General features: G+C 45.6%; 1 protein-coding gene across 1 annotated transcript; it reads right to left on the bottom strand.

The window, feature by feature from the left end:
• Positions 1-7,333: 7,333 nt before the first annotated feature.
• Positions 7,334-29,172, bottom strand: NR2E1 (nuclear receptor subfamily 2 group E member 1). Its single transcript, XM_047734091.1, has 9 exons — positions 27,538-29,172; positions 22,711-22,856; positions 19,404-19,491; positions 17,667-17,902; positions 16,244-16,390; positions 13,969-14,065; positions 13,432-13,581; positions 13,070-13,175; positions 7,334-8,868 (listed from the first exon to the last, which is right to left on the bottom strand). The coding sequence occupies exons 1-9, from the start codon at positions 27,560-27,562 to the stop codon at positions 8,706-8,708; spliced, it is 1,158 nt and encodes a 385-aa protein (XP_047590047.1). The 5' UTR covers positions 27,563-29,172; the 3' UTR covers positions 7,334-8,705.
• Positions 29,173-60,948: the final 31,776 nt, after the last annotated feature.

Here is a 60,948-nt window from a genome sequence, read left to right as displayed (position 1 = left end):
TTGCACATGCTGTTCCAGCTAAACTGCTGTTCCCGGCTGGTCAGCACCTGATTCACCCCTGCTCATCATTCGGGAGTCTGTGTAACTGTCACCTGCTCAGCGAAGGCTTACTGCACGTCCCAGGGAAGAGGTTCTTCGGCTCTCATGTCCCCTTAGCAAGGTGGCCACATCTCCATTCATGATGGCTCTCGTCACTGTGTGTTTCCCTTACTAGACCACGAGCGAGCTCCTTGAGGGCTTTACCATTCCTGTCTGTGTCCCGCCCTTCTGGTGTCAGTAGACCCTCAGTCAGCCTTACTGGCTGAAGAAATGAATGAGCGATGAATACCATAACCGGCAAGGTGGTGGCAGGCATCCCATTCCCTTCCGCCAATCAAAATTCTTCTTTTGGATGACGGCGCTGGAATGCCAGAGTTGGCCAGGAGTTTGGAGATCTAGTTTCACTATTTCACAGTTCCAATGATTCACCCAGCTCCTTAGAGCAAATGGAGGAAGCCCAAATGAAACTCCCACTACAATTCAGTTGCAAAGTGCACAGTTTCTTCATGTTATCTACAGTTCCCCTGGTCTTCACAAACTCACCTGCTGCTTCGAGATAAAAACTCACTTTGCAGCTTATCTTGTGGGGGTGATTTCCATAGCCCTTTGAATATTTTGCAGTCCCCCAGAGAATGACCCCTTCTCCCTGCTTTTCTCCCCAAGAACGTGTCCCCATGTCATGGGGGCTAGTGCAGCAGAAATGTGCTCCCAGTGTCCGGAAGAACTGGGGTCCTCGGGCATAGCACCCCTGAACCACTGGTCTCTGGAACGGTTGCTGCTGAGGGGTTGCCCACCCATGGGTATTTGCACAGAGCATTGCCGCAGCTCTAAGTCGTTGCCTGGGCTCCAGGTTTGGTCCCTGAAGGACAGGGCACCACTTCAGGTCTTGGTGGCTGCTGATCCCTGGACCTCTGCAGAGTTCTTCAGATAGTCGTAGACCCAGGGATCTACCCCGACCCTCCGTGGACCAGTCTGTCACCTCGCTCTGCCATGGCCAGCCCCTAGTTCTTGGGTTAGCTTCCACATAACAGGAAATCTGAGAGACACTGAAAGCTTAGGACCTCGCTTTTCTTTCCACATGCTGGGGCCAGTGGCTATGGCCAGTCCAGGATGATCGTGGAAGCAGCCTCCGAGTACTGGGGCTCACCAGAATCCAGATGTGGACACAGAAAGCTCCTTCTTCCCAGGAAGTTATCCTAACTTCTCCATGTCCCTCCCCAGTACCAGGCAAAAGGTCTGGAAGTTGGGACACAGACATGGGCCTGGTTCATTCTGCTTCACCCTTTGCTTTTCCTTCTCCCCTCAGACTCAAGAAACAGGAAGGAAGGAGCTTTTCTTTTACTTCCTCCCTCTACTTCAGCCATCAGGCAGCACGCCCCATGGCTTCACTGTCATACACCAAAGCAGAGTTTTCTCTAGACTACAGAACTCAGTAAACTCGGCTCTCTAGCTGCTGTCTTTGAAAAAGGAGAGAATGGGGCACCTGGGTGGCTCCGTCGGTTGTGTCTGACTCTTGATTTCGACTCAGGTCATGGTCTTAGGGTCATGAGATCGAACCCCATGTCAGGCTCTGCTGGGCATGGAGCCTGCCTGGGATTCTCTCTCTCCCTCTCCCTCTTCCCCTCCCAACCCTGCTCATGTGTGCTCTCCCTCACTCTCTCTGTCAAAAAAACCAAAAAACAAAAAAGAAAGAAAGAAAAGAGAAAAAGGAAAGAACGACAGATTTGGAAAACTGAAAATAATAAGCCTGGTTTGTAATGTTATCGTATTGTTGTTTAAACTCATTTTGGGGGGGCACCTGGGTGGCTCAGTCATTAAATGTCTGCATTCAGTTCGGGTCTTGATCCCAGGGCCCTGAGATCAAGCCCCGCATCGGGCTCTCAGCTCAGCGGGAAGCCTGCTTCTCCCTCTCTCACTCTCCCTGCTTGTGTTCCCTCTCTCACTGTGTCTCTCTGTCAAATAAATAAGTAAAATCTTAAAAAATAAAAATAAAATAAAATAAACATATTTTTTCAGATCAGAAGCAGAATCCTTCCCCTCCTCCCCAACCTCCTCTCCTTTCAAATCCAGCAAATCCCAGTATTTCTCTCAGCCCAATGGATATCTCAGCTAAACAAAGGCAAGGGTGAAATGCTCAGAAAGGTATGCAAACAATGTAGTAAGTCATTTTCAAAATGACTCAAATGCAGAGGTACATGGGTAGGAACCAGAAAAAATAGGCAAACATGGAAATAGTTGTCTAAGGGAGGTGGAATTATAGATGACTTTTGCCCCTCCAGATTTTCCTATATTATCATCTAATAAAGTCACTTCTTTAACGTTGTTATAATGTTCTATTTAAAATAAAAATAACTGGGGCGCCTGGGTGGCTCAGTGGGTTAAAGCCTCTGCCTTCAGCTCCAGTCATGATCCCAGGTCCTGCCCTGAATCAGCTCTCTGCTCAGCGGGGAGCCTGCTTCCTCCTCTCTCTGCCTGCCTCTCTGCCTACTGGTGATCTCTGTCTGTTAAGTAAATAAAATCTTTAAAAATAAATAAATAAATAAATAAAATAAAAATAAGTGGGGCACCGGATACCTGGGTGGCTCAGTTGTTAAGCATCTGCCTTCGGCTCAGGTCGTGATCCCAGAGTCCTGGGATCGAGCCCTGCATCAGGCTCCCTGCTCAATGGGGAGTCTGGGGAATCTCCTTTCCCTCCCCTCCTGCTTGTGTTCCTTTTCTTGCTGTGTCTCTCTCTGCCAAATAAATAAATAAAATAAAATCTTTTTTAAAATTAAAATAAAATAAAATACCCCTGGGGCTAAAAATTCATTATATGTTAATTAAAAATTTTTTAAAATGCAGACAAAAAATAATAAAATAAAATAAAACTAACTACCCTATCACCCCTGGCCCATAGTGCACCTCCTGTGTATGTGTGAGATAATCCACCAGGCACTGTGTGCGCTAGAAACCAAATCAGCTAAGCCAACTCTCCCAGGACGGGGAAACGCAGCTACTATTCCTGGGCCACTCTGATCATAAGCCTCCAGCCTGGAGGTACTCCAGGCTGGGGAAGGGGGCACAGGTTGTGCACTGCTCCAGGCTTAGCTGCTGTCTATGGGGTTCCAGAGGATCTCTGAACAAAGGGATTAGGGAGGAGTGGTAGTCCTTAGGCCTGACAGCCTCAACACCCCACTTCTGAACTACAGATAATCTGGACCCACTGCCCTTGCCCAACATGACTCTGAGTTGCCCAGTGTCTAAAGAATCCATTGCTCTCTCCTAGTCCCGAGTCCTGAAGAGAACCTGTTCCCCTTGCAGAGAGTGTGCGGTGGACAAGGGGGTAGCCTGAAGTGTTATGGGCAAGGGCTGGCTTCGTTCTTTTGACATGTAGGGCTGGTGAAGCCGGCAACTGGCCACAAAGAGCTTGGGGAGTCAGTTCAAGGGGGCACAGCCCCTCCCTGCACACCAGGCCCTCCCCTGCTTCAGCCTCCCCACGGCCCCGGATGCTCGCTCTGAATCACGGGCTTCTGCCAATTACAAAAGGACTCTTAACTCTGCTTCGCAGCCCCTTGATTGATAGCACTGGTGAGTGAAATTATAAGCCTTAATGATCACGTTAATTTCTGGGGAAAGGGAAGCGGTCAGAAGAGGTTCTCAATCACAAGCGCCACAATCAGCTGGGTGAGTTCAATGACAGGCCAGAGCAGGGAGAGAGGGGAAAGAATTAACTTTTTTAAAGGTCATCAGCAAGTAGTGGGAGAGTAACCAGGCATCAGACGATCCTGGAGCCTGGACGCGAACCCCCGGCCCGGGGCTCCTGACCGAGGGTGGGCCTCTCGACTTCTCCTCCTTAGCCTGGCTCCCAGGCCGATGCCCGGGCCCTGCCCCCAGAGATTCTGCCGTCACCGTGCTTGGGACACGGCTCAGACACTGACGGCTGTGAGGGCTTCTCACGGGATTCTCGGAGCAGCCAAGATGGAGAACGAGTTGTCTAAATGAAAGGATCTGGGGGCAAGTAGTTAGGATTGAGCACATCTGGGGATCCACTTAACCTGACTGGGTTTTGCCACCGAGGGGACTTTCTTCTGCTGGTCTCTTGACCCCACCTGAGGACAAGAATGAGAATAAGTCCCCCTGGCTCTCCTGAGAATCAAACCTAGGACTTCAGCCTCCTCAAAGCACTGACCCTACTCACAGTTTCCCAGGAGAGCATTGCAACACTGGGGTAGGTCCAGCAGCTGCCCAGGCGATGTGGCAACATCCTGGTTACCACGTCAGGGAGACTGCCCTGTGCATGCGGCCGGGGAGCCCAGATCAGCAGCGGCGAAAATTCTGATGACCCTCCCTGATGGTCTCTGTACTGGTCAGCAGTCTTCAGAGCAAACAGCCACTTCACGTCCCAATACAGGCTTCACAAATCTGAAAAGATGATTTATGGGGCACCTGGGTGACCCAGTTGGTGAAGCGTCTGCCTTCAGCTCAGGTCATGATCCCAGGGTCCTAGGATCGAGTCCCGCATCCGGCTCCTTGCTCAGCGGAGAGCCTGCTTCTCCCCCTGCCTGCTGTTCCCCCTGCCTGTGCTCTTGCTCTGACAAATAAATAAGTAAATCAAAATCTTAATAAAAAAATAAAAAGATGATTTACAAATACATATGAAATAAAATAAACCATGCGTCCTTTGTGCTAAAGGCACTGGGGTTCATCAAAGAGGGTCATTGTTCTTCAATTTTTCCTAAGTGATTATAAAAAATGTTATTGTAAAATGAGTGGCTTGAGATTCTCAGAGCAGCATCTTAGCCCCAGAAAGTGGCTGCCAAGCTGCTTCTACATTATCTTTAAAAAAAAAAAAAAAATCATTCTTCTACTTTCTCTCAACCTGCCTCATGACATGGGTGCACTCGAAAGCTCACCGGAGAGGTCTGGACTGAAAAATCGGGGGACTTGAGCTTGACGGTGGACAGGCTGAGACTTCTTTGGCCAGCCAGGGAAGCAGCACGGTGGAGGCGTGTCCAGCACAGAAACACAGGCGCGCTCTGTATTTTTCTAACAGCTTCTGAAGTGTTCATCAAGCCCGTGTCTGATTAAGCACTTTTAAATTCTGAGCAATGAAATGGGCCCTCTCATACCCTCTTGGCAGGAGTGCACATTGATCCAAACTTTTTGGAGAGCCATTCGGTTGTATGTACCAAAATTAAAAATGCATATAATCTTTGACGCAGAAATGCCACTTCTAAGAATTTTTCCTACAGAAATACCCCAAGTCCATGGATGTAGACGTGGAAAGATGGTTCTTTACAGTTTATAACAGTGAAAAACAGCATTTAACTTAAAGTCTGTCAGTGAGGAATTAGTTGGATCAACAACAGTTAATCCATACAATGGAATGCTAGGCAGACGTTAAAAAGAATGAAACAAAGTCATATATACCCCCAGAAGAGAGAGCCAAACACACAAGAATAATCTGCGGGAACATAGAGGGTTTCCATTTTTATAAAGATTAAGGACGGCAACCACAGTTCACATCTCTGGTCAAGGGGTTCAGTTTCTAGGCTCCTAAATTAGACTAAAAACCCTAAATTCTAAGTGAAATAATTTGGGAGCCTTATTGATTGAACTTCTGAACTCACCGGCTGTTCTTTCTCTTCCCTAGCATCAAAGGACAACTAAAAGCAATTCAAACACAAAGGTAAGACTGCTCACCTAATTGTCACAGTAAATAAATAAGACTTTTGAAAAGCAACCCTCCCAGATGTAGAAAAACCATCTGTTGAGAAAGAGCCCAGAAGACTGGTTTTTGGCTGCAGAAGTCACTTGGCTAGGTCCACCTCCTCTTGTTTGTGTATTTAAATCCCATACATTGGAATGGTCTAACTTGAACTTGTATGTCCGGAGGCCCCTGTGTCACAGCCCCTTAGCCCCCCAGCACCAGCCCGCAGAGGATACTTGCCTTAAGATCCAGGCAAGCACTAAGGTTCTTAGAGCACCGAAGCCGCGGCCAGCAGAGCTCCCCAAATCCCAGAAGAGAGTTTTTAACTCTGGGCTTTTTCAGACATTGAAAGCCAGCTTTGATTCATGCTTACGCCCCAAACAGGCAGTTCCAGTGGGAATGTGTTCTAGAGCAGGTCCCACGAAACTTACTCCCTCTTAACTTTACGGAGACGGTTTTCAATGGATTAAAATAGATTCTGTGCTTGTGCCGGATTTTAGTACAGGTTGGGGATACCCCTCTGTCCCCTTCCTCAGAAACATCTCAAACATTCTAGCATCTTCTTGGTACCTTTCATCAATGCCACACATTCCCAAAGGTAACCACTATTACGGAGTTAGTGTTTACCCTACTCATGTATGTTTTAAATATTTACGATATATTTATATATCTATAACCATAATCTGGTCTTGTTCTGTAGGCTTTAAACTTTACATAAACACCAAATTTTATGTCTCCTTTGTGATTCACTTCCCACCCACTCACACACTGTAGTTCATAACATGGACCCTTGCTGAATACACTGGTTCCAGTCTACTCGCTTTAAATGCACACCTTCTATAGAATACTATATATATCGCAAGTTACCTATTCTCCACTGGTGGACATTTTCCTCTTCAAACATGAGCAGTGTTACAAGGAACGTTCTTACACACATCATTAAGTACCTTGCTTTTCTCTAAGCCTCGCTTCTCCTCTCTGTGGACTCAGCACAGGAGTGCCCAGCTGGTTGTACTTCCACACATGCAATCTCTAGGATCAGTTTAGCCAAAAGTCACTAGTTTGCTCCAGGCCCTCGCTGGAGCTGTTGCCCAGGAGGACCCCACAGCGCCCTTGGCCTTGGGCACCTCTGATTTCTGCCCCTGGCCGCTGGCAGTGGGGCTGGTGCCCTGAGATTTGCTGGGAACATCTGAACCCACTTCCTACTGCTCCTTCCACATCTTACTCACCAATACAGACCTTCACACTCTATCTTTTTTGGTCACTAAATGATTTCAAGTTCCCGGTCAGGACTGAAATGCTGGCAAGAGAGTTAGAGGAGTGAGTGAATGAAGACTGTTAATCGGTGTCTTTCTTCTTCACACAGCAATTTTTCTAAAAGATGCAATTACATTTGAGAGCTGCAGAGAACGGAATCTTATGTTTTATTTCTTTATTCATCATTTTACAAATGGGATTCACTGTAAAAAGGAAATTGCCTTTGTGGTTCAGTTCTCCAGGCTGGGGTGCTCCGAGGTTCAATTTCTACACCAGCTGCCACAGCCACCTCAGAGCTGGGGGCAAGAACCAGCCAGGGAGGGAGGCTAAGAAATCAGGTAGCATTCCTTTAAATCCAATATATTTTTATTCTTTGTAAATACAATGAGTACAACCTTTTAACTTCACAAATCAGTTAATTCACTTTGTACAAGAAAAGTTTTACTCATCCTATGATAGTCCAAGTGCTGAATATTTTTCCTCAGTTGCTAGTACCTAAGAAATCAAAATGTGAAAAGTACAGCAGCTATTTTAAAATGGTTGTTTCTACATTTCCATAAGTATAGATTCATACCAAAGGAGCAGCTTATAGTGTAGGACGGTGTGTGTGTGTGTGTGTGTGTGTGTGTGTGTGTGTGTACGCACGCGTGTGCGTGTGCATGTGCGTGTGCATGCGCGTGTTCAAGGCTTTACTAGAAACCGGTTTTCTGAAAGGCATTGAAGAGTCTCAGGCTGTTAGCCATGGATCAATCAAGAAACCTCTTAGCCTTCATCTCCATGTGGTTCCTTCTGGCGTCATGTCTCTGTTCAGCTACTTTGCTGTGACTCGCCGAAACACGAGTTTGGACCCCCATCGCCTTTGGTTTCAGCACTTTGATAACGGGACAGCGATCTCCCTCCGCCTTCACCTCCGCTTTATTTGGTTTTGCTGTTTTTATCCATCCTCCATCAACTTGCGTTCTTTTTAGTAAAGCTCTTCTATTTTTGAGATGTTATCCAAGCTCAAGTCCTGGTGCGAATCTCATTTTCGTCCACCAGTTCCTTGGACAAGGTTGCCTGGCCTATGGTATTGAAGAGAAGGAGGAGGAGAAGGAGGGGAAGAAGAAGGGGAAGAACAAAAGAGAGAGAAAGGAGAGAAAACAAGTTTCACGGCATAAGCTACCTTTCATTTACTAACTCAGTCCTGAAGGCCACTTCATGATGTATTACGATAGAAGAAAAACTTTTGATAAAACTTTTGATTGAAAACCTAACCATTATTTTTAAAATAAATTCTCCAACGTAAAATAGTTCTGAAGGCTGCCGTATGATGTTATACACAGAGCTCTATTTGGTTACCCAACTTCATATGCTAAAAAAGAAAAGAAAGTTCTACGGACGGTTCAGCTTTTGAGAGTTCAGCCCGGTCTTCCAGGTAAGAGGCAGGATGGCACGGCCTGCGGCAACCCCCCCGATCTGGCCCCCCTCCCAGGGCGCGGCAGCAAGGAGTTCTCTCGGCTCCGGTGGTCCTGTGACACCCCCTTTCCTTCCCTGCTGCCCTACCCTGGGGGAGGCAGCAGGTCAAAGCGACTGGAACTGTTTTGCGTCCATTGGCATGTTTTTCTGAAGGCTACACATTCCCAGGTTTATGCTTCCTGAAGGGTTTGTTAGTTGAGGCTTGTTCTCCACGGGTAGAAGTTCATCAGACACTGTCCCATCCTGAAAAGCGGGGACTCGGAGCTTAGATATCACTGGATTTGTACATATCTGAAAGCAGTCTTGTAATGGGCACGTTGCCGATGGTTTTTTTGAAAAACACTTCTTCTATGGTTGATGGACTAATAGAACGTAAAGCTGGCAAAAGCAACAGGAGTTTTCCAAAGCGACAGGGCTGTGTGGGGTATCTGGAAGAGGAGAAGCCAGGAAAGCAAGGTAAGAGCCATTCCTCACGGAAATTCATATCCCATACTTGAAGGCACACCCTCTTCCTGGCTGGGCCTCTGTACTACCCCACCCTCCCTGCAGCGGAGGCCCCCACAGGTGCTAGTGGCCCTGCTCTGCCTGGTGAACAGCCGAGGCAAGAAGAGCCTAAATGACGCGGCCCAAATCATGTGGTGACTGTCTCTACATCAGCAAAGGGCTTGCGTTTTTTTGGATGAAAAGTAATTAAAAAAAAAAAATGTTATTTATTTATTTGGCAGACAGAGATCACAAGTAGGCAGAGAGGCAGGCAGAGAGAGAAGAAGGGAAGCAGGCTCCCCGCTGAGCAGAGAGCCTGATGGGGGGCTCGATCCCAGGACTCTGGAATCATGACCTGAGCCGAACGCAGAGGCTTAACCCACTGAGTCACAGTGACTCAGTAAGAAAAAGTAATTTTTATTTTTAAAAAAGATTTTACTTATTTGCAAGAGAGGGAGGTGAGAGAGAGAGAGAGCCCAAGCAGGGTGAGGGGCAGAGAGAGAAGCAGGCTTCCTGCTGAGCAGAAAGTCCGATTCGGGGCCCGATCCTGGGGCCCTGGGATCATGACCTGAACCAAAGGCAGACGCTTAACCTACTGAACCACCCAGGCGCCCCGGAAAAATAATTTTAAGAAACATGGCGCCAAGTTCAGGTCAGATAATACACTGAAGTCTGCCAGGGCAGGAAATCACCATGCTGCTGAGGATAAAGGGTAGCGCTAACATCCACATTTTCTGATTCACAAGGCTCCTTCCTCAGGCTCGTTTCCTCAGATAAAATGGTTTCCTTTTCTAAGCCATTCTCCAAATTATTATTCAGGCATTACACTTAGTCACTCTCAGGAATAATTCCGTCCTTATTACACTGCAAATTAAAGACTAAGTTCTGTTGGGTGGTAGTGCCATCCAACTTTCATGTCAATGAAATTGGCATATAATTAAAGATGTGAGAAATTGCTTAACAATTTCCTCTCTTGATGTCCAACATACGTCTGTGCTCAGATGGGCAAGTTCAATTTTCTGCTGCCCTTAGATGCCTGTAACCTCACCGTGGCCCGGATGCTTCCTCCATTAATTGTTTGCAATCAGCTACCTATGTATTTCACGAGGAGAGCTCCTTCCTCCACAGCACACCACCCAGAAGACTGAGCTCCAGAGGCACCTGTCAGTAACCAAGCCAGGTTTAACCCCTTCCTGGCCCCAGAGGGCTAGAAACTGATACCAAAATTCATTCATAGGAGCTAGGTAGCTGAACGCTGAGTTTAAGTGACCAGTAATGTCAGCCTGCAAATAGAATCCAGGGGAATCATGATCACTCTTGTCTCTTAGCTTTTGGCACCTGGAAATCCCTCTCTTCAACCTGATACTAGGCTGATAATTCTTCCTGGGCCTCTGAGGACCTCATTTGGCTGTTCGGCTGCCCAGCTTCATTATCACCCATGGACAAGGAATGGAATGGAATGGAACCCCCAGATCCACATCTCCCTTCTACCTGACTCTCTTCAACAGCTCTGCTTCCCCTCCTGGGGTCAGGCCAAGGAGCAAGAACCCTACAGTGGGTGGGAGGCCATGGGATGCCTAGACAAGCCTCCGCCATGTCTGCAGCCCTCACCCAACATGCTGGGATTTTCCCATGGTAAGGAACCACTGTGGGAAGTAGTAACTTCCAGAAAGGATGGATTTTGGAGAATCCATAGACCATTAAATCTTGACCTTCTGCATGGAGATTATCCACTCACATACTCACCCGCTTCTTTTATTTCCTAGTTATGAAGGGGCTGGTTAGTCAGCAAGGATGAATTGTCTGTTATATGTGGAGACTTGTACTACCCAGAAACAGTAACAGTGTGTGTGTGTGTGTGTGTGTGTGTGTGCACACGCACGCACGTGTGAGGCAGCGAGAGAATGCCTAACTACTCAATATTATTTTTTAGAATATCTGTGTCCCTGATTTCGTCCATTAGCATAAATAACAGGAAGCTTTCTTTTCAGGCATAAGTGTTCCGTGTCTGTCACAGATCCGTGTGTTTGATCTTCAGTTATAACATAGTTTGTGTGAAATGCCAATTCCTAGCCTTTTCCTTATGTCCTAGATAGAGAAGTAGCCTACAGAGCTGAATTTGCAATTTTTAACAATTAATGTATAATTAGCTCAGTTTGCAATACTGACTTTTCATTTCAATTTCAGACTTTATTTTTCTAGACAGGAAAGTGCTAGAGGAGAATATTCTCTGATTGAAGGAGCTAAGAAATGAGGCATATGCAGTTTCACCCTATGTATGACTCTAGGTATTAATATTAATTACAGAGGCACCTGGGTGGCTCAGTCAGCAGAGCATCTGACTCTTGGTTTCAGCTCAGGTCATGATCTCAGATGGAGTATGGAGCCTGCTTGGGATTCTCTCTCTCTCTCCCCCTCCCCCTTCTCTAAAAAAAAATTAATTATAGCTATAGCTCATATCATGAACTAAAAATTCCTTGTCAAAGCAAATGTGTTCCTTCAATGAATAATCTCCTTGTTTTGAGGCTGGGGAGAAGTAGTATATTTGCCATTTTGCTAAAGAAGACTTTTGTTAATTTGTGGTTGCACTCTCTCAGGATCACCCTAGAAGAAACTTCTGGTGGGCCCTGCCCTCTCAGACTCCTCTTCCTGGACACTGGTACCTCCCACAGCACCTCTGCTGGCTCTCCTCGCAGCCCTTCTCCCCTGCTGAAGGCCTGCCATTCAAGGATCAGCTCACATGTTGTCTTCTTTCCCTCGCCAACTAGAATTCGTCTCTCCCACTGCCCACTTTGCTTTTTCTCTCTTCTCTGGTCTGAACTGAATGCACATTTCTGTCTACTGCATGCAGGGATAAGTGGGAAGTGTCTTGCTCTTTCTGGTGTCCCACCATGCTCACCAGGAGCCCTGCATGGAGCAAGTACTCAGCAAAGGCTTGGCTGAATCAGTAAGTGGGTGTCACATTCTTGTCAGTGTGATGTTCTTTACACCTTAATGACTCTAAATGTTGGAGTCAGTTATGATATACAAGTTAGTTTGTAGTGGGCAAAAAGTGCCCAAATTACTAGCCCAAAGTACTGCTCCATTTTATAATTTTGAACAAAGATGAAGTATTTACCCTACATTCGGAAATTTAACACGTATTTATAATTTTTAAAAAAACAGCACTTTAATTCGAAAGACATGTACCCAGGTACTGTCACTCAACAGAGTTTCAGTGATATTCCATGGACAGGAACAGGTTTATTCGTTAGTTTTCAAAGGAGGATTTATGACAGAAATAAGCAGCTTCGTAGCAGAAGCTCTGTTCCCCCCACAGTGAATATAACTGACTTGGGACTTCTCCTACCCCTAGATGAGGAAGGCACGAACGGCCGGAGCCACTCAATTTATGGCTCCCAGCACTGTGTCTGTGGGTGATGTTGAGATGATGGAGAAGGTTTCCATGGTCTTCCTTTCAAGGTCAATCTAAGAAGAAACAATCATAAGCAACTCTATTCTATTCTATTCCTCAGATCTATTGCAATCCTAACTTACGAAGCTAGCAGTGTTCCACGACTCTTTAAAAGTCTTGCCTTTTTTCATTTGAAAATGAAATCAGAGTCTATACACCTCTGGGTGGACTTGTCCACTGGTGGGCCAGGAGGAGCACTGCTGGAGCCCCAGTGTCTGAGAGTTTCTACAACGAGCCAAGAACAGCCTCTGCCAATGGGCTCTGCTCGGCCAGAAGTGGCCGTGACTCAAAACAACTCAGTGGATACCAGTCACCAAAGCCAAACGACAGTCATGACAGGGTTATAGATGCCTCTCAAGGATGATGCGACCACTCGCTAATAGATCAGCTAACAGATCATAACACTTTGGCCTTCATTTTTGACCCTTCCCCTATCAGGGTCCATTTACACAAATGTGTCCAAATGTTTTGATGGATCAACTTGTTCCGGGTGTGGCATTGCTTTCACTTTGATAATCTAATCTGACCGCCTCCTCTCACCCACCTGCAAGGTAAGTAAGGTTCTAACTATATTAGCGGGCGGGCAACAGGATAATTGGTCACAGGATTTGAACTGGCTGACTCGGGCCTGCTCACACATTCACAATGGAAGCGATTTTCTGAAGTACCGGGTCAAGGCAAACAAGAGTCACCTGGTATGGATGTAGCTGTTGAGGGTTAGCTGGGCCTCATCTTGAAGGGCTGCAATGGCGGCAGCATTCCGGAAACTTCTCAGCTCAGAACCACTGTGTGTAGGAACTAGAAACGAAGATGGGAGAAGCTATGAGAAGCAGCTCAAGAAATGCAGATGGGAAAGCACCTACCTGGCAATGGATGACCAGCTGGAGAACAGGTAGGGCCCCCACCACGGAAAACGGGGCCAGCCCCAGGTATCGACTCCCTTAAAAAACCATCCCCCCTTTGTGCAATGATCAGTCCGGACTCTGAGGTGGCTGAGTGAGGGAGGTGGCAAACCCACGGAAGGAGAAGAGGCAGGGGGTCTGCGTCAGCTTACCAGCTTTGAAAGTGACGATGCATTTCAGACAGGCAAATTCGGTAGCATCTAACCGGAGTTGTCTAAATCGAGCCACCACCTCCTGTAAAGCTTGTATTTCAGATATGATCTTGTTCAGCTTCTGGGAATCTGTGTTGTCACCGTTCATGCCTAGAATAGAAATATGGAATAAATGCTCTAATATGAAGGCATTTTCACGATTTAATATTGATTTTTGACAGAGTTCTGCATATCAATATCTATTCAGTCGTCACTCTAAGATATCTGATTCCATGTAAACCGGCTATATTGTATGAAAGTTAATATAAAATCTTCTCTTGGATGATAACAAACACAGTAATTTGCATTTAAATAACAATGCAAGCAGTCATGAATACAACAAAACAACATTATTTGCATTTAAATATAGATTTATAAGTGACAGGTATACTCTATTGTTCAGCAGGAATTTGTTATTCTTTACATGTTGTTCTTTTTTCAGTAATGTATTTTTATGGTAATTTCTACAACAAAGTCATTAAATTGTGCAATTCTTACCAGATACAGCCAGTAGAGTGTTAGCATCGACCGGAATGGCCCATTGTGCTATTCCTAGAACAAACAGTTCTCTCCAAGCATCTTCCAAAAGCATCAGCTGTCGTACAATAGATGTATAATATAATATAGTGTGTAATTTATAAATTTATAAACAATTTCAATATGTAAATTTCCATTACTTTACAAAAGTGTTTTAAATGCCTGTCTTGGTAAATTTTCCTCTGAATATTCCAGCTTTTCCTTTATTTTCCACATTTTTCCTTTTTGAAAAGGTGCCTATACATAAGCACAGGCATCTGAGAGTCAGCCATTCCAACTCCCCAAACTTTGCTTCCTTTGGAAAAAGGGTTTACCCTTCTTGGCCTTGCATCTATTCATTCCCGACCACCTCGAAACTTCTCCAGAGACCCAGGCTCTATGAAATGCCCCCAGCAGCTCAGCAGGCAGATCCCCTTCATATAAAATGCTGATATTATGGGTTGAGGATTACAGACTAAGCGTGCAGATCTGGGCCCCCATCTTCCTAGAGGGTTGGGGGGCTGGGCTGGGAGAGAGAGAGAGAGAAAGAGAGATCACTAATTCCCAAGAGGCATGCGGGGAAATCAGGGTGTAATTATGTTAATAGGGTTTTGCTGAGTTTACCTCATCTCACTGCCTGATTTTTCTGAGACTCATAAGTGGACAGCATCAAGGTGCTTGTCATTTTCACTCTAATAAAATGTGCTACTGAATATTTAAAATGAAAATCTGACTCCTTTTCCAAATTAATAGACCGGATTCCACTTCATTGTAGTTTGCTTGTTGTTGAACGGTTTCCACTGAAGAGCTAAGTGGCAGACACTAAGTAAATTTTGTTTCTATTAACGAGTATACAAATACCTATTTTCAGAGAAAGCAGCCAGTACACATACGCGTGGGCTCGTGCGCGCGTGCGCGCGCGCGCGCACACACACACACACACACACACACACACACACCAAATGGTTAGAGTCAACCCGCAACTCTGGTCAAAGATACAACCTAACTATTTTGGGAAAAAAATCTGTTTTGAAAAATCTCTCAAAAATCAGTCAGTTCTGGATGATTTATGTGAAAGTATTTCCTTTTGGGAGCTAAGAGCTGAATTGTGAAGGCTTGTAACCAAAATCACAATCAGACCAAAAAGGTTTAATTTTGAAAATGCTTTATTTTTAGTTTCATTGCATTAGGTACAGAAAATAATACTTTAAAATGCAAGGTAAACAATATCTAATTCTTACCATGTCTGAAAGTCCAGGCTATGGAAAAAAGAACATCCCATGCTAGAAGATTAAATGTTTTGAGCACATTGCTAGGTCTCTCCGTAGGAAACATACTTCATATTAAAGGGGACCATTATGCTTTAATTAGGTATAAAATGAATTAAAGAAATAAGCCACTTGCTTTCAAAACTACTTATTAGCCTTTTGAGAAATTTGTCATTAATTTCCATGAATGTACTGGTAACGTCTAATGCTTACGAACACTTCATTTTCTTTCTTTCCCTTAAGATTAGAAAAATTCTGGCAGACGCTATCTCTGCGATTTCTAACAACAAAATTTCCGGCTTTTGGTAAGATGTAATTTTTAGCAGCATATACTTCTCTCTCTGACTGTCATTTACAACCACAGAATTATGCACAATGCCCATTTGTTTACAAAATCTCATAAAGGACTTCAAGAAGCAAGGAAGATCCTGGACTGTGGGAGGTCTGCAAGGCAGCCCATACCCATACATGCTCATCAATTAGTGGTCAAGAACATGAGTACCGCAGTGGAAAATATAAAGCTGTGAACATAAAACAATGAGACTAGCTCTGAAAATCTTACAGGCGAATACTATCAACACTTACTTCTGCCAGGTCCAATATTCTTAAGAAACACTGTTTTATTAGCAATTTTACTGTCATTACGATTTTTTAAATTTGTGATTAAATTTGGTGTTTCAATTAAACTTGAAAAAAAGAGAGCTAATGTTTTTGTCCATTTGTTTTTCATAGACCAGATCCAACTTTCCTGAAATAACATAATTATGTCTCTTAGTAAGGATTCCATAGCTAGATATTTTGAACCCATCGTAGGAAGCTGAAAAAAATCGTTTCCTCTTTGCCATTAAGAACAGACGCCTGGCCTTTGTGAGTTATCCAAGGTAACCTCCAGGTTCATGAGGCTGACCACTGTTGGTTTTTTGGTTTTGTTTTGCTTTTGCTTTTCCCCAGTCCCCTTCCCCAAGAGCTCAGTGCCCTCCTGGTCATACCTGGTCCTGCAAAGATAGCGTGGAGAAAGCTGGTACACTCTTAGCCCACTTGATGCTCATGAACAGAAGCCTGGCGGCTGATTCACACACAGACTCCGTGGCCACTTCGTACAGATACATCGGGGTCCCATTCACTTCGTGGGGATACTGAGAAGGAAGAAAGAGAAACACCACGGAGTGAGGAAACCACAGCTTTGCAAGAAGAGCCAACCTTTTAATTTCCTAATTAGACTGGGGAAGGAGATAGGCATTTGGATGTTCTGCTTAAACACGCAGTTGCCATCGGTAGACAGAAAAACAAACATCTATATCTATAGAATTTGAGAAATAATAACCATTGGGAAAAGCCCATTTCCAGTCTCTGGGGGCCTGTTCTTCCAGAGGGGCATCTGGCTTTTCTATCCCCTGCAGCAAATTTTCCTCCAACTGAGCCAAGTGCCAGGCCTGTCTCCCAATTTAGACAAGAGCTGCTTGCATTTGTGTAAATAAAAATAGATGTGAAAAAAGTATAAATTAATAGGCATCCCAAACACAAATATGCATATGAGTATTTTTAGAAAGGATTAGTATATTATGGAAATATTTCAATTAGACATCTTAATCATTCACAGAGCTTCCCCATTCATAACTGACAACATATTCATAACACTACTTTCCCAAGCTTATTATACACATCAAGGGTAAGAAAGCAATATTAAATATTGTGCTTGTGCGTGTGCCCAGGTGTTTGGCTTCCCTGCAGTTTGGGGCTGCAGCTGGCCCTCCCCTTTGCGGCCTGGAGTGGGTGCTTTGGGTAGGTACCAGCTGGAAGCCTGGAAGGTAGTCCCTAGGTAGCAGCCTTTTGAAGAGTTCAGGCTGTGGTCCTTCTCAACAGAGACTCAATCCGGGTAGAAATACATGCATCTCAGAAGGGAGAGCGGAAGACGGAAGACGAAGCCAGCTTCCTCAAACCGTCCTAACAGGGTGCGCTGCCCTTGTTGTTGCTGCATTAGGGACCCTACAGCGTTGCCCCAGAAAAACAGATCCCTGCGATCTGCTACACGGGGACTCTTCTCTACCAGCTGCAGCCAACTCCTTTTCCCTAAAAACAGAAGTGCTCCTCTGGCCTCCAGAAATACCCCACGGCATTTTTTTTTTTTTTTTTTAAGGGGCAAATTCCTGGGCCCCATCTCAAACTTGCTGGAAGGCACTCTCTGGGAAATGGGGCAGGGAGTTCACGTGTGTAGCCAGTTCACCAAAATTTGGACACTCCTGGCTTAGGCGGGGAGAGCGGGGTGCTGACAGCGCCCCGCAGAGCCAGACCCAGGACCACGCGAGGTCGCTCCGTCTTTGGCTCCACCCATCCTAGCGCCGAAGACCTGGGCGCCCCGCCCCCGCCCTCAGCTCGCCACCGGGCTCCTTTGGGCCCAGCGAGGACACGGACCTTGGGCGTGGGCTGAGCCAGGCTCACGAGAGTCTGCCGCTCCGGGGTGGCGGACACCGCGGCCAGCTCCAAGCCGTGGGGTTCGAGCTGCGTGACTGCGGTGAAGAACGCGGGCGCGGGCAGCGCCGCCGAGGGGAAGTGCGCGGCCGCCCCGTTCTCCTCCTTGTGTCCGCGGAAGTAGAGGGCCACCTGCTTGCGAATGGTGGACGTCCGAGGCCCCCGCTCGTGCTGCACGGCTGCAGAGACAGACAGATGGGCGAACGCCCAGGATCAGAGACTCGACCACACTTAGCCGCTGCCGGGCTCCGGGGTCAAACGCCACGCCTGGACAGGCAGGGTCACTCGAGAGGTGAAGAGAGGGAGGGACAGGGGATGTGCGGGCGGAGGAGGCTCCGAGGTCGTCTGTCTCTTACACTGCAGGCACGAGAGAGCCCAGGCTGAGGGGAGAAGCCGGACCCCACGTGTCACGATAATGGCCAAACCTCCAGCAAGACTAGGCGTGTTCTCTTGTCGGTTCAGGGCTCTGCCCCACCCAGAGGAGGTCGCAGAGAAACCAGAGACCCTGGGAGGGGGGGGGGAGCGACAAAGGGGAGAAGGAGCCCTGTGCCCAGCCAGGCACTGCCGTCCCTGCACAAGCATTTCCCGGTCAGCCCAATGGTGACTCCCCCCACCTCCACCCCCCGGGCAAGTGGCGTTTGGCCTCCGAGGGCCTCAGGAGCAAAGGACCCGAGGGAGAGCCCGTCTTGGAGTGTGCTGGAGGAAGGCAGGGGAGATGTGACAATTACCGCCAACAGTTTAAACAAACAAATTAATTCAGGGCAATCTTCCGCTCGCAGAGCTTGACAACTTGTCAATACACGAGTTCAACAGGTTGGACGTTCCCTCCTGCTTCCTGCGCTGCTGAGGAAGGAGCTCTCCCCAGTGGGCTCTGTGCCTCCTGGAGCTGCCACCCGGCCCGGACTGTCGCCAAAGCAAATTCTCTCAGCATCCTATCCTGAGGCCCCATTCCTCCCTCCCGGCCAGGACCCAGGCCCGGGGCCGGCCAGGCCTGGGGCGCCCTCGCCAGGCCACCACCGGGCTCGCACTCGGCCCGCGCTCTCCCGGGGGAAGTATCTCATGCTCTAGCTCTTGCTGCGCACCTTTAAGATCCTTCTGAAAGTCGGCTGTGCGAGGCACCCACAGGCGTCTCCCTGCCTCTCCAGACCCTTTTTGTACAACGGAGAGAAAAAGCCCAGATCGCCACAATGGCTGTCCTGGTTTTGGAATCTTGATGAATTAACAAACACCGGCCTGAAATTCCGTGAGCTTGTGTCTCTGCCCTCCCTCCTCCCAACAGTTTCCTAGTCCCCACCGTCTCCAGCCTCGGAGACCATCCAGACTTCGAGATCCTGCGGAAGGTTAACAGGCTTAGGGCTGCAAGGAGAGGTGAGAGGAGGCATTAGGATCCAGGAAATCCTCAGGAGTGTCCAGCAGAGTGAGTTCCCCCAGAGTGCTGTCTTCATGGGGGTGGGGTGGTTGCGGGGTGCATATGGGCCATACCTCTAGAGTTCAATGGGATGAGGGTAGGGGCTCATTCAGAGAAACGGATAAGACTGAAAGTCGGAGGCCAATTCCCAGCATCTGGACAGAAGTGCTCTAGAGATGATTTACATGCATTGGAGTGCCATGTATTTTCTGTACATATAATTTACTTACTAGTCAACCAACATTAGAGAAATAAAAAGCTGTACTGATTACCATCTTTGTTCATGTTGACTTCCAAACACTTCTTCAGCCGACACGCCCTGCACTGGTTTCTGTGCGTCTTGTCCACTGGGCAGCCTCCCTGGAACAGAGCACAGGCGGTCAGCGGCCCCCCAGGGCCTTTAGACTGGAGACGCGAACGCGGGTTTGGGGGAAACGTGGAGGCGGGAATGGACCCTGCCACCAATCTGGGAGCTGCAAGCCTGGGGCCCCAAAACTCGAAGGCCTTGGACACGAACAGGGCTAGGTAGGGAGAGGGCCGGGATTTCTGGGGCTACTTCAAAAAGAACAGCCCCCAACCTTGTGAAAGTGGACAAGGAGGAAGAGTCCTTCCCCGAGCAGGTGAAGGGTCAAAGCGCCTGGTCTGCCTGACTTTGCAGCGTTGGGAGGACAAGCTCTAGAGAGGAGCTTCCGCCAGGCTCAGAGATGGTGGAACAGGGCCGAGACTTTTCAGGACCGAAGACAGCGACCGGACCAGAGGAGGAGGCTGATCAGCCAGGATCCCTACCACGCCCCCCTCCTGCGAACTGTTCTTTCCACCTTCAGGTTTCTAGTCTACCTCTTTCTGTCACTTTGGGGCAGGGGGACATTTATTTGTCGGATACATATTTTCCATTTAGTCTTCACTCTCCTGTTTCCTCACTCTTAGCTTTGTACTTGAAGCCATCCTTCTAACCAGCATGTTAACGCTGTCTTAAAGACTGGGCTCAGCCCAGATTGACGGAAACAGAGCCATTCCTAGAAGGTGAGGCAGAAGCCAAAGTGGTTAGCAGGGCAAGGCCTCCAGAGGTGAGGATGAGAAGGGAAGAGCCCAAGGCCTGGGCAAAATCTTGAAGTGTTCACTATGTAAATATGACCAAGAAGATAATGTCGTGGACTGTCTGACAAAATGATAATATGGACTGAGAATATTAGCATGATACCTGGCGGGGGGGTGCGGAGAGCTAATTACTGCCTTAGAAATATTTATTTGAGAAGCATGAGAAAAAATGTTTTACCTAATGCAATTTTCTGGAAAAAATATTGGCTATTACAAGAGGAAATTTATAGAGAAAGTTTCTTATGGAATTCATTCACTGTTAAGTGTTATTACTGAGGGAACATATACACATAGATACATAAAGAGTCATATCTACACATACACTTTACACACCAAAAATATATAAGTTTGGTGCTCTCCTGTATTTATATGACTTGCAACTGTTACAAGTACCATGGGAATAAAGAGAATAAAATAAATGTATTTTTATTTTCCTTCATAATCTAAAAAACTCAGATAGTGTGAATTGTGGGTAGGCACATTTTCTGAAATAGCCCTTAAGAAAAAATGACACACTTGAATACACTTTTTTTAAAATGAGATCCCCCCTTCCGATTTAAAATATGTTGAGGTGTTTAAAATAAAGACAGCGCAGAGGTTTGTAACAATTTCTATATGTCCTCATTACTGTTAATAACAAATTGGAACATTATTTATCTAATTTTAGAATACAAGAGATAAAGGAAATAACTTTTGCTTTCCAAATGAATTCTTCAGGGCATCTTTGCTGGCCAGTATGATAGCTCGATGTAAAGAGGGTTAAAGAACTTGTTATTAATTGCAATCGTATGTCTATCCTCAAATGTTATCTTCCTAGTATTCTGACAAACAAGCTAATGCAAAATGGAAGCCTTCACTTGTTCTTACGAGCGTCTTCAAATCAGATCAAATGTGTATAAATATCCGAAGCTTGAGAGAAAGATGAGTGCTTGAGCTCAGCCCATTTATTCTCTCGGCAAGGAGAGGACACCAAGCCTGATGAGTCTATTATCAGTCCTTTACAAGGACTTGGACTGACATCAATATGTTCGAATTGATAGCCAACCCCTTTGAAAATATCAAGCATTAACATCTGAGATTTTGATTTCCTAATTCTGTGCATTGCATAAAATTAAAAGGTAATTTAAGTAGACGCCTGCTCAAATCTGATAACCCACAGTAATACCCCATTCCTGTGGGGCTATAGGGATACAGTCCTGCCTGAGTATAATGTGATGTGTCCATATGGTGAGCCAGAGCTGTGTGCCCAATTAAACGGGTACCAGGGTTGGAGTTCAAAATAACTTATCCAAATGTAAGTATCTTCTTGTTCTTGTTGATAATCCAAATCTATGGGAAATTGACATGAACAGACATAGCTTTAGAAAAAGAATAATTCGCTAGCTCCAGACAATATGTGTGTGTATGTGTATACCATAAATATTAATTAGTAGAGGTGCTTTACCATTTTGGTTACCAAAGGATGACTTCTGACTAATACACTCTCCCGGGGTCTTCTTGGGAGTCAAGGTGTTGGCTCTGTGCTGACGGTCTGCGTGCCTGGCTGAGGAGAAGGCAGTGTGGGACCAAAAGGCTGATCTCCCTCAAATGGGCCTATTACTGAGCTGGAAACTGAGTCAGAGGGTCCTACTTGTTCTCTCTGGAAGCTCTGCCTCACTCTCAGCCCATGCTCTAACTCCCTTGTCTTTTCGAGGCAGTTCTGCCAGCTCCATACCAAGACACAACCAACCAGGCCCTTCTTCTAAGCAGCAAAAGAGAGGAAGATATGAGAGCCTTGGAGAGGATTCCAGCTACCCCTTCCTTGAGAACCTTCTCTTCTTGCTCACTCTGCCCTTTCCTGACAAGGCAGAACTAAAGTCTCATGGAGGCTGCAGCCCCCCTGCTCCCTTCCAGGGCGGTCCTGCTTCTCCCAAGTTGAAAGGACAAAGCCCTTCCCGCAGCAAGTCCTGTGTTCCAGGTGGCCACACTCCTCTCAGGTGTGCCTGGGATGCATGCCTTGTGCCTTTTACTTCCACCATGGCAGGCAGTGGTCAGGGCACTGAGCTTGGGCTGCTGCTTGGGGGCAGAGGTGGAGTAGGGTACAGGCAACATAGCACAGCCTTTTCTCCAGCTTGCAACGTGTGGTTTGGATTCTAAAGTTCCTTAGGTTCCCTGGGCTGGATTTAAAGCCACCGGGTGTGGGTCCTACCCAGTGTCAAAGTGTGTGAGAGGATTACAAAAAGCGGGGTGGGTGTGTGTGCGCAGGGAGGAGCCCGGATTTCAGATGTGCCCCTGCAAACTCTAGTATCTGCCCTTACCTCTTCCCGCCTTTCCCACGCGGAAGGGCCTCTGAGAGCTGAGGCGGGAAGGAGGGGAGAGGAAGGGAGAGGTCAGGGCTCGGTCTCTCCTCAGCAGCTTGGAACCCCGGAGGAGGCCTTGGCACAAACAAAAGAGGGGGAGGCAGCCGAGGGGAGCTGGGCAGTGCAGCCCTGGCCGAGGTACCTGGTTTCCAGATTTGCAGACATACGTCCTATTCCGCCGGATACTCCGTTTGAAAAACCCCGAGCAGCCGTCGCAGGCGTAGACCCCGTAGTGTTTCCCCGAGCTGCGGTCGCCACACACTTTACAGGGGATATCTAAAATTCGGCCTGAGATCGCAGGAAAGACAGGGAAGGGGGAAGGGACGAGAGGGAGAGGAGGGCGGAGAAGAGGGAGGCAAGGGGAGCCGGAGAGAGAGATGCTAAGCAATCTGACCTCTGAAGGGATTAGCACCGAAGCTGCGGTAAAAGCAAATAATGAAGTGATTTTATAGCCAAACTTTTTTTCCTTGAGCAAGTGTCAGTTTCCTACAATGAGCATTATTCATGCACCGCTACATGTATTTGGGTCTCTTCTAATCGCCGAGACCCATTTTGGAATAAAAGATTACAGCAGGCCCGGGCGGCAGCACGGCCCGCCGCTGCCTTTCTGCTCCGCGGAAAGTTTGGCCGCCTCCCTCCCCCGCTCTCGCATTTAACAGAGAAAGTTGTTAGCGCGCGAGGAGACAAACTTGAAATGTAAAAGGGGAAAGAAGAAAAACAAACACGGCTGGAACCGGGGATGGCAGCTGGAAGGCAATCGAGTTTTCTCTGAGCTGCCGGGCGGTTGTTATTATTAGGATTATTATTGTAATGCTAATACTAGGATTATTAATGATAATAAGGGTAGTGGTAATTGCCCAACTTTCGCTTTACCTATTTTAAAAAATGCTTAGTGGATCGCTTTTGATAAATTATTTCTTTTAGGAAAAAAAACATTTTCCCCCCAAAGTAACTAGCACCGGGCTGGGCAAATGAGGGAGTGGCGCGTGCGCGGTTCCTTTCCAGGTTAGCGCGGGACAGCCACCCCTTCTCCCTCCGCTCCCCAAGTTCTTGCGCAGAGACCTACCTCCTCACACTGGATCCCGGGTGGGGCCCTTCCTGCCTGTTTTTCCTCCGCCGTGGAAGGGTGATGTTTTAAAGGACCTAGCTGGTTTCTCTAGACTGCCCGTGTCCACCCCTGGTGGCCTCGACGGTCGCCTGGCTTAAGAGAACTTTTCTTGGAATCCCCTCAAGCCCGGGGCGCCTACGGACGGACCTTGGAGGAACGTTCGGGAGAGGTGGTATTCCAACATTCTGGGGGAGGGAACTCTTTTGCTCTTAAGGTTCAAGAGTCCAACCAGCCCGAAGCCATTCATAGGGGCTTAGAAATCTTTATTCTTGCAAACAAAGTATTAAAGTACCAACACTTTGATAATAGTAATGACGGTGGTATTAATTAACTTATTTACATTGAATTTTCCCGTCGCGACTCCACCCAAGGCCTCCAGTCTGGGCCCGAGAGGCCTCCACGGTGAACCTGGACAGTTGCTGTCCGGAGCACTCAGGTTGGGGAACGCTACCAGGCTCGGGTGCAGGGCGGCGAGTCAGACCACCGGGCCAGGGTAATAGAGGAAGAGAGGGTGCCACGTGGGGAGGGGCCCGAGGTCTCAGAAGTGGAAACTTGCTGGTGGATTCCGAGGCGTCCTGGCGGGTGGGGATCCCTCCCTGAGCAAGGCCTTGGAGGAGCTGCCGGGGCCGGGAAGGAGGGGGGCATGGAGACCCCAGCGGCCAGGGTGGGGGTGGGGGTTCGATAACGACCAAGCTCGGCCGGGGTAATTACAACCCCTCCAATAGCACCTGCCTATAGAGCCACCAGTGACCCGTCAAAAAGAGTAGCATGGGAATTCAGACGGCGACAAAGGCCGGTGGGGGAGGCGCGCAGCGGAGCGACCACCGCCTTGGAGCCTCCTTTCCCGTAGGGTGGGAGGAGAGGCTGTGCTTGGTGGGGGGGAGGAAGCGGCTGGAGAGAGCCAGGCAAAGCCATAGCGGGGCTTGTCCCTCACCCCCTTGGGCCTGTCACCGTGCCCATGGGAACTCACAGGCGCCCAGCAGCTGGGACGCGAGCTCTGCGGCATCGCAGTCCCACTGGAAACAGCAAACTTGGTTTCCTTATTTTGCAACCATCCTTCCCAGCATGACACGCACCCTCTGGCTGAGCTGGGGTCCACCTTTGGGATTCAGCAGTCCTGTCGCCCCAGCTGTCCTCTTCCCGGTGGCACTTTGGATGATGCCAAGATGAGAGCGCAGGAGCAGCAGTGGTGGTATTTCTCCCCCTCTTCCGCACCCCCCCTTCCCATCCAGACAGGAGCACAGGGGCACACCACATCTCTGGAGAACCCCGTGGGCGCAGGGAGGGCCGGTGCGGGGCGGGTGACCCCTCTCCAGCCGGGGGGCCGGGGTCAGGGCTCCTCGACAGTTGCCCGGCAGGGCCACCACCGCTGCGGGTGGGTCCTGCCTCGGCGCAGACCTTTGGGCCTCAGCTCCCGGGGCAGATTAGAGGCAGGCCGACAGCCCGGGGCGGGGCCCAGGAGGGAGAGATGCGAAAATTCCGGGGCAGAGCGGGTCTGAGCCTCAGACTCCGCCACCCAGCCACGTTAAGGTGACTTGGGGTCACGAGACAAGCTGGTTGACCCCGTTGCAAAGCTCCTCTCATTTAGCAAACCGAGCGAGCTCCGACGTGAGGCAGGCGGGAGTTTCCTGAGGCTGGAAAACCGTTCTTAACTTCCCTCGCCAGGGGGTCCCCTCGGGGCTTTTTGTGTGTCATAATTGCCTAAAGATATATGGCAGCTTCGATTACTGTAATTACCATCAGAGGCTGTTGAAAGAAGTTAGTCTGGGCTGCAGGGGTGACTGGCCGGGGTCTTGTTACCACCCAGGCGGGGCTCCCGGGTGACATCGCTCTGCCCTCCAGCTGTGCGAAACCGAGCGAGGCGGGGGCTGCAGACCTCGCGGCCCGGCTCGGTCCTGACCTCGCCCGCTGCGCGCCGACCTCCTCGCCGCCCGGGGCCCGAGGGCCTCAGTTTTCGGGCCCGGCTGCCGCCACCTGTCTGGAGAAGGCCGGGATGCAGCGGCGCCGCGGGCGGGGGCAACCTTCCTGCGGGCCTGAGGAACTGCCACCGCGGCGGCCGAAACCTCCGCCAGGTCTCAGGCTTCCGAGGCCGAGCTCAGGCTCTTGGGGAGTTGGGGAGCTCCCAAGTTTCCCCAGCATGTCATCCAGCCTTTTCTTCCTGAGTGCGGACGGCTCGCCTGAATCCCGGTCCACCGCACGCGGGTGCGGCCCCCAGCGAACCGAGCTTCGCGCCGGGCCCTTCCCTCTCTTCCGAGGCCTCATTTTTTCAAGTATCCCCAACACACAGCAACCCCAGGGACTCCGCACCCCAAGTGGGCGAAGGACTCCGAGGCTCCTTACTTCTAGGGAAGGAGGCGAGGGCCTGTCACGGGGAGGTAGCAAGGAGGCCTGCGGAAGGCCGCGGGCTCTGGTTTCTGCAACAGGAGCTCAGAATGCAGCAGGAAAGGTTTCCTTCTGCACCTCTTGGGGAGGACCTCACACGCCAGAGCACGGGCTGCAAAGAGCGAGCCCACCTTGCTTCCCAGAGACTAGAGCAGCAAGGGCCAGCGTAGGCCCGAGGCTATCTGGAACGCCAGGCCTCCGATTTGGGCGGCTGCAAAGTTTCCTTCTCTCTTCCCTCTGCCCTACTTTCAACATTCTCCTTTTCTCTTTTTGGTTCACATTCACTTTACTTGAATTTTAAAAATGGTAACACCCAAACCAGAGCAAACGTTTAAAGTGAATTACTTCCCACTTACGTGGGACTTCAGCATCAGTGTCAGAAGTATCTTGGATTCTCCCAACTTTCAAAGACTCAGGACAATGAGGGCGAGTGGGGGGGGGTGTTTGAGGAAAGCACGGAGTGCCCAAAATGCTATGGGAAAAGGCAACAAGGGCGGTTAGAGAACTCCGGGGCCGTGGGGACTGTGACAGGGGCCACCTCCAGCCGTGGGCCCTGGAAAAGGCAGCCCCCGGCCACCGGAAGGCGGGAACTGAAATGCCCCCGGGGAGATCCAAGCCTTGTGGCAATGCCCGCCCAACGCCGGCTCGGGCCTCCACATTCTCGGGTTCCGCGGGCACTGGGCGGGCAGATGTCCTCGCGAGCCCACTTAACCCCGCACTCCGGCATCTAGGGGCAGTTAGAGATCAGCCGGGGCTTGGCATCCTCAAGGGGAGCCATCAGCTAGGCAAGTTTGAGGAAGGAGAGAAGCGCGCGAAGGGAACAGGCCGCACACTCCTGCCTCTGCCGAGCTCCCGCTCGAAAAATCCTTGGGATTAGGGATTTGGTCCCCTCTTTGCTAGAGCGGTTCGCCATACTTTAAATTCCCCAGTTATGACCTACGCGGATTTAGGATTAAGGAAAATGTGACTTTTAAGTTGTTTCTGCTTCCCAGTTTGCAGGATTATTTGAAATAGCTAGAAACGGGGTGCAAAGCATTCCATTCAAATCCGCTTTGCGCAGAGTTGCTTTTGCGCGCTGGAGCTCGGAGTTTTGAGCGAGCGTGTTATTGTGCTGCCGCCTGGAGCTGCGGCCTAGTTCCCGCCCCCGTCGCCCCCCATTTCCCCCGCACCTGGCGGCCAAGCGGAGACAACTCGCGCGACTGGTGGGCTGCTTGGGTCTCAACCTTCCTACCCTACCAGGGCGGGAGTGGGGAGGTGGCAGGGGGAATCCGACAATCCAGAGGTAACGAAATTCTTCTTCCCTCACCACGAAACATCCCGACTCACGGTCTACAAGGAGCTGGGCCAAAGCGCACACGCCGCCGGAGTCCCTTTCCCGGGCTCGGAGCTGCCCCGCTCGGAGCAGGACCTCCCCGGCCTCCCCTCCCGCCCACCCCAGTCTGCGCTCCTGAGCCCCGCGGCGGCCCCAAAGGTACCCACTTGTTGATCCGGCCGGCTTGCTCATGCTGGCTGTCCCCGGGCGGAGCGGTTGGTGGGCGCTGCCCGAGTCCCGGCCGGCAGCGCCCGCCTCACCGCCCGGCGCCGCCGCTCTCCAGCCGCCCTCCAGCCTGCAGGCTCCCGGGCCGGACAGGTGGGTGTCGGTTGCGCGCTGCGCTGCTCCCTGGGCGCTCAGAATTCGTTCCACGGTGGGAATTTAAGCATCCTCAAGTTTCTTCCCGGCTCTTGCAAAACCGCAGCTGCTGGGAATGTTGCTTGGTAGGGACACGCGCATGGACAGACAAACGGAGAGACGGACAGGCAGATTGAGGAAGATGGGAGGAGGACAGCAAGAGAGGAATAGTGAAGGACAGAGATGGAGACACGAAAACGGTCTTCCTACGGAGCAAAAAGGAGAAAATCCCTCTCTTTCCCCATTCCTGTCTCTCAGTCTTCAATTTCTCCTTTTACATTAGGCATGCGGAGTGTGGCCAGATCTCTACAGAGCGCTGCTCTTTTAAGGAAAGAAGGAAAACACAACCGCGGTCTCAGGCAGATGGGCTCCGCGCTGCCCAAACCCGAGAGCGGAGTGGGAAACTAGATTGCTGGGAAGTCTTCCGAGGAAACAGGCGGCCAGGTCCCGGTTTCCGGGGAGAGCCGCGCACAGAGCAGCAAAGGGTCCCCGAAGTTCATTACCCCGTGACTTTGTGCTTGTCGCTGCGGGCTGGGTCCCCTGTAATATCTCCAGAAGCGCTCTGACAGGCAGCCGCGGGGAGGGGAATAGGGCGTCCCTGGCCCACTTAGCTTTTCCCCCAACTCCTGGCGGGGTCTGACGTCAGCCATGTGCGGGGAGGGGATGGGAAGAGGGAGGGGGTTAAATGCTAATGATATTAATGAACCTCCAAGCGGCTCCCAAAGAAAATGCAGGCGCTGTCGGAGCTGACGAGTTAGAGTGTGAATATGGGAGTGTGGCTCTGTGCGTGCGTGCTGGTGAGGACAGTGCTGCTCTTGTAATAAAAATGAATTATTATATTTCATGGCAAGGGGGAAGGGGAGGGGAGATGGAGCATTCTCAAAACGCTTTCCCCCTTTTCTCCAGAGCGCCAGACAGATTCGTGGAAGAAACTGGGTGGCTGTGTGTTTGTGTGTGATTGTGCGCACCGGATATGGCCATGTGAGTTGGTTCATTCTTGGTCCCGTGCCCCTTCTGTTGGGTAAAACTTGGATCTGGTCCGAGGTGAGTAATCATTCATTTTGCAACTATCTACGGAAAGTTGTAGCTCAGGACGCTGTGTACGGACTTGGGGCCTGGGATGGGGTCTGCTGGAGGCTCCGTTCCTGCGGCCTTCGCGCAGTCGGCTTGGGCACCAGCTGCGGGGAGGGTGCCGCCTGCTCCCCAAAGCAAAGCCCATCTGGAGCAGAGCGAAGTCCCTGTCGCCTCCATTATCTGCACTGGAGCGACTGGAAGGCAGAACTTTCCTTTTTGTAGCTCATCCCCAGAGGGCTTCGCTGGCTCCCCCTCTCTAGGAAGCGTCCGGGAATCTGCAGAGCTTTCTCCGCCTTAGGCCCCCACTGCTCCCTCCAGCCTTCCCTCGATTCCTGTGCTCTCTCGCGCCCCGCTCCCTGCGCCGCGGTGGGAGAGCGCACGCCGAGGGAGCGGTGATCCCCGATCTCTAAGAGATTAAATCTTATTTAAGCTCTCCCAGCAGCTTGAACTTGTCGAACAAGAGCTTGCCAGCCTGTCCCCCGGGCGTGGGCCGGCTAGAGGTCAGGGGTCACACCTCTTGCTCTCCTGCCCTCCGCAGCGCGTTTGGCGGGGAGGAGGAGTGGGGGGACCGGGACGGGGACGGGGAGGAGAACTGAGACCCGCACTCCGCAATTCTACTCGCCCTCCCCTGGCCCCACTTTCTCCAGACTCAGGGTCAACCCGGGCTTTTTTCAGAGTTGGTGTGTGTAAAGTGAGTGCTTGCGTCCCCCGAGCCCTCGGAGGGCGCAGCAGCTCCTCCGCCCGGCGTCTCCCAGGCTCCGGCTGTGCGCTCCAGTAGGCGGCCTTAGCACGTGACCGCAACTTTCCACAGCAGCCTCCGCAGGGCCTGGAGCCCTGGCCTGCGCACACCACACGCTTGAGAGCCCCGCGTCCTCACCAGGGTCGTAGGGACATCCAGAAAAAAAGCAAAAAGGGGGACGACACTTCCCAAGTTAGCCCTCCTCGTTTTTTTGTTTGTCTGTTTGTTTGTTTTGTATTGGGACGAGACTGGGGAATTGTGGGACAAAACCATAAACCTGAGCGTATTTTTTTAGGAGACAAGACAAGAAATCAAAAATTTTGACAGCTAAGTTGGGCAGTGTATTGGCCGCGCACGCGAAATAGTACAAACTTGAACTCCGCGCCCTGATCGGGAACTGATTTCCGGGGCGTACTTGAGAAACAGAGTTATTGTGCCAGTCTCGCTTTTGAAGCCTGGAGTTCTGGCTCCCGCCGCCGCCGCCACCACCATCACCATCACCATCACCATCACGTGGACGCGGAGTGGAGCGCTTGGTTAAGAACAAAGAAGATCCAAGTACAGTAATGTTTCTTGGGCAAAAATGAAAGCCAGTGTCAAAGACTAGACCTAGGCCTTGTCCCCAGGCGGAAAGTCTAGGAGTCTGTGGCAAGAAGGAGACTTAGAAGCCGCTTTTTGGGGATGGGCTGGGACGACCATGGCTCTGTAGGGGTCCAACCTACCTCTCCCCCGATTCCTCAACATTTTCGCCCTGCTGGCTCATTTGTAGGCATCAAAACTTGTGGAAAATACTCCTGAAGCTCACCAAATTGTCTCAAAATCAAGATGGGAATGCCCCCCTTCTTTTTCCTAATGAAGCAGGGTATCCATCCACAAGGGCACTGAATAGAAACGCGGGCGGGCGCGCGCAAACACACACACACACACACACACACACACACACACACACCCCATCCCCACCACCACACCATCCAGCCCTGGCAAAAGGCACAACACGCGCACACACCCGCAGCCTGTTCGTCCTGTGTTCTGCGCGCCCGGCTGTAATTATCCGCGCATTTTGCATAAATCACAATGCAATTCTGAAATCATCATGATGACTTTCTGGCATGATTGGTTCGGTGGCAACGGCAGCTACAAGATCCAGGGTTGGCGGGAGGGGCTGGGGAGTGGCCGCCCACCAGGTCCGGGAAGAGCCTAAAGCCGATGCTGCTGCCGGCCAGAGGGACCTTGGATCTAAGGTGTAGAAACGTGGGAATCTCAGTGGATTCAGCTCAGAGAAGAAAGCCTCAGCAAGATAGAGACTGTTACTTTCCATCTTCCTATCAATGCGTGGCATAGCTGAATCATAGCTGCATAAATATGGGGTGAATAAATAAAGGAGGGAAGTCTCCTTCAGAATTCCCAAGAAGCCCCCCCCCCCCCAGGCACAATAAGGCCAACCACTGGAAGCCAGCAGGTGGGGGTTCAGGCTCTGACCAACTAGCTGTGTAACCTTGGGCAAGAGAAGACCTCTCTGGGCTCCAACCATCTGTAAATGATTCAACCTTAACTTTCAAAGATTTTTCCTGTGAGTCCAGGATGGGAAATAATTGTTAAGGGGCAAATGTCACCAATCTCAGAAATCCTTTTTTTTTTTTTTTTTTTTTTTTTTAACAGAGACAAGTTCAAGGATGCGTTTATAGCAGTTATCTTGGGGAGGGAATGAAGCCATATCCCAGAGGGTCTGAAGTCCTTCTGCCCAGGTCTAAACACAGCCCTTAATTTCCTCTTTAGCCTTTTGTGATTATGGGACTCTCCACCAAACCAAAACCAAAACACAAGGAAGGCATCTTTTATTATAGGATGTTTATATTTTGGCCCAGGAGATAAGAAATAAAACCATGAGAAGGACCATGGACTCTAGGGGTGTCTCTGCCCATCCATCAATCATCACGCTCTTGATCACATACTGAATACCCACCATGTGTCAAAGATTAATGACATGACCTCTTTCTCAAGGAGTCTACAGAGAAAGCAGACACGTAAAAGGTGTTAAATAAACTGGCTTGGACTAAAACACAGGGCATTCTGGAAAAATACACAAGGGGCCCTAAACCAGTGTGGGGTGGACTAGGCTGTCACGGGATGCCTTGAAAGCTGGTGTTATATTAGGGGAATCTACTGCCTGTGAAAACAGTCTTATATTATAGCTTACTCTCCCTTACTCCATTACTCTTTTTGTAAATTACCATATAATGTATTATTTGTTTCAGGGGTACAGGTCTGCGAATAAGAATAATCAGCCTTACACAATTCACAGTGCTCACCATAGCACACGCCCTCTCCAATGTCCATCATCCAGTCCCCCTATCCCTCCCACCCGCCTCCTCTCCAGCAACCCTCAGTTTGTTTCCTGAGATTAAGGGTCTCCCTCCCTCCCATCTCCCTTCCTGTCCCATCTTGTTTCATTTTTTCCTCCCTTCGCCCCACAAACCCCACCTCAAATTCCTTATGTCAGAAAGATCATTTACTCCATTACTCTTACTAATGCCTCTTCCCATCCATTTAAAAAAGGAAGTAGAGTCCTGCTAACTAAATGGTATAAGAGAGGCAGGGGTGCAAGGCATGCCTCCAACATCAGGTTATCTGGGTCTCACCCCTAGCTCTCTATTCACTAGCATCACCAAAAATGGGGCCATTTTCTCCATTAACGGTCCCCCCATCCATTCTACATTAAAACAGCAGAGGAGAAAAGAAAAAGCTTTTCCATCAGCAAAAAGAGCTGAAGTTGGTGTGGAACAGAGAGATGTCCTCCCCCACCAATGATCAACCCCCTCTCAGAGGCCATTCTACCTGTAGAGATTTATTCCTTTAAAATGCCCTTCACCTCACTGACAAGCAGAGGTGAGAAATACCCAGATCCAGAAAATGTCTGAGAGAACCTACCAGCTAAGCTTGGCTGAGGTTTGATATTCAGTCTCCAAAAGATGGTCAGATACAACTTTGTTTATTTATTTGTTTGTTTCCATGAGGAAAAAGCTGATTTTCGTTGTTTCCAAACCGTAAGTCAACCTGTGCTTAATTGTTGCTTTCCCAGTAGATGGAAAAGATTGTCTAGCACAAAGTATGTGCTCAGGGAGGGCTTGCTAAGTGACAGAATGAAAGAAACCATCTCATCAAGCTTGCTCCTGATTTTGCTTTGGGCCTCTCTACAAGTTGTTTAGGTCCTATCTAATTCTACTCGGAAAAAACACACTGAAAACAATCCAGAATAGAGACCCAGATACTCTAGAACCCAGCGGGTGCTGAACCGTGGAGTTTTTTCCCTTGACGTTTTCCAGGACTGTGTTGGCTAAGAGTTGTCTCTTACTGCCTACCAGATGAGAAGATGAAGACTGTTAAGAGTAGCCAGATTAAGACAATGTGATTAAGACAATGTTCGGTGTGACCGGCTTCTCTTTTCTCCCCCTTCACAAATAACATTGTCTCTGCATTCATTCACATCCTCCCTCCCTTGGAGCCATAGCAGCTGAAGAAATTCAGGTCTAGAGACAGGCTGAGGATTAGAGGCTTCTGCTTCAGAGTCTCTTTGTACCTGGATATTCTTCTTGCCCCAAGAATAATCAAATAGAAACAGCTCTCCCCCACCTCTTCTTTTATCTCCTACCTAAAATGTTTTATTCATTTATATTGTGTGCTGGTTCAATTTATCATGGCTCTCTTGTCAAATTGCTTTAATTTGGGACCTGGGCTCCCTCCCTAAAAGAGGACTCAACTTGAGATTAATTTAAAACAAAAACAACCAAAGATCGTTAACGGAAACATAAGAGCAAAAAAATATTGTGATCTCCTTCTCCTTGCCTGGGGATGATGGGTCAATAGAGACAAAGCTATCTGTTTCTTTTTTCCTAAGGGCAAGAGTAAGAGGTTTAGAGGAGGCAGAAGACATACCCAGCTCTCCAACAAGCCAGGGAGCTCCTTGAAGTAGAGATTATCTGCTTCATCTTTTGGATTGCCAGTGCTCGGGCTCTGGTACATAGTGGTGCTTTATAAATGTGGACTGTATAAGTGACCTTGCCTCACAGTACTCAAAATGAAAGGTGAGGATTGAGGTGGGGGGCTTGCCTTTGCTCTGCCCCAGCAACAGGGAGGGTAGGGAGCAGAGATAGGAACTCTAGACCTCCAAACCACGGGAAGCAATGCAGGTAATTTTTTGGCTTTCTAAAACAAAAGAATGATGAGAGAGATGAGAAAGCAGATTACACCCAGGGAGAGACTGGCCACCAAGCCTTCTTCAACCTCTAATTTCCTGTCAATTACACAGTCTGACTTGGTTTCCATTTACCCCAAAATTACAGAGCACACAAGTCAGAAGGGACCTTGGAGATCAGTACTCATCTGATTCCATCATTTCACAGATGAGAAAACTGAGATCCTTAGAGACAAAGCTTGTCCTAGGTCACTCACCTATAGGCAGAGGCTATCACCAGAATGCAGATTTCTTGATGCTGAGTTTAATGCTCTTTGAAATATTAATTCCACTGCATTGAGCTACCTCCCATTTCCCAGAAGGGTTTCTAGAACCTCCAATTAAGGCAATTTCACTCACTTACAAGTGAAGTAATCAGAATTAAGAGAAGTGTTGTGTGCATCTTGAAGCAATGGCTCGGTATTTCTAGAACTTCAAACTTCTGCACTTTACAAGTTTTTCTTGCAATTCCTTCTCTGACAGTAAAATGTGCTGTGTCCCAATGGAGAGCAAACTTGTGAGGTCTTTTTCTGTTTTGTAGAAGGAATGATAGGAGCTAGGAGAGGAACTACTTAGAGATACTAATTGTAGATGCTGAGAAAAAGTCAATGATTAGACTGAACAATTAATTACTAAATTTGATTGGTGTGGATTGCCATTCTGGGCCTTTCAGATTTTAAAAACATCCCTCTATTCCCTCCACAGCAGGGACCTGCTTTATCAGGATTACTGTTTCAACACTAGTAGAAACAATTGTTATGTAAAATGGGGTAGCCCGTTTAAATGTGGCTAGCATATTTGAGAATAAGCTACGATTCTTTATTCTATGAATAAGTATATCAAGATCACATATTTGATCTCTGCCAATGCAGTGAAAAGCAACATACATTCTAGTATGCTTTGTTTCCAAATGATCTAGTTCACACAGTACCCTGTTGTCCTCCTATTCTAGTAAGTAATTTCAGAATTCACATCACTTACAAAGATGCCGAGTGGCTATTTAGGGAAGTCTGATTCAAAAAAAAAAAAAAAAAAAACCTCCAAAACAAAACAAACCTCCCCCTCTCTTCTCCCTCCCCCAAACCCCACGCGCTTTGTGCAAGACGGAGTCAACCAGTGGGATTCACAGGAGGTCCCCAAGTCAAATGCTGCAGCTGCGTTTTTAAAAAGGGTTGGATAAACTACAGCCGTTAATAACATCTGTATCTATGCAAGCTAAGATGATGATAGGGGTAATCAGATCTCATGCTTCAGGGCATAAGATGATTGCCTGCTGGGAGGGGGAGGATTTGGCCTTTCAGGTAAAGCCGTTCACAACACAGGAGGTAGGTTGCAGACATTTCTCCCAGTTTCTAAAATTTCAGGTGTAATTGACATAATTTTGGAGTAGAAGAAACAGTGATTTGAAATCAGATCAGGATTTTGAGTAATGAGATATTTGAAATACCCACATACATTTCCTAGGACATATGTGTATCTTTCTATATAGATGAGATACAAACATTTAGATGCCTTTTTTTTTTTTTTTGAAGGCTGAGGTTTCCTTGATATGTTTTGGCCATCTTTTATGCAAAGTGGAAGCTTAATAAAATGTTAACAACAATGAAAACAGTGGAAGAAATTCAACTTTTGTCCATGCGTTTATGATTAGCTAAAATAATATATAATTACCCAAGTGTTCATAACTGCACCTATTTGGATTCCAAAATATATCTATTTCTAGTTGTATCAGCTACATAATGACTGAGTTGCATGTTTGGATTGTATGAGGAATGCATTCATTTTAATGTCCTGGTCGCTAAAGTAATTTTTAAAAACTTAGTATTTGTCTGGAAGTGAGAAGGGAATTAGGCAAGATAATCTTACCTTCTCTTTTGATTTCTTTAACATTTTCAAACCCCAGGAGGGGTACACTTTAGTACAGTTGCACAATTTAACCAATTTTGAAAACACTTCTGCAAGTGTGAGCTGGGTTAAATAACTCCCTTTATTTAGAAATGTCAACGCATACTGCACGGCATACAACATCAGACAGCTGTCCACATTTCAGAGAGGTGTAGAAGCTTTTGAAGGAGTAGGTTTCTAGCAGAGTGGTTAGAGTCCTTTTGGCATGAAAGACATTCTTGCTACTGCCTTCATCATTATTACTAAGCCATTCACTTCTGTTCTACACAGAGGGACTGTTCTGAAGGATATGGCTGTTAAATGCAATTTTTAAAATAATGCACATAAACAGTTTTAAAGGGGGGAAAATCCTGCAGCTGTTTGGCTGCAGACAGGCATGGGAAATTAGTCAGAAGCCCAAAGCATCATAGTTAATAACCATTATTCTGTTGTCTGGGATGTTTGTTTAAATACTATTGACACTGTGTATGTATTGTCATCTTCTCTAAATTGTAGCTCTTAGCCACTGAAATCTTGTTAAAGACCACCTAGGGTTTCCTCTGTATGATGCTGAATTGTGTATTCACCTGATGGATAAACAAAAACCAGATTTTTTTTGTTGTTGTTGTTGCAATTTTTCTCTCATGTGCAACTAGCAGGAAATTTTCTGGAGTAAAGAAAGAGATTGCCTGAGTACACTGGAAATAGCCGCTGTGGGGTCCCAACCTTCGTATTTCTCCTCTAGTGATAGAAAATGAACAAACCCATCAACTGATTAATACAATTCAGTTCTGCTTAAAATTCACAGATCTGTTTGGTATGAGACTGTATTTTAAAAGATTCATACTTGCCATTAAGTGTGAAGAAATCAGTAACTATTCTTTTCATCAACAGCATATTGGGCTTTTTTTTTTTTTTCCCCTCCCCATTTCGATTTTGCTTATTAAGTGAGGTCATTTGAGAGAAGAGCTGCTCTGGTGGTGGGTGGGAAAAAAAAAATGTAAGAGCCCGACTCCCAAGTTGAGAGCTCCGATCACGGGCCATTCAGTACAAAGCGTTTTATATCTTGACTTATGAGGGGACAATAGCCGGTCTTACAAAGGCACCACCTGTGATTTAACACGGTTGACATCTTTGTTAAGGAGGAGCCGGAGGGCAGAAGAGAAAACAGCACGTGCACAGTCCGGAGCTTGTTACCAAGACCCACCTTCAAGGCCGTTTCACAGCGTCGCCGAGGCCGCGTCACGTTTTTGTTTTTGTTTTTTTTGTTTTTCCCGCAGAGTTTTTTTTTTTTTTTTTTTTTTAAAGGAAGTGGGGAGAGAGAGAGGAAATGAACGTTATCCACGCGAACTGACCCAAAGCTCTGGACTGAACCGGCTTGCCCGCGCCGAGCGGTCCCATTTTACAGATGGGTAAATGGAGGGCGGGTCGGCGGAGCATCTGGCTCAGCAGGTGCGGGGGGGAGGTCCTGGGGACCCCGCCGGGCTTTGGGGCCGCCCGGCTCGGGGCGCGGAGGGCAGCGCGGCCGCGGGAGGGACGTCGAGGCCCCCGTCTTCGGCCCAACCTTCGGGCCGGTGGCTTTTTGCTTCCTTCCCGAAGGTCGTTTCTGACAAATCTATCTATTTGGGGCAAATTGTCAGTGAGAAACTTCCGCTCGAACTGCCCTGGACAAAACCGGCTGTTTGAAAAGGGTAAATCCCGCGGCCCGGCGAGGGGAACAATGGGCCGCTGGTGCTGCTGCGGCGGGGGCGGCCGGGCGGGCCGCACAAAGGGCGGATTAATTGGGGCCGCGGCTGAGCGGTTCGCGCTAGCTCCACTCAGCCCGCGCTGCGGGGCGCCCCATTGACTGGGCCCCGAGCCCCACTTTTCACAAACTCCAAACAAAAGTCAATTTCTTTTTTATAAGGCGGGGGAGGGGGCCGCAGCCACGATTCTCCGCTCGCTCCTCCGCCACATTCTTGCAGCCGGTGGGGGGCGGGTTGAGGGGGTGCTGGAGGGAGAGGGGTGCAGGGGAGCGGAGGCGATTGGAAACGCACGCGGGTGTGGCTACCGTGCGTCCATGTTCCCGCCTGCGCCGCCTACCCACCCGGTCCAGACCCGAGTCGCGCCCTCGCGGTCGCACCTAAATCCCAGGCAGGAGCTTAGATCCGGGCGGGAGACCCGGTAGCCACCGAGACACGAGGGTGGGGTGGTGGCGAGGGCCCAAGTGCGGGCTGGGCCACTGAGCGGGGAGGGGGATGGGCCGGTGATTTAGGAGGAGGCGAAAGAGACGCCCTGTAGGTATTCTAGACCTTGGGAGGTGTGACCACTCATCAGATATTTATTGAGCAACTATTTTGTTCCTAATGCGGGGGGCGGAGGGGGGACGACAAAAGCGAGTTTGCCCTCAATTTACGCACAATTAGGGAGGCTGACTCCCAAATCAGTTAGCAGGTGGGGAAAGGGCTTGCCAAGACGGGGCCCCAAAGGAAGGCGTCACCACCATCCTGTAAAGTTATGACATGGACTTTCCCGTGTAACATTTGGAAAAATATATCTAATTACTTTGTAGACACACCCTAAAGTATGAGAAGTGGCAGTAATTAAAAATTGTGGAGTTAATATTGTGACGGTCTGAAGACCAAGTATGGAGGGACCAGGAGTTCATCTCCTCTGTTTCTCTCCTTTCAAGATAGCAGAATGAGTGCAGAGGGCTCTTCAGCTGACACTGAGAGGGGCAGGAAATTCCTTTAACAATAAAACTCGATGCATTCCCCAGCCTACAAGCCTCTGTTGTAAGCTGGGTAGGCAATGGTTGCATACCAGACACCCCAGTCCTTGTGGTTAGTGCAAAGGCCACATTCTTCTTGGAGGACCGGCTTTCTAAGTGAATCAACAGGGAGGAGGGACCACGTGCAGGTGTAAGGGAAGCCATTTGTTGATGGAAGGCTTGAGCCTGTGCTAACAGATTATATTACAAGGTTTTTATTTTATGGGAGATACTTCTGTTCTTGGATCAGCAGGCACTTGTGTGCTCTAAGTCTGGTGAATGGAAGTCTTCAACAGCTAGGCTTTTACTGTAGAGACCCTCCAAAGGCATCAGGCCAGGGTATTGGCATGCCTCTAGGCGGGCACTGTAGAGGGGAGCTCTGATGGCAGGTACTGAATCTGTGGCAGGTTCAATAAGAGCCGTGAAAGTAAGCCTTCGAGGACAGGCTGAAATAGGGCTAGAGGCAGAGAGGGCTAGACATTGACCTCAGGAAGCAACAGCAGCGGAGGAATCTGCTGGCAGAATTCAACCTGTGCTCCTCTTTAACCACGGTGTAAAGTTGTAGATTTAAAACGATCCTTTCTACATAAACAATGAATTCTGAAACACTGGAAAGAAATTTAAAAATAAATAAAAATTAGGGAAAAAAAAACCGATCCTTTCTGGGCCAGACCATGAACTCTTCCAGATTTCTGTTGAATTGGAGGCTGTGCAAATCAAGGGCAAATATTTATCTAAAGATGTCACAACTTTGAATCTCAATAATAATTTATCTGCTCATCTCTGATGGAAATCTAGAACAGCTGTTACTCCATTGTGTATTTTGAATTTCCAAAAGATAAATTGGGGGATCAACATTTTTTCTTCCACCAATTCTCAATATGCTTCTTTTAGTTTACTGACACTTTTGCAAGTTCAAAGCAAATAAATGATAGGGCCTTTTGCTTATTATGAAAGTTCTTAAAGTCTACCAAAAATATATTTAATATTCAACTTTTATTGGCAAGTGTGACAATGCTGAGTGAGTCCATGCCAGCGAAGTTTGAGTGAGCGTGGAAAGATTGAGATATTGCATTATTAGGAAGAAAAAAAGAAAATACAAGTATGAATCAGAGTGATGTAACTCCCAACGTCAAGGTGTAGGTTTAGACAGAATGGATGACGGACTCTAGTGTCTATTAATGGAAAGCTTATGACCCTAGCTTCTAGGAACCAACAGCATGATTACTCATCATTTCTGTTTTACAGAAGAAATTCTTCAGAGAGGGGGACAAAAGGTGATTTTAATAAGGTCCACCCATGAAAGGGGTGACATACTGGCATCAGGCCGTTCCATCACTCAGGTTAGTGCTAAAGACTTTGAATTACTCTGTCTTTTAGAAGGAATTGTTTTGGAGTCATTTGATGTGAACATCTTAGAGAAAAAAAGCTCCTGGAGATCTGATTATAATTAAACCTCATATTTTTTTTTTCCTCTTATACTTGAGGGCTGAGCAAACACGGCTGGAAAGAAAAGATGATCTTGGTATCCCCAGTCTTAGGTTGCCAGAAAAGTATAGAAATCTGAGCTCTAATAATGGCAGAGAAGTGGCAAATACATGACTAGAGTATGTAGTCATGAGCCAACAAGGGGCACTCAATCTGGGAACGGACTGGATTTAAATCAGTTAAAAGAATGGTGTTTTCCGGGGCTCCTGGGTGGCTCAGTGGGTTAAAACCTCTGCCTTCAGCTCAGGTCATGATCCCGGGGTCCTGGGATGGAGCCCTGCATCAGGCTCTTTGCTCAGCAGGGAGCCTGCTTCCTTCTCTCTCTCTCTCTCTCTCTGCCTGCCTCTCTGCCTACTTGTGATCTCTGTTAAATAAATAAATAAAATATTAAAAAAAAAAAAAAAGAAGAATGGTGTTTTCCTTGAGGAGGTAAATGGCTCCAGTGGCTTTTCCTGGAAGAGGGAAAACAAAGGAGGCATAGTCATTGAGCCTTGGTATGGTAGCCAAGATTCTGGAAATGAAAGAGCTAACATCTGATTGTGAAATGTATCATACATATAAAATACTACAGGAATGTATCTGTACAATTTCAGGAATGAATTAAAACAGATGCTCTTTTCCTAGCAGCTACATGTTAAAAATAGAATCTCACTAGTATGTCTGTGAGGAGACTCCTTTGTGCCCTCTCAGATTGCATGTCTTCCTCCCACCGGTACATACCAGAAGTCATCACCACCTTGAACTGTGTTTTGCTCATTTGTTTACTTTCTTTATAAGTTCACTACTCATGTATGTATCCCTAAATAATGTCGTGTGGAGTTTTTTGCTTTTTTAAAAAACTTAATATAAAGAGAAGCATACATTATATAGTCCGTAGTGAAGTGTTTTTTTTTTTTCTCCCAACACTATGTTTAGTGTTGGCATTAAACTAGTTGTGGTACAGTCATACAATGTGGTTTCTTCATTCTCTGTGTCGTGTGGTCGTCCCCCGTGTCAGCTTGCCACACGCGATTGGTCCTCACTACTGTGAAGAGACAGACATTTGGGTTCTTCCCTTCCTTTCCCTTTCTTTCTCTCTCTCCTTTCTTTCTTTCTTTTGTAATTACAACAGATGTTTCTATGTATTTCTCTTGTGCATGCTTCCTGGTATGCACATAGGCCAGAGTTTCTCTAGTATATAGACCCATGTATAGAATTGTCCCCCACCCCCTGCTTTTTTTCAATTAGAGAGTGAGGGAGGAAGGGGCAGAGGGAGAGGGAGAGAGAGAGACACTCCAGCAGACTCCCTGCTGACCTTGGAGTCCAACGAAGGCCTCCATCCTGAGACCATGACCTGAGCCGAAGTCAAGAGTCTGGTTGCTTAACTGAGTGAACCACCTAGGCATCCATAGAATTGTTTTCTTATTCAATTTCACTAGGTATTATCAAATTGTTTCCCTTAGGGGTTGTATTAATTTACACTCCTACCAGGAAGTGATATGAATTATTGTTGTTTCCCATCCTTGTCAACACTTATTATTGACTTATTTTAAAATTTTTGTTATACATATGGGAGAAATATCTTTTTGTAGTTTTAATTTGCATTTCTCTGATTCCTAATAGAGTTGGATATTTTTCAGGTGTCCGTGGGCCATTTTTATTTTCTCTTTTTTGAACTATGTTTGTGAGTTTTGCTATTTTCCCATTAGGTTGTTTTTCTCATAGGAGCTTTAAAAAAATCTATTTTGGCTAATAATCCTTTATCTTGATTATATGTATGGCAAATATTTTTTTACTTTTAGTGACTGTCTTTTCACTCTCCTTTTTTTTTTCTTTTTAAAGATTTAACTTATTTATTTGACAGACAGAGATCACAAGTAGGCAGAGGCAGGCAGAGAGAGAGAGAGAGAGGGAGGCAGGCTCCCTGCTGAGCAAAGAGCCCGATGCAGGGCTCGATCCCAGGACCCTGGGATCATGACCTCAGCTGAAGGCAGAGGCTTTAACCCACTGAGCCACCAAGGCGCCCCTTCAATTTCTTTTAATATCTTTGATGAACCAAAGTTTTAATTTTATGTGGTAGAATTTATCAGTATTTCCCTTCATAAGTTGGTGATTCTTGTTTTAGAAAGCTTTTCCTATTATGAGGTTGTAATGATATTCCCCTAAATTGTTTTCTAGAAGTTTTATAATTTTGCCCTCTATGTCTAAGTCTTTAATCCAATTGGAATTGATTTTTGTGTATGGTGTGAGGTAGGGTTCCAATTCAGTTTTTTCCAAGTTGTTTAATACATTTTCCTAGTATCATTGACTGAATCTTCTATCTCTAGTGCCCATTACATTATAGAAATAAGTCTCTATATATGCACTGATTTGTTTCCATGTTCTCTATCATATTGCTTTGGCCCCTTTGGTTAGTCTTCTAACAGTATCCCATTTTTTTACTACAGCTTACATACTAAATTTTGATATCTGGAAGGACAATTCTCCTTACCTTCTATCTTTTCCTTAGGGAGTCTTGACAATTTTTTTTTTTAAGATTTTATTTATTTATTTGACAGAGAGAAATCACAAGTAAGCAGAGAGGCAGGCAGAGAGAGAGGAGGAAGCAGGCTCCCTGCTGAGCAGAAAGCCCGATGTGGGGCTCGAACCCAGGACCTGGGATCATGACCTGAGCCGAAGGCAGTGGCTTAACCCACTGAGCCACCCAGGCGCCCCAAGTCTTGACAATTTTGGACCCTTTCCTCTTTCATTTCAATTTTAGAATTAGTTTGTCAGGCTCCATAAAAAATATTGCTGGGTTTTTTCATTGGAATTGGATTTAGTCAACATGGGGAGAATTGACATCTTTGTGCTATTGAAATTTCCTACTAACGACCTGATATTTCTCCATTTACTTAAATCTTCTTTAATTTTTTTTCAATAAGGTATAATTTGGGGCACCAGGGTGGCTCAGATGGTTAAGCATCTGCCTTCAGCTTCAGTTGTAGGTCCTGGGATCAAGCTCTGAAGGGGGCTCCCTCTGCCTCTCCTCATCCCCCACCCCTGCTCTTGTGTGAGCTTTCTCTCTCTTTCTCAAATGAATAAATTAAAAATCATAAAAAAATAAGGTACAGTTTTTTCTGTAAATGAGGTACACAACTTTGATTAGATTTATGCATAGATTTATTATATATTTTCGCTCTTATAATGGCATTGTCTTGAAATTATATTTTCTTATTGATTGTTTTTGCTCTATAGAAATCTATAGTGATTGGAAAAACTCTCTAATGAATTCTAATAATTTACCTATAGTTTCTTTTGAGTTCTCTATGTGGCCAATAATATCATGTGCACATATGACAGCTTTTTTTTTAATCTTTCTTTTTTCATCCTTAAATCTGTAATTTAGTTTCTATTCTCATCATACTTACATAGTTTAGGACCACAAATACAATATTGAATAATTGTGGTGGCGGTAACTTTGCATTTTCCCTGATATTCAAGAAAAGTATATGATTGTTGGTGCATATGGGATATGAGTTTGGAATTGGTATATCTTCTGGTGAATTCAGTAGCAATTAATTTCATTTCTAGTAATGTTTTGGCTGTGGTCTATTTTCTTTGATATTAATTTAGGCATACTAGGTTGCTTCTTTGACTTTCAACCTTTCTTGTATTTATATTTTAAGTCTTTTCTAAATAGTATATAACTTTTTTTTTCAATTTGATAATCTTTGTCATTTAACTGGAGTCTTTAGTACATTTATATTATTGTACATACTGATATACTTGGATTTATTACTACCATATTTTTGGTGTTTTGTATTTCTATTTTTCACTACTTTCCTTTTTGTTTCTTTTGTATCAGTTGAGGATTTTCCCCCTTAGTACATTTTCCTCCCATTCTTGTTTGGAAGTTATATTTTTTGAATGTTTATTTTTTTAGTGTTACCTAGCTATTTTAATATTTTCACTTAACACAGTTAATCATTATATTTCCACCTCTTGAACAATATGAGAACCTTAGAAATCTTTTCTTTTCTTTTTAAGACTTTATTTATTTATTTGACACAGAGAGAGTGAATGAGAGAGAGCACAAACAGGGGCAGAGGGAGAGGGAGAAGAAGCCCCATGTGGGACTTGATCCCAGAACTTGGGGATCATGACCTGAGCCAAAGGCAGACGCTTAACTGACTGAGACACCCAGGTGCCCAGAAATCTTTTAATCTTATCCTTTTCTAGTTTTGGGATCCCATTCCAGCTTAATCACTTTCCCCCTGCAGACTAGATATTATTGTTAATATAAACAAATTTATTTAGATTTACCCACATATTTACCTATATATTTGCTGATTATTTTCTTCTTTCTGAAGTACATCCTTTATAATTTTCTTTAGTGTAGGTCTGTCAGTGTTAAAAGTCTCTCAGTTTTTGCTTGACTGAAAAATATCTATATCTTACACTCATTCTTAGGTATTTCACTGTGGATATAATTCTTGATTTGAAGTTATATCAGCACACTGATGATATGATCAACTATCTTTGGGGGTTTTGTTTGTTTTTACTGCTGTTGAAAAGCATATTTTACAGATGATATTTCTTCTCTATTTTTAAAGTTTCCCTTGCCTTTGGAGTTCTGCATTTTTACAGTCATAATTCTACATGTTGATTTATTTATCTTGCTTGGGATGCACTTGGCTTCCTGTATCTGAGCACTGCCATCTTTAACAAAATTCTCAGCTGTTACCTCTTTGGAAATTGTCCTCTCCTTGCTCTATTATTTTCTTCATGAACTTTCATTAGGAATCATAAAACTCTTAACATTTCTTTCATAATTTTTGTCTCTTTCTGGCCTATATCTTGAAAAATGTGTTTAAATCCATCTTCCAGTTCAGTGATTCTCTTTTCTATTGAGTCTAAGCAGCTGTTTACACCCCTCATTTAAGAAGTAATCATTTTATTTTTCATTTCTCAAAGTTCTGTTTGGTTCCATTTCAGATCTGCTTGGATTTTCCTCACTGTTTCTTGTTCCATGCTAATATTTACAAGCTTTTCTTTTAAGTTTCATTAACCATATAAAATTTGTTATTTAGTCACTCATAATGTCAATATTTGATTTCTGTGAGGCACCGCTTTTGGTGTCTGCTGCTTGCTTTTTCTGGTTTTCTCTTCATGTTTCTTCCTAGTTTTGGGATGTTTTTCTCCTTTGAGCTTCTCAATGTCTTCATGCTTTCTTTCCGGGGATTCCTAGAGGCCAAAGTTGAAGATGAATTTGTGCAGGGAAGATTTGCATTTGCTCTTTCTAGTCAAGGCATCTGGTTGTACTACCAACTTGGGATCCTTTTATGTTGAAGTACTCTATTATTAGAGTTTAACATTTTTTTTTTTTTACCACCCAAGTGGTATGACTCCAGATAGAAACCTGTGTGAGGCCTAGCTGTTCTTCCTAACTCTTAGGGAAATTTCGTTTTCTTTCTGTCTTCTCAGTATCAACCATAAGACAGCAAAAGTTCTTGCTGTGGCACCCCTCTTTGGATCAAATTTTAAATTTATCTTTGCACTGAGGATATAGCCCCTTGGGTTTTTAGTTTTATGCAAGGATTCTCCTAACAGGTTCCCCACCTTGGGCATTCCCTGAGCATTATCTTAGAGTTGAGAGATGCAAGGTCTCCAGAGTCTGACAGAAACTCTCAGGGTGAAAGCTGGCTTTGGAACTTGCTTAACCTACCAAGGTTCCTGTTTTCACCTACTTTTTGGGATCTGAAAATCCGTCCTGTTTGTGCTGGTTCACTGATCCATTTAAAAAGATGAGTTTTTTTGTTGCTGTTTTAAATTAAAAAAATATATATGTTTTTAAAGAAATCTCTTTGCCCAAAGTGGGGCTCAAACTCACAACTCTTGAGATCGAGAGTCTCAGATTGCATTGACAGAGAAAGCCAGGTGGCCCTAAAAAGATATTTTAAAATATTTAAATCAGGGGGCACCTGACTGGCTCAGTCCATAGAGCATGTGACTCTTGATCTCGGGGCCATAAGTTTGAGCCCCATGTTGGGCCTAGAGATTACTTAAGGAAATAAAAGAAAGGAAGAAAAACTTCAAAAAACTTTATTAAGCATTTTAGTTATTTTAGTTGAGACTGTCATTCGGGGTTCTCCATATAAAGAGATTATATTATATGTAAGAGACAGAAAGAGAGGAAGGTTTTAAGGAATTGGCCCACAAGATTGGGGGGAGGGGCTGTAAATCCAAAATCCATGGAACAGGCTGGTGGGCTGGAAATTCCAGTGAGTTGATACTGCAGTCTGGAGTCCAAAGGCAAGTCTGAAGGCAGAATTCCTTCCTCCTGGGAACCTCAGTCTTTTCTCTTAAGGCCTTCAACCCAGTGGATGAGGCCCACCCACATTATTGGAGGGTAATCTGCTTTACTCAAAATCTGCTTTAACCACATCTAAGAAATACCTTCACAGCAACATCTAGACTGGTGTTTGACCAAACACTGAGCCCCATAGCCTAGTCAAGTTGTCACATAAAATTAACCATAGCAGAATCTTATCTACCAAAGTGCTAGAAACAGAAACCAGAGGTATAATTTCTTGTGGCAGAAATGATAGCACAAGGAAGGGGCACAATTATGTCATGCTTAGAGGCTTCTATGCAAATAGGTCTAAGGCGACAGTGGGCATTTTCTTAGGAGGCTGACAGACTTCTGTCGTCACAGTTTAGTGCTTACTGTTGGCTTGCAATGCTTACTCTGGGTTGTGGCAAATATGCCTTTTCATATAAAATTACAGGAAAAGGAGGATACACTTAATTGCCTCAAGTTATAGGTCATAATGATGCCATCTAGATTGGAAAAGTATATTATTTACTCAAACTTGCCAAAATTCAGTAAATATCTTATAAAAATACAAAGAAAGCCAAACTGAGGAGAATACTGCATTGCAAGGGGATCAGAATAATGACTATCCCTGTTTTAGAATCTAAAAGGTGTTGTCAGGTGATTAAAAAATTCTTTTTCTTCTTCTCCTCCTCCTTCTAGACATTCATGATTTCTTAGAAGCCTAGAAACAGATGACAATCAAAAATTTAAAATCCACAAATTACCTAGCTATCTACGTACAGAATGTTGGTACTTTCTTCACAGTGAATATCAGTGGGCTCACATATAATGCTTTTAGGTTTAGAAAAGCTTTTTTTGTTGTTGTTGTTCTGTTTGATTTGGGGGAATGCCTCTGGGGAAGAAGATGTGGGGAAATAGTGTCAGCCATCAGGAGGAAGAGAGGCAAGAGAATCTTGCAGGGGGCGCCTGGGTGACTCAGTGGGTTAAAGCCTCTGCCTTCGGCTCAGGTCATGTTCCCAGGGTCCTGGGATCGAGCCCCGCATCAGGCTCTCTGCTCAGCAGGGCACCTGCTTCCTTCCTCCTCTCTCTCTGCCTACTTGTGATCTCTGTCAAATAAATGAATAAAATCCTTAAAAAAAAAAAAAGAAGAGCAAGAGTCTTGCAGGATTTCTCCCCCTTTTCCCCTCCCTGTTATGAAAAATTAAGCAATGCCTTAGCATGAAGCATTATTGCATAAAACAGAATAGTAAATGTCTAAAAAAGGAATTTCAAAATAGACACATAGACTTGACAGAGACTGGAAGAAAATATAAACAGTGGTTATCTGGATGGTAGAATCATCAGTTATTGTTTTCTTTATATTCTTCAGTATTTTTTCAAAGGTTCTAAACCAAACACGACTTCATACTGAGAACATAAATTGCTCTTATGTTTATTTTACAGAGCAAGAACCTAAAATATCTTGAGGATTGTTTTAGAGAAAAATGGGTTTTCCCTGTGTACAGTGTATAAGACTGAGTTTTTATACAATATAAAACTATTTCCAAGTAACCATTCCAGTGTCAGAAAACTTGTTTTCATGCTTGCAAAATTGAAACTCACCAAATGGTAACACGTTAAGATCATTTGCTAAATTTGTGTGAAAATTTTTAATATTTTAGATTCATCCTCAAGAATTTATGAACCTTTCATTTTACTGGCAAATTTCAAAACTCTGCTTTGCTAAAACTAAAATATTTTTTCCAACTTCTCATTTAAGCTGGTATTTTGCTTTTGAAATACATAGCTGTTTCTAACACTGGTTACTTCTTTCAAATCCCTACAGTCTATATATAGGCTAACTGTAGTTAGAACTCTTAAAATTCCAAATCATGAGGCGAGTTGATTTGTAAAAGCTATGATTCTTTGAACTGTGTAATTATGGAAAGGCCAGAAAGATCAGTTTAGAGGCAGCGAGGTTCAAGGTAGTTCCTTCCGGGGAGTAATCACATAAAACAGGAAATGTGTAAATCTGTGAACACATACATTCTTAAGTTTCTCTGTAAAGGATAACTACTGGCTGAATTAGAGAGGAATTAGTATTATTGGTAAGACCTCCTAGGACTTGACTGGCTTTTCTTGAAAGGAAAAAAAGAATACTAAAAGGTTAGGTTAAAAAAAAAAAGTTCTGCGCTGGCATTTCATTGTTCTTCTCTGGAAAGTTATAAGGATGGTGCTCAGTGACCTCTCTGAAATGTCACAAAAAGCAGTGGCATCTGGATTAGTAGAGAAATTAACATGCAGAAGAGACTTCAAAGGCCACTACACAGATTCAGAAAATTCTTTAATGTATCTGTATACATAAATTGCATGTGTACTAAATTAAGCTTATAAAATATCTCTAGATAGACACAAGGCCGCCTTGTTTGGTGGGTGGATATGAGAAGGGACTCTGGACCACCTGTAGTTCTTAAAGTTAAACTGGTCTTTCACCCCATAAGGCAAAATTCAGAATGAAGACTTTAGAATTTCAGAATCCAGACTCTGTAAAATCAAATATACTAACTACAGATTCATGTATTAAAAGACAGGGGGAGGAAAGTTGAGAGAAATAAAATGGAGGTGCAAAACAGGAAGAGAGAAGGGAAGAGAATAAGAAAGGGTGAAGTGGGACAGGAAAAGAAAACGTATATTGAATGAAGGGATTAAATTGGGGGGAATGGGGAATAATCCATCTCCACAGGGTCCCTCTTCCCATGAACTTTTAAAATAGAGAACCCAACCCATAAACAAGATGTAACCTTTCAGCAGAGAAAACATCCAACTTTCTTAGCAGTTAGGAAGTCTCTTCACACTGGGAGGAAATCTTCCCCCTTGTGGGTGGGTCTCACTGATGTTGAGAACAAAGAAAAAGGAATTGATACTAGGGGTGGTGTACAAGGGTGAAGTTGCCATCCATTATTTCTGGCCCAGTTTGGTGATATCTAATCCTATTAATGCCTGGTATTAGAAGACTCTTTTATTTCTATCCTACCCTCTGTTCTCTCTGTTTCTGTGGGGTGAGGTGAGGCATAGTTAGGGAGTTGGCGTGAATACATAGAATTGATCCTAACAAGATTTTCTAATCTCTCTAGCAAATCACGTACTTACTCATCTCCTCTCCACGTTTCCCTGGCCCTTGTATTTTTCTCACAAGAGCGAACAGGAAGACTAAAGAAGCCTATTGATCTAATGGAAACTTGTGACCAGATACATGATCAAAACCTGGATGGAAACCTGGAAGAATGCCCTTGAAAACTGAGCACTTTTCCTTTCCCCCATGCTTGTCCTTTATCATCATGTTTGATGTCTTGGCTAGTGGGAAATATTTTGCTGCTCATCCATGGTTTGTCATGTGTTATATGATGGAGGGGTCTTGTGTGTTGTAGCAGCAGCAAAAAAAAAGAGCAGCCTGTCCCGGGCTTTCCTTTCAAAGTCTGATGCTGGATAAATCACTTAACTAAGCTTTTCCCTGAGAGATGGGAGATGGGAGGGCTGAAGTTTGGCCCCTAGCATAAGGCTACCTACCCCCGAAACAACTGTTAGCTCAGTTTGTAGCCTGTCAGTATCAGTACACATTGAACTTCAGGCAAAGTGAAAAATACTGCACTCAAGTAAGGTGTGTGTTATAAATTGGTAAGTAGCAAGAAGAGGTGAAGGAGATGATTAAAAAACTAACATAGGCTGAAAGCTGACCACTTAACTAAAAGGTCTTTGGTACTATAAACTTAATGGAGTAATTGAAAAAAAAAATAGTAGAAGTTTAGGGAAAAAATGATGTTTCGGTTTAAGCCATTTATAGGACTTTAAACCTATTATATTTTAGTAGATTTTTTTCATGTACTCATAGACTTGAAAAATTGTATGATTGCTGAATCTAATTTTTTTTTAAAAAAAGATTTTATTTATTTGAGAGAGAGAGCTAGAGAGAACACGAATGATGGGGAGGGGCAGACGGAGAGGGAGAAGCAGACTCCCTGCTGCGCAGGGAGCCTGATGTGGGGCTTGATCCCAGGACCCCTAAGATCATGACCTGAGCTGAAGGCAGATGCTTAACCGACTGAGCCACACAAGTGCCCCTGAATCTGAATTTCTGCTTACTTTTGTTTCAGAATCTGAAAGCTGCTAATCCCGTCTTAATTTAATTTTGTAACAAGAGCAAAAACATATTTGAAACATAATTACTCAAGATTTTCTCATGCCAACTGGTAAGAAATTTCTACCTCTTGTGATGAATGGAAATAATGTCCCCAAATATAATCCCAGCAATAACAAGCACCACCACAACAAAACAGCAATAACTACCTGTTATTGACTCTTACTATGTCCCAGGGACTTTGCAAAATATTAGTTCTCTTATCTCAGTTAATCCTCACATACATCCATAAGGTAGGTTCTGCTTCAGCCTCGTTTTGCAGGTAAGTAAACAGAGGCCTATTTTAGGGATCAAACCCATAATTGCTCATGAGAAAATGCACCATGATCCATTCATTCATTTATTCCATTCCATTTATTCCAGACAAACAAAGTTTATCTGGACATATGGTTGGTACTGAGGCACAGATGTAGACACTGGCCTCATAAAGTTTATAGTCTACTGGAAAATAAAATCTCCACTCATTTTTCTAATTTTTTTTAAAAGATTTTATTTATTTATTTGATGGAGAGAGAGATCACAAGTAGGCAGATAGGCAGGCAGAGAAGAGAGGGAGAAGCTCCCCACTGAGCAGAGAGCCGGACATGGGGCTCAATCCCAGGACCCTGAGACAATGACCTGAGCCAAAGGCAGAGGCTTGACCCACTGAGCCACCCAGGTGCCCCAAAATCTCCACTCATTTTTGCTTAAATAAATGCAGATCTAATTAGATTAAAAATTATCGTTCTTTTGATAAATTGGCCATATGTATTTTTTGAAGGCTGGCTCTTGGTTGTCCAGCAATCCTAGGATTTTTTTTTTAATTCTAAAAATTCTAAAAGATCTAAGGATCTTTTAAAAACAATTATAGTTATGGGAGGCATCTGTTTTTTTAAATTTTTCTTTTCTTTTTTTTTAAGAGTTTATTTATTTATTTGACAGGCAGAGATCATAAGGAGGCAGGCAGAGAATGAGAGGGAAGCAGGCTCCCCACTGAGCAGAGAGCCCAATGCGGGGCTCCATCCCAGGACCCTGAGATCATGACCTGAGCCGAAGGCAGATGCTTTAACCCACTGAGCCACCCAGGTGCCCCTTTTTTGATTTTTCATAACAACTTTATTGAGATATAACAGATGTACCATTAAGTTCATCTTTTTGAAGTGTATAATTCAGTATTTTTTAGTATATTCATAGAGTTGTGTGCCAATATTCTCAAATTCCAGAGCATTTTTTCACCCGCAAAAAGAAAATGTATTTCCATTAGCAGTCACTTCCCATTTCCCCCTCCCACTCATCCCCAGAAACCACTAATTTCTTTTCTGCCTTTGTGGTGCCTGTTCTGGACATTTCATATAAGTGAAGTCATATGCTATGTAGCCTTTTGTGTCTGGCTTCTTTCACTTAGCATAATGTTTTCCGGGTTCATCCTGCTGCAGCATGAATCGGGACTTCATTCCTTTTTTATTGCCAAACAATATTCCATTGTACGGATGTGCCACATTTTATTTATCCATTTATCAGCAGATAAACATCTGTGTCATTTCTACTTTTTGGTTATGATGGGTAACGCTGCTATGAACATTGCTGTGTTTTTCTGTGTGGATGAATATTTTCACTGCCCTTGTATATATGCCTAGAAGTGGAATCACTGGGTTATATGGTAATTCTATGACTAACTTTTTGAGGAACTGTCAAACAGTTTTCCAAAGTGGCTGCAGCATTTTACATTATCATCAGCAATGCCTGAGGGTTCAGTTTTTTACGTCATCGCTAGCACTTGTTATTATCTGTCTAATTGATTATAGCCATTCTAGTGGGTATGAAATTGTGGTGTTCATTTGCATTTCCCGGGGCGCCTGGGTGGCTTGGTGGGTTAAAGCCTCTGCCTTCGGCTCAGGTCATGATCCCAGGGTCCTGAGATCGAGACTCTTTGCTCAGCGGGGAGCCTGCTTCCTCCTCTCTCTCTGCCTGCCTCTCTGCCTACTTGTGATCTTTGTCTGTCACATAAATAAATAAAATCTTTTAAAAAACCCTTCATTTGCATTTCCCTAATGACTAAAGACATTGAGGAGACATTTATTTTTATGATTTTAAATAATCTTGACTAGAGGAACACAACAGAACTATCTGAGGAGTTTTACAAGACTGGGCTTCACATCACTCCAAGTGGTAAAAATATTTGCCAGGATGCCCTACTGAATATTTGGAATGTAATAAAAAACCAATTCAAAATGGCTTAAGCAATGAGGAAAATCATCATCACACACAAGAAGTACAAGGTCAGGGGATTACAGAGCTGTTCTCTACACCCACTCAGTACTATCATGGGGATCCAGCTTCCTTCCGTTCTTCTACTGTGTGACCCTAGCATGTCCATTTTATCTGCATGCTTGCTGCCTTTGTAGTAGGAACATGGTTGCTGGAATTCTGGGTGGGCTCTCTGGATGGGAAATGTCCAATGGAAGAGAAATCTTTCTCAGGAGCCTCTAGCTGTCCTTTCTTATATCTCACTGGCCTAGAACTGTATCACATGGTCCAATCCAAACCAATCACAGAGAAAAGAAATGGGGATTCCATGTATGTTTTCGTTGAGGTGGGATTTACTCCCTTCCAAAATGGGAACTATATGGGAGTTCTGCTAACAGGGAAGAAAGGAGAAATGGATGTTGGATGGGCAACTAACAATGTCTCTGTTATGTAGCTATACGCTACAACATCATGATGATGAAAAATATTAGGTTAAATCTTGAAATTGCTGCTATTGGGTCATTGACAACACTAATTTTACATAGTTCAACCTAATCATTTCCAATGCCATTTGACAGATTGGGCTGAGGCGTGGGGAGAGGATAATATTGGCTCCAGGTTTTAGTTCAATCACTTAGAATGGCTCATAAAGCGTAAATCACTTAAATTGATTGGTACAAGTAAATCAGACTCTTGTGAGCAAAAAGATTTTGTGTAATACAAGATCTTACTTGATTTCTTTATCTCTTTCTTGGCACATCTCAAATGTTGGGAAATCTATCCATAATCCCAAAGCATTTGTCCTGATGCACGTGCTGACGAAGTCTGTGAATGTTTTATTTATACAGACTTAATGGTTTGCTGAATTTTAATTTTAAACAATTAAATCACAGAATGCATTATTCTGTTTTCATTAAAAAACATTTAAAGATTTCAAAGAGAAAGTGACTGTCTACCTTCCATTTTAGGGGTCTTTTAAATGAGGCCGACTTTGAGAAGTCTAAAATGAGCTATTTAGGATGTAGAAATAAACAGAAAGATTTTAAGATGGGGCTACCCTTGAATTGCACAGAGATGTGCCCAGAGCAGATTAGAAAATGACCACCTCTCCCTTTTTAAATTCTTAAATTCATGTATTTATTTATTTTTTGAATAGGCAACATATTCACACAGTATAAATTCAAAAGATACGAAAGTTCTAGTGATGTCTCCTTCCCACAACTGCTCCTTAGCCACTCAGTTCTCTCTTCCCAAGACAGATACTACCAGAAGAAAATTTTTAGGAGAATTCAAACTATGCCTTTCCCTCCATACAGCAGTATACTGTACACACTGTTCTGTCCCTTTTTGTTTTTTGTTGTGTACCTACTAGGCTATTTCGGAGACCATTCCAAACTGGTACATAACAAGCGTCCTTATCTCTGTTTTTAATGGCTGCGTAATACTCCACAGAATGGACCCTATTTCTTTTTTTTTTTTTAATTTTATTTATTTATTTGACAGAGAGAGAGAGATCACAAGCAGGCAGAGAGGCAGGCAGAGAGAAAGGAAGGGAAGCAGACGCCCTGCTGAGCAGAGAGCCTGATGCGGGGCTGGCTCGATCCCAGGACCCTGAGATCATGACCTGAGCCAAAGGCAGAGGCTTAACCCACTGAGCTACCCAGGTGCCCCTGGACCCTATTTCTTTAACCAGCCCCCAATGGATGGACATTTAGATTGCTTTCAACTTATTATAAGTAGTGCTGCAAAGAATAATATTATACATATGTATTTTGCATATGTGCAAGTATATCTTGGGGAAAGTTCCTACAGAGGAATCGCTGTCTCAAAGGCTGTATGTGTTTGTAATTTTGATGAATGTGATAAATTGCCCTTTTTTCCAGAGAGTTGCAACAATTTAAATTTCCACAGCAATGCATGAGGGCACTGGTTTTTCTCACAGATGGCAGCTTTCCAGAAGACAGGTCATAAAGATGCTCCCTGCACCTTCATTCTAGGTGTGTGGGCAGGACCCCAAAAGGATCTTGTTCCCATTTTTAGTAACACAGACAAATGTTCACGATATGCTATTAAAGGGCCAAAAAAGGATACAAATCTGAACCACGTGAAAATTTGGGGGTGCACAGAAAAAAGAATGGGAAGACAGAATTGAAATATCAACAGTATTTAAAGTCTTTGTACTTTTCTACAGTCAGCTCTCATTCTGTTTATAAGCAGAAACAATGCTGAAGTCACGGCTGCTCTTGTCCTTGGGTTAGGAAACTCAGTCCCTTGCAAGATATCTCAGAGGAGTTCCCTTTCAGTAAAGCTCTCCCATAAAGGAGCCTCCAGCTGGGTTCCATTTTAGGCTGAACACCTACCCGCTCTTCCTTCAGTGTCTCCTCTGCTTGGTCAGAGATGCCAAGGAACTGGAGCGGCAGCTACAGCTCATCTGCAGTCTGGCAAATCCACCAATGCTAGCATTCCAACAGGTATATGTCTTATTAAAAAAAAATAATAATTGTTCCGGTTTGTCAATTTCACTGATAGCGATGGGGTTTCATCTGGCTCTTCAGCTTTTCCACCGCAATAATTTCTGTTTTTCACTAAGATCATTAAAATATTTCTGAGCCACCCCAAACCCCTTCTATCCAGAGAAAGATCCCATCATTTGCGAATAGTCTTTGGGTGCTCCGCGCAGTTCATCCCCCAGCCTGGGCAAGAGGATTTCCCGAGGGAGGTGACTGAGAGCTATCTGAGCCCCTGGCCCTGTTCTGCACTCATGCTGCATAAAGGCCCATAGCTGTTGCAGTTGCAATTTTCTCTCTAAACCCCACTCCTTTTGTTGACTTGCAGAGGCTTACATTCCAAAAAAGGTAATTTGAAAGTGCTGCTGAATTTAGATGCATTTTGCTAATTTGTTTTTATTATGCATAGAAATATTGGTATAAAAGGTGTTTCAATTATTTTCTAAGGGAGGGACCTATGCATTCTCTGCAGCCACAAAGCTTTTAAATGGAGTTATTTTTCTAGGCTTATAATCGTTCTCCCTTTTAAGTACCCCAGCAGAAAAAGTAAGTTTACTGCCCCTCGCACAATGGGCCTCTTCACTTTTTAGGTTTGGGAGACCTGGGTGACCTACGAAAGTTAATTAGAAGGTTAACAAAGACGAAGACAGAGTCGAATCCATCGCCTCTCCTTCAGCCAAAGATGTCATCCATTAATTAGGGAAATCGTTAAGGTGGCCTTTATAGAATCCATAGAAAATCTGCCGTTGGCGGTCGACAGTTTTGATCAGATTTTCCTCTCCCCAGTAATACTATGCTTAATAGTACGAAAAGCAGAGGGCTGGGGTGGGGAGAGGGGCGCGAGGAGGGGGTGGGAAGGATGTGTTTCAGCAACATTACAGTTAACCAGCCTCTGATTGGGACGGCTTTGATTCTCAGGCTGCCCCGCATACTTGCTCCATGATGTAATCCTTATTGAACCTGGAAGCCGGGCGAGCCGCAGGGAGGCGGGAGAAGCCGCCGCTCCCGCCTGGCAGCCGCAGGAGGCCCTGGGAGTTAGGAGCGCGGCCCCGGTGGCCAGACGCTCTCTCCTCTCTCCGCTGCGCGGGGTCTGCTGCGGCCCCTCTGGCTCCCTCCGCCCCGACGGCTAGGGCAGCCCGGGATCCGGGTGGCTGCTCCGGCTGGGGGCAGCTGTCCGGCCCCGGTGGGCAGCGGGCATCTTTTCGTTGGTTTGTGGAGGAAGATTTCTCCCGGTCCTCCTCCCTTCCTGCTGCTTCTCTGCCACCAAAACACCAGCCCAGCTAAGGAAACGCTTCAGTCTGACTAGCTCTCTGCTGGAACCACGCGGCTCTTAGAAAGTCTGGGTATTTGTTGGTGGTGGCATAGACGCGACCTCCCTGCACCCCAGTTTCTTGCCTCCTCGCAAACGTATTTGAGCCTAGAATTTCTGATATAGACAGTAAAACCATCAGGATTTTTGTTTGGGTGTTACATATTTAAAATGGTGTTGATTCTGAGTATGAACTGCCTTTAATTTTTAACGTAGAACTTTTTTTTTTCTTCATTTCCAAGTGTAGACGGTAGGGCATTAAGTACATGCGCATGGTTGTCTCACCATCCAGTCCTCCTAAACTGAAACTGTCTGCATTGTGGGGCTTAGTTCTGAAACGGCATTGCAGGGTTGGTGCCATGGTTTTTCAAGTTATCAGTAAATTCTCTTTCAGGGATTAGCATCTTTTAAGGAGTTGAGAGTTTTTGCGTAGTTCTTCATGCCAAAAGCTGGAGCGATGTCATGCAGCCCTTGTTCACCATGCACAACATTTCCATGTACTTTTGCCTCTTTCTAGATTGATACCGAGCAAATGCTGCATGAAATCTCACCCAGACCGTAGTGAATGGCCATTTTGGTTTGCCTCATTAGCCCCCTTCAGAGAAGAGCAAAGTGTCACTCTCAGGTCTTCACATTGCCAGGGAAAGGCCCAGGGCTACTATAAACCTGGAGAATCACATCTGATGACCACCCAGGCTTCAGTCTCTCCTTCAGCGGTTCCCTGACCCAGCCTCCCAGCCTATTCCTCCTCCCCACCCACCTCACAAGAGGCCAAACTCCAGGGCACAGACCAGGGTGCTGGGACAGCAGCTGCCACTGGAGGCCCCGTTGGCAGGCCTTTTAGTCAAGTCATCCGTCCACAGCCCTAGGGAAAAAATAAGGGTGATGTGCCCCCAACTTCCCAGAAGAAAAAAGTAGTGTTTATGAAAAATCGACTAAATAATAAAAGTGCATGGAATCAAAAGCCCATAAATTGTGAAACATAAGCCATAGCTCTTTTTGTCACCAACACCAAAGCTTAAAACAAAAGCCCACCATTCCCGTATCCAGAGCATCTCCTTTTTCCCCCAAATGCTTTGATCTCAGTTCAACCATGTGTGTGCTTAGCACCTATATTGTCAAATTGCTTGCTATTCCTTTGCTGTTACAGCTAGCAGTGCTTAAAGGCCCTCGACTAACTGAATTAGAGACTCTTAGTTGTTAGTTGGTGGTGGTTATAGGCTGAGTCACATGAAGTGGCTGTTCCGCTCCACTACGTTTGCTTACCAAAGGACGTCTGGCCACCTTGACTGCATGTTGGAGTGCCCCAACAGCTTTTAAAAGTCCCAAGATGGGGCGCCTGGGTGGATCAGTCTATTGAGCTTGGGTCATTATCTCAGGGTCCTGGGATCAAGCCCTACATGCAGCTCCCTGCTCAGGGGGAACCCAGCTTCTCCTTCTCCCCCTGCTTGTGCTCTCTCTCTCAATAAATAAATAAAATCCTAAAAAAAAAAAAATAAATAAAACTCCCAAGACAAGAGTTGCACCTCAGACCAACTACATAAGAATTTCTGGGGGTGGGATTAGGGTATGGTATGTTTTTCAAGCTCCCCAGGGCATTTTAATTTGCCACTTATGAATCCAAGGCCATCAGTGAGGTTGAGAGCTGTGACGGATTATGTGTCAACTTGCCTGGGCCACAGGGTGCCCAGACATTTAGTCAGACATTATCTTGGATGTGTGACAGACTGAATAAAGCGGATTGCCCTTCCTAATGTGATGCTCATGAATCACTTCAAGGACTGAATATGATTTAAAAAGCTGAGTAAGAGGGAATTCCTCTTACCTGGCTGTGTTTGAGCTGAGACATCAGTTTTTTCCTGCTGTTGGATTTAGTCACTGATTAAACAGTGATTCTTCTTGGATCTTGAGACCACCAGTGGTTGACCAGAAGTACATCACTGACTCTCCTGGGTCTGGCTTGTTGACTGAAGATCGTGGGCCTTGTCAGGCCCCATAATCATTTGAACCAATACCTTATAATAAATCTGTTTCTGTATAGATACACATCTTACTGGTTCTGATTGTTTGGGGAACCCTGACAAATACAGATTTTGGTACCAGGAAGTGGGGTGCTGCTGTAACAGATACTTAAAAAATGTGGCAGTGGCTTCGGAACTAGTGGAGGCTGGAAGAGTCTGAGGTCCAGGCTAGAAATATGGATGTTAAAGGCAGTTCTAGTGACTGCTGAGAAAGAAAAGAGGAGAGGGCACCTGGGTGGCTCAGTAGGTTAAACATCTGCCTTTGGCTCATGTCATGATCCCAGGGTTTTGGGATTTAGTCACTCGTTGGGCATGTGCTTCTCCCTCTGCCCCTCACCCCTGCTCCTGTGTGCTCTCTCTCTCTCTCAAATACATAAATAAATAAATAAATAAATAAATACATATTTTTAAGAGGAGAGCTGGAAAGAAAGTTTCGGTCTTTTTTGGGAACACATCAATAATCGTGAACAGAATGGTGGTAGAAATGTGGATGTGAAAGGCCATTCTGGAAGGTCTCAAGGAAAAATGACGAACAGATTATTGGAAACTGAAGGAAAGATGATCCTTGTGACAAAGTGGCAAAGAACTTGGCTCCACTGTGTTCTCCTGTTTTGTGGAAAGTTGAACTTGTGAGTAGTGAAACTGGATTATATAGCAGAGGAGATTTCTAAGCAAAGTACTGAAGGTGAGAGGAGAGAAATGTGTTGAAGAAGGAATTCTTAAGCAAAAATAAAACCAGAACTTAAAGATTTGGAAAATCCTGAGCCTACCCACACTGAAAAATGAGGAAGGTGTATTGACAAGAGCCCTAAGGGTGTGGCCCTGATCCTTTGATAAGGAGATTAATGTGGCATGAACCAGGGATCTCATCAGCCATCTCCGCAGAAGCCAGAAATAGAGACGGGATTATACCATCCAAAACACTGACAGCTTCAAGAAAACGAGACAGAGGGCGCCTGGGTGGCTCAGTGGGTTAAGCCGCTGCCTTCGGTTCAGGTCATGATCTCAGGGTCCTGGGATCGAGTCCCAGATCGGGTTCTCTGCTCGGCAGAGATCCTGCTTCCCTCTCTCTCTCTCTGCCTGCCTCTCCATCTACTTGTGATCTCTCTCTGTCAAATAAATAAAATCTTTAAAAAATAAAAAAAGAAAACAAGACAGAATGAACACCGTTAACGTGGGTTAACATTCAAGAAAAGGGAAGAATAACCCCGAAGGTGATTTACAGTTCCCTAGGCCTACTATTTCCACCACAGGGCCAGGAGGCAAGGCTATTTCATCTTTGCTTTCAGAGGGTGGGGTCCTTGAAACGAGCCATGGTGGGGACCCTCAGCGGAGAGCTGAAAGGGTGGGGCTCCCCACAGAGACTTGAGGGTGACACTGTCACCCCAGCGACCCTGGAGGGCAGTGCATCAAACTAAAGAGGATTATTCTTAAACATTAAGAGCTAATGGAATTTGTCTTGCTAGGTTTTAGGCTTATTTGAGACTCACCACTCTTTCCTTCTTTTCCTGGTTCTTTCTTTTGGAATGAGAGTGTCTGTTTTACACCTGTCTCACCACTGCATTTTGGAATCACATAACTTGTCTGGTTTCACAGATTCACATCTGGAGAAGAAGGTTCAAGTGTCGCTTATATCTGATTTAGATGTTATTTAGACATTTTGGATTTTGGACTTTAGAGTTGGTGCTGGAATGAGTTAAGACTTTGAGGGCTGTTGGAATCGAGTGCATGTATTTGCATGTCAGAAAGACATGAATTTTGGGGGACCGGGGTGGAATGTTATGGACTAAATATTTGTGTCCCCCTCCATTCATGTGTTGAAGCTCTAACCCCCAATGTGACTATAGTTGGAGATAGGGCTGGTGAAGAGATAATAAAAGTTAAACGAGGTCATGAAGGTGGGTCGCTATTTCAATGGGGCTGATACCCTTATAAAAAGAGGAAGACACACCAGAGCTTTCTTTTCTTAATGTGAGAGGGCACAGAGAGAAGGCAATCATTTTTAAGCCAGAAAGATCTCTCACCAGAAACCAAATTGATCAGCACCTTGAACTTGGGCTTGCCAGCTTCGCAACTATGAGAAAACGAATTTCTCTTGTTTAAGCTACATGGTGTGTGGCATTTTGTTATGGTAGCCAGAGAAGATTAATAAAAGAACCATATAAAGGAGATACCAATCACTCCCATAACCCATATTCCGCTCTAAAATTGTCTGCTGTAGGATACCTGGCTGATTCAGTTGGTATAGTATGCAACTATTTTTTTTTTTTTTTAAAGTAGGCTGGAGCTCTGCACGGGGCTTCAACTCAAGGCCTGAGATCAAGTGTTGAATGCTTAACCAACCGAGTCACCCAGGTGCCCCTAGAGTATGCAACTCTTGATCTTGGGGTCATGAGTTTGAGCCTTAACCCTGGATGTAAAGATTACTTAAAAAATAAAATTGTCCCCCGTAGCTTGCCCTGCGGGCCACGTGCTCTCCTGTCCTCTGCTTATTGGCTAGGGGTGAGCACATGACCCAGGA

This window comes from Lutra lutra, chromosome 6 (assembly GCF_902655055.1).
Source record: "Lutra lutra chromosome 6, mLutLut1.2, whole genome shotgun sequence".
NCBI lineage: Eukaryota > Metazoa > Chordata > Mammalia > Carnivora > Mustelidae > Lutra > Lutra lutra.
This window is presented reverse-complemented; position numbering and strand designations above follow the sequence as displayed.

Excerpts from the sequence above, each read along its gene's own strand:
- NR2E1 (XM_047734091.1), bottom strand. The coding sequence starts at position 27,562 with ATGAGCAAGCCGGCCGGATCAACAA. Across the intron at positions 16,391-17,666 it reads TGGCTCAGCCCACGCCCAAG|TATCCCCACGAAGTGAATGG; the intron begins GTCCGTGTCCTC and ends CTTCCTTCTCAG. Across the intron at positions 8,869-13,069 it reads AACAGCTACATCCATACCAG|ATACCCCACACAGCCCTGTC; the intron begins GTGACTCTTGTT and ends CTCCTCTTCCAG.